General features: G+C 41.4%; 1 protein-coding gene across 2 annotated transcripts; it reads right to left on the reverse strand.

Moving 5' to 3' along the window:
- Positions 1–2,863: 2,863 nt before the first annotated feature.
- FERMT1 (FERM domain containing kindlin 1) lies at positions 2,864–38,507 on the reverse strand. Of its 2 annotated transcripts, XM_043602861.1 has the most exons (15): positions 38,381–38,507; positions 34,466–34,634; positions 33,594–33,827; positions 30,182–30,328; positions 28,398–28,611; positions 26,576–26,678; positions 21,507–21,614; positions 20,944–21,075; positions 19,410–19,459; positions 11,276–11,400; positions 10,217–10,323; positions 8,806–9,027; positions 8,057–8,181; positions 6,798–6,939; positions 2,864–5,128 (listed from the first exon to the last, which is right to left on the reverse strand). In XM_043602861.1, the coding sequence occupies exons 2-15, from the start codon at positions 34,614–34,616 to the stop codon at positions 4,955–4,957; spliced, it is 2,034 nt and encodes a 677-aa protein (XP_043458796.1). In that variant the 5' UTR covers positions 34,617–34,634; positions 38,381–38,507; the 3' UTR covers positions 2,864–4,954. The 2 variants fall into 2 exon arrangements, with proteins under 2 accessions (XP_043458796.1, XP_043458797.1); XM_043602862.1 differs by lacking the exon at positions 38,381–38,507 and having other exon boundaries at positions 34,483–34,591.
- Between the last annotated feature and the right edge of the window lie 33,582 nt (positions 38,508–72,089).

The following is a 72,089-nucleotide window of genomic DNA, read 5'->3' on the forward strand; positions in this document are numbered from 1 at the left end:
ACTGGCTGAAATACAGTTAGCTGAACTGTAGCATGGATTGACAACTGTAGGCCCTTAGGCTACATTAGGTTCTCGGATATATTAGAGATTATTCACATATTTTAAGATCTGTGACTACTAGTCAGGGCATGCTTCACAAATCCCTGTGTCTCATATCTGACTGTGTCTGTGTACATCACCTCCCCCCAAACACAGTAGCATTTGCAGCCCCTTGTCCTAGAATGAACTTTGCTTAGGTTATAAGGAGTGGATTATTCAACAGCTTCTTGCCAAGTGTTTGGCTGCCCATTTGCTCTTCTGATGTCTACCTGATTCAAAGAACCATTTGTAAAGGGAGGAAAAGGTCAGAATAAGAACATTTCACTCAGCCTCTAAAAACAGAGCTCAGACCCTGAGGGAAAGTTGCCTCTCTGTGGTGGAACTGGCATTAATCACTTATATGCAATGGCAGGATCAGGGCCAACCATTTGTGGGGATGGGGGTGGATGGGGTTTTCTCTGGTCATGGGTTGGTGTTTTCTCTGCTGGGAAGAAGGCAGAACTCTTTCCCACCCTCCTGAATTCCACCTCTGACCCAAATTTGCAATCAGATATCATATTGGACAAGTGGGCCAGCCGTTGGGATCTGAAAAATTTTTTTAGTAGAAAATTTCACTCTTTTGACATTTGAAATCTGGTATAATGTAATTGAAGGAAAAAAAATGTCTATGGAGTTTTGTAGGCCTTACTGATGTATGTTGGGGTGGGATGGGGACAAATCACCTCAAGAGGGATTATCGCAAATAAAGACAATCTAGGGCTCTTGACTCAAGAGGCCTTGCCATTCACACAGGATTATCAAGAGTGGTGCTAGAGAATACCACTCAAGTCAGGAGGTCTAGGTTCAAATCCTTGCTTTCAACACTCCAGTTGGGTGACCTTGACAAGTTGCTTATTAAAATGCAAGTTGCTTGACTCTGTACACAGTAGTTCCTGTGTATGCTAGAGCTGGCTTGTCCCTGTCAGAGAGCTGGGTATCTTCCCAATTGTTTTCACGGATGCCATGCTGTCTACGGTGGGAGTCTTTACACCAAGGAAATGGGTGAATCAGGTCTCCCCCTGTATTTACCAGCAACCACTGCATGTTTCCTAATCTGTACAATGAGGCTGACAATACTTACCTTACCCAGAGGCTGAATTGAGAGGACTCCTGGGAAGCACAAGTGATACCCCTTAATACATGTTAGCATTCTAATTCTTTTAGCCATGTAATAACAACTCTATTGTTGAGGATATTATCTGGGGAGGCAGACACAAGATCTGACTTGCTCTAACATTGGTTGGCACAACCATTTAACCTCTTGGTATCTGTTTTGCCCCTGTGGTTTGACTGTCAGGGCAGCCTGTCAACCTTCCCTGAAATTTGAGTTATAGAACTACGTGGTTTGACTCGAATAATTGGCCCGTGTTGGCAGAGTGATGCTAGAGTTTCAGAAGGAAAGTGTGTGCGTGGTGCATAGGAGTGGAGGATGTACCCCAACTGGATTGTGGGGAAAATGAACCACAGCCAAGGAATGCTGGAGACGAAGGGCTGTAAGAAAACGCACAATCCAAACCCTTGTTTTACAGATGAGAAGACATATGCTCTCAGGTGGGGGCTTGGATTTTCTGTTTTTGTTGTTTTAGTTTCCTTTTTGATCAGGCTAATACAATAACTGTCTTGAAGAGATATCTGCATTCCCATGTTCATTGCAGCATTATTCACAATAGCCAAGATATAGAAACAGTCTAAGTGTCTATTGCTGGGTAAATGGATGTAGATAAAATGTGTGTGTGTGTATGTGAGGTGTGTATATACATATATATACACGTATATATACACGATGGAATATTATTCAGCCACTAAGAAGAGGGAAATTCTGCCATTTGCAACAACATGGATGGACCTCGAGGGCATCATACTAGGTGAAATAAGTCAGGCAGAAAAAGACAAATACTGTATAATATTACTTATATGTGGAATCTAAAAGAAACTCATAGGATAGATTGATGGTTGTCAGATGTGGGGGATGGAAGGTGGATGAAATGTGTGAAGGTGGGGACGTTTTAAACTACTTTCAGGCAGAATCATAGCCCCTTACTTTGCATTCAGCCAGCAGTTAAATAGCTACTCTTCTTTTTTCCTCAGTGAATATCTCATGACTTATTCAATTTCCATGAATGTGTAATGACTTAATAGATATAATATTAAAATACAAAACCAGAAACCAGTATACAAGTTGGTATAAAGGCTGAAGAGACAGAACCCAAAATGCCAACAGTGTAGGTCTTTGGACAGTGTTAGTAAGACACACCTGGCTTTGAATTCTGGTTTTGCTTACTGGTGGTGTGGCTTTGGGCAAGTTATTTCACCTTATGAACCTGTTTCCTCCTTTGTGAAATGAGAAGGCAAGCCATTCCTGCCCCACAATGGGTTGATGTGAGAACTGTATGAAGGGACATCTATAAGCTGCACATTACTACCTGTTATGGACCATCTACAGCTAAATCAAATCCAAATGTTTTGGAAATTCATCCATCAAGTCAGAGGCCCTCTGATGCTCCTTCACCTTTGGGTTTTTCTTTGCTCTCTCATGCTTTTTCTAAAATGTAGATGTGGAAAAAAGAGCTTATGATGTCAGGAAATCTAGGGACCTTCAATGGGAAAGGAGTTAAAGCCAACAGGTAAGTGAGGTTTCTAAGTCAATCTCACGGGGAGGAATGAGCTTGAATCTTGGAATTCTATGCATTAAACTTGAAAGTTGCATTCCTTTCTCAGGGGGTAGAAAATATTCACCTGTTTAGAGACAGCAGACTGGAGAGGACACAACCAGACGATACTCAAATCCAGATAAAGCTTTTAATTAAAAAAATTCATAAAAATAGTAAAAAAATGCAGATTTCCCCATCTAGTATAGATAAGAAAGCAAAGGAGGCTGAAAGACACGTTAATTTAAAATTTCATCATAGGAAGTCAGATGACCTTTTGCACCCAGTGTAAAAAGAGTCCTTACATTGCTCCTGGGAATAGCAGCATTTAGGCTTTGGTGGTCACACTTGGGATGTGGTCGTATAGTCATGGAAGAAGTGTTCCCTGGAAAGTTTGGTGAAGACCAGTCACCTCCTTTGAGTGTTTTCATAGAAATGTCAGGCAACCATGGAAAGCCAAGGAAGAGAGTTATACTGAAGGTCCAGCTCTGGTTAAGTTATGTAGAGCTGTGCTTCGCAGCAGATAGGTGACATGTGGCCTCAAGCAGCATTTTAACCTAGGGCCCGACATCATATTAAAGACCTGACTTAGGTTCTAAAATAATAGAGCCTAACACTATGTAGATATGGCCAACACCAAGTAAAACAGTATGCTCCGCACTAGTTTGTATAGAAGACATTTCAAGCAAAGTTCTTTATGATGTGGACCAGACTTTCCAAGTGCCTAAGCCACTTCCTAGATTTAAGCTGGGCCTTGGAAGTTCAGCTGGTGCCTGGGGAGTTTTCATGAACATTGACCTCTAAAGGAGGGGCTGAAAGAGGACTTTCAAGCAACAGCTTCCAGCTCAGGGCCTGGGGTTCCCTAGACAGGGCTGTCTTAATGTGGTTCCTGGAGCAGTGGAGATCTCTCTTCTCAAATGTCTTAGTTGGAAAATAAAGCACAGTGGATCTTAAAAGAATTTCAAAATGGAAATGGACCCTCTGCTTTACCCTGGCAACCCAAATCCTTTCTGTGACAGGAGAACATTTATAAAAACATAATTAAATGCTATCTGATATTACCCACTACCCCTGATACTGCTTCTTTCCTTCTCAAAACCCATTCCTCCCAAAGCTGACAAACCAAAACAGAAAATGACAACTGAGGGCAGTTATTAATTGGCTCACGCTCATGTCTGGAGGTAGAGATGACAAGAACAAAAAGAAAAAAAAAAGGTCTATTATCAGCTCCTAATTTACCAAATGTAGATGGAAGCCAGTGAGGAAGCCATCAACCCCTGAACTTGGTGATCTTGGAGAAGAGGTTTGTCCTTCTCTCCATGACCAGCTGGGACGGAGACCCCATTGTAAGCCTGGATGCAGGGAGGTGTTTTTTATGAACAGAGAGAACTAGACCCATCTTCCTGAGCCCCAGCTCAGAGTAGAAGCAGTTGAGACATGCAGCTGGGTTGAGGAATGGATTTCCCTGTTCCTCTATGTCACCCGTGTCATCAGGAAGGACTTAAAGGTGGCCGAGGAATGGAAAAGGAGCTGCAGGTGGCAGCAGTAACCTGAGGGGACCGATGTCCAAGACCAGATGGGTCAGCAGTCACCTCTGCAGAAGTCACTGTGAACTGATGACACTGCAGGCCACTGCTCTGACCCCTTGTCACCAACTAGTACCAGGTACCCCCACCTCTCCCCTCCCCTCCCCCAGACCTTGACCTATAAGGGAAAAAGTGTGAGTGTGGACTCCCTCTGCCATTTTCACAATATGGGAACTAAAGGCAGTTCTGTTAAGGAAAGACAGATTTCTTTTTGTACCTGAGTTAGGGAATAAGGTAGATCCTTGGCTACATGTGCTTTTAACCTTTCTGTCTTTCCGCTGACTTAGCAACGGAGCAGAAAGGCACACTGGTGACTTCTAGCCATACACTCGCAGGTTCTGGAAGTCACAGAACTGTAGCTACATACTGGGATATAGTAGTATTAGCCTGTCTTCCACCTACCCATTTTACAGAAAAGGCAACTGAGGCCTCCTCTGTTACTGGTAGGACAGGGCAAAGAAAGGAAAGGGATATGCTAGGCAGTGTGTTTGAAATGAGGCAAGGATCCTCATCTGAGTGACCAGCGGTAAGTATATGGTTGTCTGTCAGTCTGGACTCTACACATTGGGTGAGCCAAGGATCCCATCTGTCCAGGGAGGACCATCTTTGGCTCACTGTCTGTGTAGGCAGATCTGTTTTGCTTCAGTCCTGACCACCAGTCAACTTGTGGAACAGGTCCTCGTCAAGTGTCTCATTCTGGTCCTTGGACCGGGTGGACAGGAAAATGTAGCCACCGATGTATTCATGCACAATCTTGCAATCCGCACTCAGGCAGGTGAACGCAATGGAGACATTCTGGTCAAATTCGATTGCCACCTGGAAGAGGAAGGCACAGGTAAGCTTAAACTCTGACAAGGAAAATGAAGAAAAAAACGCCTTGTGATGGCGTCAGAGCTGAGGACTGCCTAGGTGGCTTACAGATAACTCCTCCTGCCTGGGATTTCTCTCCCTCTCTCTCCCCAGAACCCCACAGACAAAAAACAAAACCAAACCCTCCAAAACAACTCCAAAAACAATCACCACTTCCATTAGACGCTTACAGCAAACTTGTCTTTGCTCTCTTTGCGCCCTCTTGTGGTGTCAACTTTGCTACACATTTGGGAAAACATTCTAACTCCCAACACACATAGATACTTTCTGTCACTCTTGTTTAGATGTTAAGAACTTCCTAAGCATTCCATCTGTCCAGGGGCAGGGTACTTTGCAGACTTTTTGATGGAGAATAAAAGGCTTCCCTGAATTTTCCTGCACCCAACAGCCCTGCACCCCTTCCCAGCTGAAAGTCACAAACTCTAAATCAGAAGAAACATTCTTCACTGGTTCTCAAACCTTGGTTGCCCAAGTGGACTTTTGAAAATTACTGATGCCAGGCTCCCACTCCCAGAGACTGGGATTTGATTGGTCTAGGATGTGGCCTGGGCAGTGGTGTTTTCAAGTTCCCCAGGTGATCCTAATACTCAACCAGGATTTAGAGCCACTGTCTTAGAGGCCACCTAATCTCAGACTTTTATTCTACAAATAAGTGCCTCCACTGAAAGGAATCCATGGTTCTTTAAAAAAAAGTGTGAGTTTGGGGTGCTTGGGTGGCTCAGTTGGTTGAGCATCTAATTTCGGCTCAGGTCATGATCTCACAGCACTGGGCTCTGTGCTGGCAGCTCAGAGCCTGGAGCCTGCCTCTGATTCTGTGTCTCCCTCTCTCTCTGTCCCTCCTCTGCTTGTGCTCTGTCTCCCAAAAATAAACATTAAAAAAATTTAAAATACAGTGTATGTCTCTTCTCATCCCTCTAGGTAGATGGCTTTCTACTGGAAAAATGAGAAAACAAAGGAGAAAAGATTCTTTATCAATATCAGAATGTGTTAAATCATCTGGATGCTAAGGCGCCTCTGACTTGATCTACAATTTCCCAGCTTATAGCTTTGGCTTGAACTTAGCTCCTGGGGTGCCATTAACGGGAGGCAGATGGTTTGGGGTCCCCTTAACTCAAGAGGCAAAGCTTTTCTCAGTCATCCCTGCTCACATCACTTGCTTCTCTAGTAGTTTTTACTTTTTGGGACTGGAATGCTCTCCAGGTGGGCAGTTGAGCCTCTGAGTCCTCAACTAGTTGGACTTCTTGGCAGCCATTAGATGAGGACTTTTTGGATTCATTTTGGGTGACAGTTCTCAGGTAGTTTCCACTAAGTAATTCAGTCTAAGTCTTACATAATCCTATGCTGAATTGAAGGAAACTAATCAAATTGCTCAGCAATTTTAGAGTCTGTATGGCAAGTCCATATGGAGACTAAGCCAACCCATGGTGTTAATTCAAAACCATTCGGCCTGTACTTGTTAGGAAACTGCCCAGAATTGCATGTGATTATTTTAGCAGACAATGACCATATGCCTGTGGTTTCTGAGTTCTAAATGTATGAACAGAGTAATGTACAATTCCGATGGAACACACATATATAGGTTCAACGCTGAATGTACCAAAAACTTTCACTGTACCTGCCGGATTTCCCAGTTTACATTCCACTGCTTCATATTTGTGAATCTCCATGTTGTAATTGGAATCCCAGTGGTTGCATCGATTCTAATCAACCTATTATAGGAAACTCCCAGAATATCATCTTTCTTGCTTCCTTTAAATCTAAAAAAATTAATATTAATTAAAAGAAGCAACTGCTTCCTGTAATATGATTTTCATTCATATACAACTTCTTAAAGATAATATGAACATTTCTAAATGGCATCCAAAGAATGGACAGTGAAGGATTAGCTTTCTACAGAAGAAGGGTGTTTTTATTGTGATATGAAGAACATATGAAGAATGGAGAGAATTAATAAGGCTGCCCTGTACACATCATTTACATAAAACTGACATCATGGGAAAGCAAAGTAAGAAAGGGTCAAGTCAATTAATTTAAAATTGCCAACTGTGTGTGCCACGCACTGTTCTAGGCACAAGGAATATAGTAGTGATCTCAGTAGATAGAAAATGTCTATCTTCATGGAGCTTGTATTCTAGTGGGGGGACAGGGTCATGAGTAAGTGAAATATATATGGCAGATAAGATCATAAAGGAAAATAAAACACAGAATGGGGCCGGGGAATACTGGCAAATGGGGTGGTTACAGTTTTACAACTGTAGGCTGTAGTGAGAGAGGCCACTTGATTAAAGATGCTGGTGAGGAACTGTGCTATGTGGGTATCTGGGGAAAGAGTATTGTAGGCAGAGGGCATAGCCAGTGCAAGGCAGCAGCATTTTATGTATGTATGTATGTATGTATGTATGTATTTGTGTGTGTGTGTGTGTGTGTGTGTGTGTGAGCGCGCGCGCTCAAAGACCTGTCACAGGAGGCCGGTGTGGCTGGGCACAGTGAAGGAGGAGCAGAGGTGTGAAATTCTGGAGCTAAGGTCTTGTAGGACCATTGTAAGGATTTGGCTTATACACTGAGTGAGCCAGAAGGCCTTCAGATGGTTCTGGGCAGAGGCTGCCATGGTTTGACTCAGATCTTAAACAGATCACTCAGGCTGCCAACTTGAAAACTTAGGGAACAAGGGGGGAAGCAGGGAGCCCAGATATGTCTGTAAAGAGAAGGTATGGAAGATTGTTATGGGCAGCCAGTGTGTTTGGGCCATTTGTGAAAGGACAATATTCTAAAATAAAAAGAGTTCTATGTTCTAGACTGAGAAGAAACTGGGATCCAAGAAAGGCACTTAGAAACACATAGAGAGCAAGAGAGGCAAGTGAACATTGTAATCACCTGACAAGGTAGTAGGTGAGGCCGAATTCAGGTAGAGATTGCCATGCCTGGATGAACCGCAGCTTGGCTTCGACCAGGGGCATCTGAGCCACATTCTGGTGGGCTTCTAGAATCCGGGCTGCCAGCTAAGCAGAAGTGGTAGACATCAAACTGTCCTTAGCATACAGTGACTATTCTATAATCGTCCCTTTGGCTCAGATCCCCAGTCAGAAAAATAAATGCAAGGCCCAACTGTAGCTCTACAAAGAGAATTCATTTTCATTCATTCATTCACCCATTCATTCATTCTCGCTTCCTCTCTCTCCTTCTGAAACAAAACATGTAAATCACTGGGGAGAAGAAGGAACAAGATCAACCAACACATAAACTTGTAAGGTTCATGGAGATGGAGAGTTCTGGGTCCCTCTTTCTAGGGTCTATATAGTGTCCACGGACAATGGTTCCACTTACATCAGTCTATTTGTGTAACTTTTTAACCCCCTCTGATGGAAGCACAATGTAAAGTTTTAATTTGTGGGGACTAAATAATTTTAATTAAATCTGGGAATATTACCATGTTTAGGTAGCAGTAGTCAGCGCTAACAAAATGAACAATAATCTCTTAACATGGTCTAATACGGAGTCCAGAGTCAAATATCCCCATGAGCTGATTTTTCCATGATGATGGCCTCAATCATTTTAATTCCTCATTTTACTTCAGAAAATACAGAATTTACTGCAAACAATCACTCAAACAAGATTAGCAGTACCTGCTTAGACTTGTGTTTTTTTGCACACCGAGGCGACACAAAACATTCCGGGTTTATGTCCATGGTTTCGATATTGGAAGCCACCTGAGATGCTGAGTTCCGATTTTTCATCCTCAAAAATGAAAGGATGTTGAGAACCTCTGGCTGGTAGGAACTGTCTGCCATGGTTTTGCCCTTTGATGCCAAGATGCAGGCAGCCATCCATTGGGCATACTGATTCTCCTGCAGCAAACATCAGAGGGCTGAGACACAAATTCAAGTACAGAGCCACCCTGCTGGGAACAGAGCAGGAGGTGGGCTCTTATCTCGACAATATACAAAACTGTCACCTACCAAACAAGGAAAGATGTGAAGTGGCACATGTTCTGAGTGGCTGTCAATCACCTAATTTAACACCCAACAAAAGCTTTCGAGTCCCATGTTGAGTTTCTCTATGCTAAAGGGCTAGAGAATAGGAATGTCAGCTGTGATAAATTCCATGCAGAGAACTTTGCATTTAAAGATAAACCAAGGACACAGGAGCTCCATGGAGCACAGACAGATGAAAACCCAAGCTACCCGACAGACTTGCTTGATGTATATTTCCATTTTCATATCATGTCTGATCTCTATTACAGAAGGACATGAGGGAAAAAATCATTAACTGATTTCCCATATAATGTCTACCCTGGCCTATTCTTACTAAAGATTTGAATCCCATAGTAGGAATCAGGTCCACTGATGGGCTCTGAACCAGTCAGTGGCGGCCTCTATTGTTCTTTAATGTGTGTGCTCATTTTTCACCTCAGGGAACCAAGTGGAGTGGTCTCAGAAGCTGAGGGGATGCAGATGAACGGTCGAATTCTTCAGAGCAACAGTAAGTATGGTATGCTGAATTACTGACCTCAATCTTCATCCTCCTGGTATCCACACCTTTTGCCATGTAATTTTACGATCTGTCTCATTGGAGCCAGGGTGTAATTTCCCACCTCTTGACTTTGAGCCTCACCGTGGACTTACTTTAGCTGATGGAACGTAGGTGGAAATAACAGTGTACTCACTCAAAGCTCAAGTTTTAGGAGGCCTGCCACGTTTGTAGTTCCTCTCTTGCACTTCCGCCATCACTATGAGCAGAGCCTCCCCAGGCAGCTGGGTACCCAGAATACAGTGCGCTTACCTCCAGTAAGGAGCCAAGCCTAGCCAGACCTGTGGCTGGAAGCAGATCTGTTCAGCTGACACAAGGCTGGATCATCCAAGCCCATAGATGTTTCAGAGACCACGGTTTACTGGTATGTGTCATTTGATTTTGTGGTTGTTTGTTACAAAGTAATAGCTGACTGATGAGTGTTCTGATTTGAGAAAGCATCTCAGCTGGTTTGTCCTTAGGTTTAATAAAGGTGAAGGGAGTTAGCATTTTTGTGGTTTTACTCACATGATCACATCTGAGATACACTTCATTCATACCATCAGCAACAGGGATTAGTAACTTGATTCCAAATTTTCTCCCTGCTACATTTACATCTGGCACAACTTCACAGCCTGAATGATAAAAGGAAGGGACAAAACTGAGTTCTGAGAAATCTGTTATATCAATATCAGATGTGCATCTAAAAGAAACACTTTGAACATAAGCCCTTCAGATTTGGTTCTCTTTTGAAAAACTGAGGAGCAAGCAGACAACATTAATTAAAGGATAACTAAATAAGACTCATGAATAACTAACATGGATAACAAAAACTATTTTCTCTTATCATTTAAAAATTTTTTTTTAACGTTTATTTATTTTTGAGACAGAGAGAGACAAAGCATGAACGGGGGAGGGTCAGAGAGAGGGAGACACAGAATCTGAAACAGGCTCCAGGCTCTGAGCTGTCAGCACAGAGCCCGACGCGGGGCTCGATCTCACGGACTGCGAGATCATGACCTGGGCCGAAGTCAGCCGCTTAACCGACTGAGCCACCCAGGCGCCCCTCTTATCATTTTAAACATGTCATCAACTGAATTCATTTTCCAGGTTGATTTGGCTATTCTGCCTCATAGTAGCACTGAGTTATGAATATAAACTTTTAAAATAAATCAGGGCAGAGGGAGTTTTCTCACTGTCACCATATGATAAGGAAATTGAGTGCAATGGTTAAGTATTTTCAGTTAATGGAGTTACCAGTACACTCACAGCCACTTTCAGAAATTGGTACAGAAACTGAAGCGACAGTGAATTAAACAGAACCATCCTGGAATTTAGAAAGTTTTTGGGATCCTACAAGGCCTCATGTACTACCCTGATGACAGCAATTACCACCACTTCATAGGCTTGACCACACTGGGGAAGAAAGGACAGCAGAATGCTGCAGACAGGCTGCTGTGTGGAAACCAGTGAGATAGAGCGGTTCCTCTGGAAGTCAACCCTGCTTCACTGGGTAGGAACCTTGGCTTTCATATGCATGCTAGCTGGGTCATGACAAGCCCATACCCTCATGTAGGACTCTCTTACCTCTCAGATTTAGTTTTTCTACTGGTTCTCCTTGTTCAAGCTCCTTATTTTTAAAGTAGGCTATAGATGTGTCTTTAAAGATGAACCAATATTGTTTGAAAGCTTTCAGTATTAGCTTCTTGGGCCTGCAAATTAAAGTACAATTAGCCTTTTAACAACCACCTAGAAACACAGGGACACGTTGCAAATTTTAAGTGGATCAAGATGTTCTAGAAACCCCTTCATATGACATACTCTTTATTTCTGAAAGTACTTTTCAAATTGCTAACTCATTTCTAAAAAGTAAAAATGGGGTTTTTAATATGATATGTAGAAAATGCAGAATCTCAGGAGTTAGACCATTCTGGCTCTGCTGATGCCTAATGTGTGACCCTGGGAAAGATACTTCATCTGCCTGGGCCACGTGCACTGCCTCTGTGTGACTGCCCTGTGAGCCTCCAACTCACAGGGCTTCTGTGAGGATAGAAAGAGGTAATCTCTGAAAGTGCTTATCACAGGACCTGGCATGACTGAAGTGCTCAATAAACTATTACTGTTATTTGAGAAACATCCATGAATCTGGGGACACCTGTAATTTCAGTATACTTCTTGTATCTGAAAAAGCTGTCCATATGGACAACACAGTTTTCAAGTTACAGGACTAAAAATTAGATCTAAAAGTAAGCAACGTTTTCCGTGGTTTCCTCTTGATCCTTAAGAGAAACCCCCCAGAGAATTCCCACCGAGTCATGGAAATCACAAAAACCCTACAGCCAATCTGTATAGATTCTGCTGTTATTAAAAAATGTTTTGGGGGAAGATCTCCAAAAGTGATATCCGTGGGGGCCGGAACATTTTGTACTCTGGGCTGGACAAGGTTGGTGGTGCCAATAGCAGGTCTCAATTGGGTCACTGAAAATAGAAAACATGAGAGAGAGCTGGGAAGTGGGAAAGGGGGTACAGCTAGTCAGAGAAAAGATAACATGGGCTGTCCATGGTTCTGTGGAGCAGTCCCGGCTGTGGGGGTGAATCTCATGCTAGAGCAGTGGATTTCTGCATTCAAGAATGAGAGGAAGAGAGGAACCCCACTCATACATCATTTGGGGCAAGACTTTTAACATGTCAACCATCGTCTTTCCTTAGCTAAAAATGTGTTACACTTCACACAAAGATAAGAGAGAAAATGTTCATTAAAAAGCCAGTGTATAACACAGAAAGTATAAAATAAAATGGAAAAACATTATATGCAGGTAACATTTCCAAGATTTAGAAAGCCATTGCATCAAAATAATATTTGTTATGTTGAAAGCTGTAGTTACGATAATTCTAAGGAACACATTTGAAGGTTATTTGTCTAAGAATCAGAATCTCCAAAATTAATAGTATTTTCAAAATAGAATCAGAAGACAAGCCTTTACACAAAAGATAGTAAGGTCTCAGTTACGTCCTAGGCATTTAAATATTTCTATTCATAATTAAGAATGAAACTCTGCTGCTCCATTTTAACTGGACTTTAAGAATATCAAAAGATTCCTACTGCTATCGTCTTCCAGTTTGGTTCATCTTCCAGGGCACTTCCATTAATTCCCAAAGCTAATGATTATTGCTCCTATTCCATGTTCCAGAGGCTGGAGCAGGACAGTGTAGGGGAAGAAGTGGAGAAGGTGGCTGCATGGGGCATGATAAACACAAGCATTGAGGCAGTCTTCTGAATCTTCATGGAGCCCATAGGGTCAAGAGGGAAATGCACATATCAATGAATAAAATATGCTACGTCATGGAACAAGGTTGTGCAGCGTGGTGAATTACAGAGGACACAGCGTTTAAATATAGAATAAAGGATGGGTAAGAATTTGATTGGAGAAAAGGGAAGAGAAATTTCAGAAGGTAGCAACAGCACATGCAAGTGTAGAGGTGAGTCAGAGCTGGGCACCTTGTAAGCAAGAGCTGGGTCAATATTACCCATATATATATATTATGTAAATATAATACCCTTCGCTTAACATATTTACAATTGTTAATTTGTAGTATTTGTAACATACATTATAAAACCTTTACAAATATATTAATTAAAAATGAATATGAAGAACTCAGTTTGTTTTAAAAAGGGAGGTTGTTACTCAGTTACATAAATCCCAGTTGAGGAAGTACATTATTGGCCATGCTTACTCTAAATCACAATGTTCATTGTATAGTGCCATCTACCTAGTTTTGAAGGTTTTTGTTGAAACAAAGCTACGGAGTTCCATCTTCCCTCATGTCAATCACTCACTTATGCAGATTAATCAGAATATGTTGCATTTTTATATTTTTAATAAGTGGGTTTAAAACACACTATAACTTCGGTCCACCTCGGTGGCTCAGTTGGTTGAGCATCCGACTCTTGATTTCGGCTCAGGTCATGGTCTCACAGTTTGTGGGATGGAGCCCTGCGTTGGGCTCTGTACTGACAGTGTGGAGCCAGCTTGGGTCTCTCTCTCTCTCTCTCTCTCTCAATCTCTGTCCCTACCCTGCTTGTGTGTGCTCTGTTTCTTAAACTTAAAAAAAAAAATACTGTAACTTCATTTGGATGGTGTTTAATGCAGACAAATTCTGTTTCCAAGTCTTAAAGGTGTGCAGATAATATTATTTTTTAAACTTTGAAAGTCTAATTGGCTTTATTAAGTGATTCATATATTGGGCATCATCCCATCTAGCAAGTAGAGGAGAGCTCTAAGGTATGGTACAAAATGGAGGATTGTTATAGGAAGGAAGTTGGGGTAAGAAAGTTATTAGCAAAAGAAAGGACTGTTCTAGGCAAGGTCACCTTCCTGGTGCGGAAGGGCAGGAGGTCTTGTTAGGTGAATTAACCTCATCTTTTGGGAGATGGAAGGCCCATGTGACAGATGACTTCAGCGGTGCTGATTGGAATATTTTCTCCTGACCAGTTAAGACTAATTTCTGGGGAAGGTTGAAACTGCAATTAGGTATAAAGCCCCAGTTTGGTGACTTGGTCTAAGCGATGCCATTTTGGGCCTGTGGTTTTCTTTTTTTTTTTTTAATTTTTTTTTTTTCAACGTTTATTTATTTTTGGGACAGAGAGAGACAGAGCATGAATGGGGGAGGGGCAGAGAGAGAGGGAGACACAGAATCGGAAACAGGCTCCAGGCTCCGAGCCATCAGCCCAGAGCCTGACGCGGGGCTCGAACTCACGGACCGCGAGATCGTGACCTGGCTGAAGTCGGACGCTTAACCGACTGCGCCACCCAGGCGCCCCATGTGGTTTTCTTTTTAACAATTCCCCCCTTTTGATCAGACTGTCAGCTTAACTGAGAGATGTGATCAAAATTTAAGGCAAGATAATACTGTTTTAATAGGCAGTATCATTACTGGCAACACTATGACCATGGAAATATTTGCAAATAATGCTCTCTTTATAGCACTAATCTCTTTCAAATACTGATTACGTTCTTACTCGTTTCACAATCACCTTTTCCTTAAAGGAGAGGTTTCTTATTTTGAAAGCATCTGGAGGCTTATTAATGATGGCCAGTTGTCATCACAGAGAGGTCATAAATTTGGAACACTAGCTTTTAAAAAAACAAGAGTGTATCGGGCACCTGGGTGGCTAAGTTGCTTAAGTATCCAACTTCAGCTCAGGTCATGATCTCGCGGTTCATGAGTTTGAGCCCCGTGTATGGCTCTGTGCTCATAGCTTGGAGCCTGGAGCCTGCTTTGGATTCTGTGTCTCCCTCTCTCTCTGCCCCTCCCCTGCTAGCACTCTCTTTCTCTCTCTCAAAAAAATAAATTAAAAAAAAAAAAAGAGTGCATAACTCCACTTAGAGATATTTTTCTATGTGATAACCAGTGTTTCTTCGTGGGATGAAAGGTTTTCATAGTCACTCTCTCTTTATGAAGTATTATAAAGATTCCTCTGTGTTTTTGGGGTCTTGTATTCCTCTCACTGATAATCTCCTATAGCACATTGTGTAAATCTGCCTGGGATGTTCTTTGCTATAGTAACTTGCCTACTTCCCTACAGTAACTTGTCTGTGAATGATGTAATGAATGGATTTTATGTGTGGCTTCTGTCTCTGTATCCTCTAGTGGAGCCATTTAATTGTTTCCAAAGTAGTCTCTCCAACACTGGTCACACCTTACAGTTTGGACATGAATCATTGTTTTTTATTAAATACGTAACTTACTAATAGAATTGTATCTTGTCTGGTTTATATTTAGGGGTTTGCATAAGGTAGAATCTTGAAAGGCTGGTTGAGCATAAAGTTCTAGACTGATTGCTACTTTCTCTTAGCACTTTCAAGATATTTCCCAGCCAACGAAAAGTCTGCTACACACTCCGCTGTTTCTCTTGCTAGGAAATCTGCTTTTTTCTCTCTGATTTAAAGACTTTTCCTTATCAATGGCTGGCATTAAGATGTGCATCTAGGGGCACCTGGGTGGCTCAGTCAGTTAAGCGTCCGACTTCAGCTCAGGTCATGATCTCACAGTCTGTGAGTTCGAGCCCGTGTCAGGCTCTGGGCTGACAGCTCGGAGCCTGGAGCCTGCTTCGGATTCTGTGTCTCCCTCTCTCTCTGCCCCTCCCCTGCTCATGCTCTGCCTCTGTCTCAAAAATAAATAAAAACATTAAAAAAAATATGTGCATCTATAGTGATTTATTTTGCTTGGGATTTACCATTCCTGAATTTAGGTATTTTTGTCTTTAACAATTCTGGAAAATTCTCAAGCATTCTTTTTTGAATACTTGTTTCTCTTCCATATTTTCTTATAGAACTCCTAGTAGATATAAAATGAAACTTCTCATTCTACTGATAACATTTCCCATTTCTACCTTTCTGTTTTCTCTCTTCAACTGTGTTTTTAAACTTGACATTCAGTCCACCTATTCTGTTTTAAATTTCGATGGCTAAGTTTTTTGTTTCCAGATTTTCTATTTGGTTCCTTTTCAATATCGCCTCTTCTCTTTCATGGTGATTGTTACCTTTTAATTTCCTTAAGGATTCTAAACATACTCATTTTATGTTTTTTTCAGATTGTTCTCTTACCTAAAATTATTGAAACTGCTAATCTTCTTGCTTGTTGGGTCTGCTGTCCTTCCTTTATGGTAGTTCATGAACTTACATGGTTAGTTTTTATTGGGGGCTCATTTTTTAGAGGGTTATTATTTTCTCTATAAGGCCCATGCATGCTAGATTGTGGATATTTCCCTCCAGGTAGCAATTACATTTGCTAGGGCTTCACAGGTTTTGTGTCATGGGCCAGTTTCTGTTTTTTTTGTTTGTTTGTTTTTTCCAGAATTCTCCTATCATGTAAGACACTTAAATTTAGATCTACATCCTTGGGTGACACAGGATTTGGCTCCGTTTTCTCCGGAGAGACTTTTCATTTCCCCACATGGAACCGCATGCAAGGATGAACTTACTGCTTCCTGGCTGGTGGACAGTCTCTCCCTGTTAAACACAGAAGGCAGCCCTTGTGAGTTTTTGTTTTTAGGCACAGGCTTTAGTCCTGTGCTTTAGGCCTTACAATAGGCCTAAAACTTCATCTCCTATCTGTGCCCAGGGACTAAAATCCCAGCCCTAGGCCATGATAATCTGTGCATCTGAGGCTTCATTTGTAGAATTAGGTTTCCTCTGTATTTCCTGCAAACTGGACTTTCCCAGTCTCACCTCAATGCTGTATTTACAATTCTTTTATTTTTCCTTTATCTAGCACTCTTAGGTATTTATGGCAAGATTGAGGTTTGCATTAGATTGGGTGCATTTAAATCAGTTGCTGGAAACTGAAATCCAATGTTTATATAGTGGGTTCAACTGATTTTGTTTAGAGAAAAAAAAGAGCTTCACTGTTAAAGAAAAAGAAACATTAAAAATCAAAGGACTAGCTCTGTGCTTTTCTACTGATAAAGAAAGGAAGGCCAAGGAAATGAAGGGCCTTTATGGGTCACACACCCACCAGGAATAGAGCTCCATTCCCCTCTTCCTGTCTCTTTTTTTCTTTGCTTCCTTCTTCCTTATCTTCTTTCTTTCTTTCTTTCTTTCTTTCTTTCTTTCTTTCTTTCTTTCTTTCTTTCTTTCTTTCTTTCTTTCTTTCTTTCTTTCTTTCTTTCTTTCTTTCTTTCTTTCTTTCTTTCTTTCTTTCTTCCATGAACTATATTGTCTATTAAATTCAATACCTTTAGACCTTTGGTAGATATAGTGACCACCATGAAACATGAAGACAATTTTGTGAGCCTGAGCAAAGCAATCACATTAAAGTGAAGTGGATATAGGGCTTAACTCTGGGATATCGTCTCCTTCACTGAAAACATCTATAGGAAGGGAACTGTGGTTATTTGGTTTGTCAAGAGCCGGATTTGCTCTATACAGAGAACATGGCAACCTACCGTCTCCATAGAATGATTGTTTAAAAATATATGGGGCGCCTGGGTGGCGCAGTCGGTTAAGCGTCTGACTTCAGCCAGGTCATGATCTCACGGTCTGTGAGTTCGAGCCCCGCGTCGGGCTCTGGGCTGATGGCTCAGAGCCTGGAGCCTGTTTCCGATTCTGTGTCTCCCTCTCTCTCTGCCCCTCCCCCGTTCATGCTCTGTCTCTCTCTGTCCCAAAAATAAATAAAAAACGTTGAAAAAAAAATTAAAAAAAAAAAAAATATAAAGATGTATTTGTGGATTCAAATGATTACTTTTTTTTCTGTAGCTCTGGCTATAACAATATGTGTGGTTGCAACCATTTATGCCACAAAAGTTAAATTAATGATCCTACTGTTTGAGACCACAGCCCATGAACACATTTAAAAAAAAAAAAAAAAGCAACCTGTAGAAACCCAGTGACAAATATGGGTACCTTTGGATGCTTGTTTCTCATTTATACCTGATTCACTGTTCACTTTTCCAAGTCTTTTTGTGCCTCATGTATTACCAAAAGCAACTTGTGTTTCTTTTCAGGCCAACTGACCCAGTGAGGTGCCGGCTTGTTAAGAAAAGTCAACAAACCATAAAGTGACATGAATAACTGATAGAACTTCAAAGGGGTCTTATTCTTTTCATCTTAACACACTCTGGCACCGTCACAAATGTAGCAGTCCTTTCTTTCCACAAAATAAAAAAAAATTCTCTGCCTTTTTAACAGTTTCAGATTGATCTGAGGTCACTGGGGAGTTTTTCAGAAACACCTTAACAGGCAGAGGTAGATAAACCTGGGAGATCACTGTGTGCAAGTCCAGCACCAACATTCTAGAGCCAATTGATTTTTAAACCATGAAAGAACTTTCAAATGATGTCAAGTCCTGAGCCTCACAGATGACCATGACAGAAACTCCAGTCTAGTATATATGTTCACTAATTGCCAACACTGGCCATGTTTACACCACCATTTATTGAACATTTAACATTTTTTTTAATGTTTATTTTTGAGAGAGAGAAAGAGGAAGACTGCAAGTGGGGGGTGGGGTAAGCAGAGAGAGAGGCAGAGACAGAATCTGAAGCAGGCTCCAGGCTCTGAGCTGTCAGCACAGAGCCTGATGGGCTGAAACTCACAAACCATGGGATCATGACCTGAGCCAAAGTTGGGACACTTAACCGACTGAGCCACCCAGGCGCCCTCATTTACTGAACATTTAATGTGATCCAGGCACCATGCTCAATGCTTCATATATATTATTTCATTTAATTCCCCCCAATAAATCCAAGAGGAGGTATATCCGTATTTTACAGATTAGGAAACCAAGGCTCCAATACATGACAATGCCCTAGGTAACTCAGCTAGTGTGTGTTGTTGAGCTAGGATTCAGGCCATTGTCTATCTGATACCACAGCCCATGCTCTTACCTTTGAACCATGAACCTGACTAATGAGGTTCAATTTAACATTAAAAAAAATAAAATAAAATAAATAAAGGGGCACCTGGGTGGCTCAGTCGGTTAGGCAGCCGACGTCAGCTCAGGTCATGATCTCATGGTTCATGGGTTCGAGCCCCACGTCGGGCTCTGTGCTGACAGCTCAGAGCCTGGAGCCTGCTTCGGAATCTGTGACTCCCCCTCTCTCATACTCTGTCTCTGTCTCTCAAAAAATAAATAAACATTAAAAAAAATGTAAATACCTGGACTCTTTACCTGCAAAGCTTTGTTATGAGCAATCTCTTTCTCCTTCAAGGTGACTTACCTAAATAATTTGAGGTTATCTGCAAGTTGAGGGATATCAGTAATGTCCTCCTAAGGAAAAAGATAATATTTCATAAGCAGTAATTAGGTGGTGTTGATACTCTATACCTGCACTGTCGAGTACTATAGCCACTCATCACATGGATTTATTAAAATCTGAATTAATTAAAATTAAATAAAATGAGAAACTCAGTTCCTCAATCATACTAGCCACATTTCTAGCAGTTACCTCAGCGGCTGGGGAGTGGAGGAGGGCGGACAGTAGGATGGGGCATGTGCAGGGGCTTCTGGGTGGCTGGCAAAGTTCTAGTTCTTGATTTGGGTGGTGATGTGGGTGATAATTTAATACAAATTTGTTAAGCTACAGGTTGCTTTTTGTTTTTTCACTTTTCTGTTTATGTCACGTGTCATGCAAATGAAAAAAGGGGTTAAAAAAACTGACCAAACACTACCTTTCAAGTTAAAAATCTGAGTTAGAAACTGCTACTTTTATGTACAAACAAAATATTGTACAAATTCTACCTCAGAGCGAGTAGCTCTCCTTACGTTTCGTTCACTGATTAACTTCTCAAAAGGAACCTGGTTCAAAGTTCATTCTGCAGTGTCTGTTGGTGCCTGCCTCCTCAGTGAAAAGCCTACTGTTTAGCATCGCGTGAAAATATTGAGGGAAGGAGGAGGGAATTTTTCATTTATTCTGAGAATGGTCATTGTGTATCTAGTTAGTGGAGGAAGTAGACAAAAGAGAGCTCCAATTTCACGGGCCTGTGTTTCCCATGAATGTGAGACAGGGCTCTGGATCTCTACAGAATCTTGGCATTTAGTTTGTACAGAATATTTGCATTTGCGTGATACCAATTTCCCATTTGAAGGAAATTAATCATAAGGAAACATGAACCAAATAGCTAAGAACATATGACTCATTTTTATGTTACTATTTATATTCAGTTACAATGGATCCACTGTCTAATTCAATGTGAATTAAACTAATATTTACTCCTACCGTTTGAAGAAGTTAAAGGAAGGGCGGCATTCAACGAATGAATCAGATAGGAGAGGCATTCTGATTATAAAGCTGCTGTTTGGCCACATTTCATGGATAAGGATACGATAAAATAGTTGTACTACTATGTTTCACCAGAAGGTTTTGTTTATTTCCTGAAGTCAGTAGGTGTCACAAACTTTTTACAGTGTCCCAGAATAAAGGCCCTCACTGTGTCCACCTTGCCCAGGTGCAACGCATGATGACGAGGTAGATCATAGGCTTTGTATCTGTAAAGCATCTTCTTCATTCTCACAGCTAGCCATGCCATGGACTGGGCGGTTCTCTCTAGACCTGAGTGAAGGGACCGCTTTCATATTCTCGGCATGGCGCCTGCTTAAGATTCTCTTTCTCTCTCTCCCTCTGGCCTTCTCCCTTGCTCGCCATTTTTCTCTTAGTTCAAATTAAAAACAAAAAAACAAAAAAACAACTCATTTAACGTTTGTCAATCCATGAGAACACAGCCACAGTTCTGAGTTACCAGAAAAGTTCATACCAAGGTATTGTCCATTTTTCCACCTTCTAGGGTCACTTCCAAATTAGAAAGTGCTGCTTCTACTTCGTCGACCTCGGACTCGTGTGTAAAGTCCTGTGTTTCAGCTGACAATGACAGTTTGCTAATGTGATACTACAATGCAAACAGAGGTTTTAGAAATGGTATAAACTCAAATAAACTCAAATAAATCCATTAGCCATTTCTTCTTTTTGAAGGCAATCCCCCCCACTCCCTCATAGTAACAAACATCTCCTGGAAGGAGATCTCTCTCCTATGAAGGGAAGATGACATTTTAATCTGAATTATTTTGAGATTTATATTTAGTTGTGTTCAAACTCGATTCTTCCCCACCACTGGTTGAACTTGTAGTGAGGATAAGAATTGCAAGACTAACACCTTATATAAGATGGGCATGTGTGTGGGTTATGAGGCGTATTTTAAATTTAAATAGACTCCCCTCATTTTCAATTCTTTCTTCAAAGAAAAAAACAGTATGAAGAAAACGAAACTTTAAGAAAATGAGTTCATTTTCTTCCAGAAAAAACGTATTGAAGTTCTCATACCTGTAACGCTGCAAAGATCATCATTTCTTCTTCCGTGCAGTCAATTTCTTCTAAGAGAATGGCCCACCTGGCTTGTTCATAGAGTTGGTTTATTCGGACAGCATCATACTAAAGAAAGAAACAGGTAGGTGTGTGTGTTGGTGGAGGGCACGTATTTATATTCCTCAGTACAAAAATTCTGGAATAACTGAGGCCATTCCTTGTTCATCAGAAACAATAAACTTGCATTCAGATAAGTGAAGGAAATACCTCTCTCTCTCTTTCCACCACCCCAGTTCATTTTACTTCCGAACTTAGTGCCTTCTCAAAATATTTTCCAGAGCATCTTCAAGGGGCCAAATAGACCCATCTCGATTCCATTATTTCCCCCTCTCTTTCATCACCGCTTCCACTGGAGGGAAAACCCATCACCACCATCCATCTACAGGACTCTCTTCATCTTGCAAAACTGCAGCTCTGTATCCATTGTACTCCCCACAGGGAGTATGCAATTTACTATATCCTCTAAACAAAAGTTGAAGAAAGTATGGAGGAGGAACAGAAAGATAGAGCACCTAAACAGATTTATCAAAGGTTGATTATCATTAGTTTATTTTTCCTTTTGCATTCCCTTATACACACTAGAAGAAAGGTGACAGGGGAGGTAAAAACCCATAGTAATCCCAAACCAGCAACAGCATTGCTGTCGGTCCAGCAGGAAACGGGACCTGTCCACAGGCACGCTCCTCCTCAACAGTGCTAACGCTGCTGGCCAGGCAAGACAAGTGAAAACCCAAAAGTGTGGTATTCCGGAAGCTGGAACACTAAGAACCTTAAGAAAGTCTGTCTTTGCTTCCTGAACTTTGCCAGGTGTCATGGTACACCTCAGGAGCTAGCCCCAGTCTCCTCCCCCAACGAGCCCAAACAGAACACATGTGAGAATGTTCACAACAGTGTTATTCATGGCAACCCTGAGCTGGGAACGCTCCAGTGTCCCTCAGCTGGTGAACTGGTGAATGTCCCTCAACAAAATGTGGGTCACATGCATGACGGGAGGCCACTGAGCAGTAAGAGGGAGCACACTACTGATATGTAGTGGGGACCTCAGAAACATGGTGAGTCAAAGAGTTCAGATGCACAAGATTATATTCTGGAGGCTTCCATCTATGTGAAGCTTCCAGAAAAGGCAAACCTTGAGAGGGAAAGCAGACCAGTGGTGGGCTGGGAGCAGGGAATGACCACAAATGGGGTATAAGGAAACTTTTTTGGGTGATGCAAAACTTTTTTGGATTGTGGTGATGGTTGCACAACCACGTGAATGTACTAACAATCATTATATTAGAATTTTATGGCACTATACTGCAATCAAGACACAACAACTAAAACACACACACACACAACGCACACCAGAAACTAAACAATCTCTGCCCCTCCCCCCACAAAGACCCCTGCTTAATTAACAGTCTAAAGACAAAAATCTAAAGAGTATGTGCAGCCACTAAAATTTGAATTGGATTGTCATATCATATCTGTCTGTCTGCCACTCAGTCAGTGTCTACAATCCTAATGCTGTAGGACTTTTAGTGAGAGTAAGTCAAATCACCTGATAAGGCTTTTCTCTCCAATGCAGTCAGTAAAGATTTAAAAAAATTAAAGCTTCCACACTTGAACAAACCTAATTTCCCCACCACTCCCTTGAAGCCAAGTAAAACAATTCCTTGAAAGAAAAAGTTACCTACATTTACAAATTGACATCAGGAGAACAGGATCTAGTAGAAGATGTTAGAAAGGACAGGATAAGCCTGGCTCCCACTGAGGAATACTGGATTTCTCTGTGGAGCCAGCAGAGCTCTGGATTTTCTTCTTTGGAGGCTTGTTCACGTTCCCCCCTGAGGCTCTGGAACATCACAAGGTCCCAGGTTTTATGGGTCACTTATTTATTTTTAATGTTTACTCTTGAGAGAGAGAGAGAGAGAGAGAGAGAGAGAGAGAGAGAGAGAATGAATGAGGGAGGGAGGGGCAGACCAAGAGAGGGGCACAGAGTCTGAAGCAGGCTCCAGGCTCTAAGCTGTGAGCACAGAGCCCGATTAGGGGCACAAACCCATGAGTTGTGAGATCATGACCTGAGCTGAAGTCGGACACTTAACCGACTGAGCCACCCAGGCGCCCCTGCAGGTCACTTATTAACAGGCACCCTGACAGGTCTTTTTCTTTTTGAGAACTCAGTCAGTGGTTTTCCCAATTTAGAAACAAATGTTTCCCTTGGTGGGGATTGCAAATGTTTCCCTTGGTGGGGATTGGCTACTCTTGCCTTCTCCTTGGCCCTAGATTTCCTTTGTCTTCTGGTTTACTGAAAATAGAAACCCCAGACTGGAAGCTGTGGTTTCTACCACCTCCATTGCCTGAATCCCTGTTTCTCCCCCTCCAGTCAATTCAGTGAACCCCTCTCTCTTTCCACCCAAAACCAACACAAACAAATAACAAAACCTGCCTCCCACAGTTTCACTCTCTCAGGAAAGGGTTACTATTTAGATCTAATCACTCAGGATTCCCTATTAGCTGTGAGGCGACTTTCAGTGTCCTCTAGGATTCTCATTGAAACTGACATGCCTTTTCTCTACTGAACCTTTAAAAAAAATGCTGTGAATTATTGGAATTATAAAAGTTTTTTTAATCCACACATTTAAATGGGGGAAAAATAATACACAATGAAGAAATTCATTTTGAATGAATCCTAAAGGGACAAAATAATGTACAATAAAAACTTAAGTCTCCTTCCCTTCCTTTCCCCCCACAAATGGTAGTTTCTCTATAGACTGTTTTGTTCCTTGTTTTTTTTTTTTTTTCACTCGATAATATACTTTGAATATGTTCTACATCAAAAGAAACCTGATTCATTCTTCTTAGCTACAACACTGTATGGATGTATCATAAGGTCCTTAACCACTTCCCTGCTGATGGATGTTTAGGTAGTTTCCCATTTTCTTCCTCAAATTATGTAGCAAAGGCTGTTCTTGTGCAGACATGTTAATTCACATATTTGAGTATAACTGTGTATAAATACCAAGGAGTGGATTTGCCTGGTCAGAGCTATGAAGAATTGTAATTCTGATACATACTGTCAAACTGCCCTCCATAGGGATCAGATTAATTTGTACTTTGACCTACAAGCAGTGTACGAGAGAGCCGTTTTCCCAACACTCTTGCAAAGATAGTGCATGAAACTTTTTGATCTTTGTCAGTACAAGGCTAAAAGCCATTGTAGTTCCTTTTCTATGAACTGTGTGTTCCCATTCTTTGATCATTAGTCTACTGGGTTGTTGGTCTTTTTATTATTGATTTCTGGGGGCTCTCTATTAGGGGAATTAACCTTTTATCTGTATGTGTTGCCAAGACTTTTAAACTTTGTATATAGTTTGTTGGCACGCATAAAACTTTCATTTTTTATGAATGTACCAATGTTTTCTTTTATGGATGCTGGGTTTTGTATTTTTAAAGTACATTATTTTTGAAATTTTGTATATTCTAGTATTTTTGTATATCTGAGATTTCAATCAGTACCTGCTACCCCAGTGCTACAGCCTGCCTGCATCTCTCTTCTGAAAGCTGGAGAAGAGAAGCTCCCTGACCCTACTGCACAGTTTGGTTCCCATGTGTAGGGTGCCTTGTCAGCTTTACAATGGTTTTCTGGGTGATGTCTTTGTTCTTCTAGAGTTGATTGTAGGTTTTATGAAAACATGAACCACATCTTAAATTTCTGTACCCCTCTATCTACTCAGCACATAGTAAGAACCTTCAATTAGGTTATATTTATAGCATTCCCTACTTTAGAAGGGGGGAGAAGGGAATGCTAAAGTGGTTGGGGATCACTGTTCTTATGCCCCAAAGCTGTATCCCCAAAGCCTGAGTCTTCCTGTCACCTTTGGGTGGACAGCTTCTATTTGGCTGTTTGATTCGAATCAGTTTTGTTCATGAGCCATACAGAGAGAACTGCTTACCAGTTAAGCAAACATGACATTCACAGTGCCCTTGAAAAAAAATCAAAACAAAAAAATCCCTTCCCTTTTAGGACAAGACGTAGGGTAGTTTCTCCTGAAGGTTTGGTTTTTTCAAAGAGCCAGAATTCACTCTTTTGCCATGACTCAGTGGAAGTTATGCACTCTAGACACAAGCTAGGGCCATGGGCATTAAGTTGGATCTAAACCAAAGACTGAGCAGGAGCTCCACAGAAATGACAAGGAATAGGGCTTATTTTGAAGAAGATGCCAGTTAAGGAAGAAGTGGGAGCGGAGATGTGCCTTTGAAGACCAGACTTCAAATCAGGATCAAGGAGAAGACAGTGCCACGAGAGGCAGAATCACCACCGTGCACGAGAAAAGGGTCTACACAGAAGAGGTGGCCTGAGGCATCCTCCTCAAACAGGTGCCTGGCAATGAACGGGAAAGAGCAATAAGCATGAAACTAGGATAAAACCACCCTGTGCGTGTGGAGGCTGGTGACTCAGTTTACATTTTCTACATTTGGCCAGTTAAGTGCTGACTTACAGCTCCACAAAAGGGCCACACAGGGGTGAGGAAGGGGCAGAAATTCAGAGGATTTATTTCACCGCTCAGTTGTCCTAGTGAACTTCAGGCGGCAGGTGTGCATGTAATGGGAGTTGGTAGCCAGCTGGGGTACAGACGGTCCCTCTTCCCTGCAGTGGGGAGTGTAGTGTGCACCATCATGGGGCTTGTTCATGAGAACCTGCTCTTAACCTTGGCTTCCTTCCTAAGCATTAAGGATTCCGGCTCTGTGAGGCACTCTCCTCTTGTTCCTTTGTTTATGTAGATGGAAAGGGGCAGAGCACACTGTGCTGGGCGGGAAGACCCCCACAAACTCCTGCCAACTCAGGGGCAGCTGACCATACCTGCCAGAAAGTAAAAGACGAAAATCCAAAGACAGCATATATACATTGATCGTTCTAACCCTACATAGCGAAACAGAAGATTATACACATGAACCCTACTTCTGATAACTCAATGACTCAATTTTACACTTCCATGCATTCACATTAAAGCAAAAGGAGAGACAGAAGAGAAAAAGTATCTTACTTTGGGATTCAAGTCAAAAAAAGTGTAGTATTTAAATCGTAACAGCAGCTGTTCATCCTCCTGGATGCCTTGTTCCATAAGGGAACGGGAGGAGTCCAGCCAACTAGAAAACAATAGGATGGGTTTTAAAAGTCAATCCATTTTACACACATATATTACAATATTACATAACATGTTTGTATACATACTTAAATTTATATACATGCATTTACATTTACATATACACGTATATATAAGTGTACACGTGTGTGTGTGTGTGTGTGTGTGTGTATGTGCGTGTGTGTGTATTTCCTTGAACAAAGTCCAAGTAATATAACGAAAAACCTGTAAGGGAGAGGACTTGATAATAACTTGTATCTGCATTTCATTTTATAGCTTTAACAACTTCTTAAGTGCTTTCTGTATATATATTTTGTTTACACAGATACTTTAAAGTAACCCAGTGAAGGAGCCAAGGCAGTTCTTATTTTCTCAGTTTTATACGTGAGAAAATGGAGTCTTAGTGACATTAAGTGATATGTTCAAGGTCATGTGCCTTGTCGTGGAGCCAGAATGAAAATCTGTACCTGCTGACTTCCTACACAGCCTCTCCTCTACACCAGCTGGTCCGACTCAACGCTGGGTCTATCTTATTGTCCAGAACTTTCTGTAACAATGGAACTATTCTATATTGCCCTGTCCAATAGAGTATCCACTAGTCACATGTGGCTACTGAAGATTTAAATATGGCTCGTGCCACGCTTTAATTTTAATTAAATTCAAATTTAAATGTAAATATCCACATGTGGCTAGAGACTCCTATACTGGGTGGTACAGTTCTAGAGTTGAAAAATAAGTACTGGGCAATGGTGAGGGGTGGAGAGGTGGAGATGAAAAGTTAACAGCAGAACGAGGCAGGGATGAGTGGCATCCAGTACCACAGAATGAAGATGGCTTGAAAGTCTATTATAACAGGCTTTCGGGGGGGGGGGGGCGGGGAACATAAGGATGACTGAGATGCAACCTCTGTCCTAAAGGAAGTGGCAGTCCAGTGGGGGAGTGAGCATCATAAGGTAGGAAATGGTGGCACGGGAGCGAGTAAGTGTCAGAACAGGAGTGCAAGGAGGTGAACCCATCCAGAATGGTGTTTCTGAGTAGGAGACGGTATGTGGCTGGGTTGAGCAGGAAGAAGGAAAAGAATCTTGCAGCAGAGCAAAGGTAGTGATAGAAAGTGTGTGTGCGCACTGTAGGGGGAATGGGGTATGTGAGTGCACGGGGTGGAGACATCTGCTAGGCCAGCTCTCATTGGGAGTAGAAGGCTGTGAACAAACTTGACTTTATGTGAACAGTGGGGAGTGAAAGAAATGGTGGTTTGAGAAGCAGTCTGAGTGTATGTTCTGAGATGACTTCAAAGCTGAAGGACTCACTCATTCAAACACCTAACGGAAGATGTGGTGTTCCACAAAAGGCGATGAGGGCCAGGTGGGCCACCTTGGATCTCCCCACTGCCCCATGGGACCAACCCACTTATACACTGCTCTACATCCCTTCAAAAACACTTTGCACATCCACAGGGATGGAGAAGTAGTATTCACATAGGGCAATCCATTGAGTTACCAGAACACATAAATGTTGCCATACTTCAAATGTTCTTGCAATGACCAAAGGTGGCATTTCTCCCTTCTGTAGCCAAAATCAGCGCTGATTTTTGCTAATAGTGTACAATCCCCAGGCATGCTAACTTAAAAATTAAACAATCCCCTCTCCCCCACCTCTGTGACATCTCTCTTACTGTATCAACAACACCAGTTAACAGAGAAGGAAAACGGAGCCATGTCCTTACCCTGCGTTAAGCTTCGTTTTGTCAACCAGAGACCGAGGCTGGTACATATCAGCCAATGCTTCTGGTGATTGGGGGGGCTGGCTGAATGCGAGGATGCTGCAGTTTTGTTCGGTCAAAGGGCTGTCACTGAACCATGTCATGGTGGATGACGCTGGCGTTCCATTGATGGGATCATATGTGGGAGTCATGGTTCTACTATATAATCCAGGACTTACTGCAAGGCAGAGGCAAGCTTGTACTATGACCTGAGATTCAGAGGGAGGAATCTTTGGGAAAATAAATACTAACACTGCTTATGCTAAAATGGATTTTGAATTTAATTGTTTGCACTATTTAAAGTAAGGAGATGAGTCATGACGGGGGAGGCGTTTTTTAGCTCCTGGGAAGGCTGAGAACTCACAGGCCACAAAAGCTTCCAAAACCAACCCAGACGAATGCTGGGGACTCTCTCCTTCTCAATAATTCAAAATTCTATTTGGGGCACCTGAGTGGCTCAGTCGGTTAAGTGTCCAACTCTTGGTTTTGGCTCAAGTCAGAATCTCATGGTTTGTGAGTTCAAGTCCCACATCGGGCTCTCTGCTGGCAGTGCAGAGCCTGCTTGGGATTCTCTCTCTCTCTCTCTCTCTCTCTCCCTTTCTCTCTGCTCCTCCCATTTGTGTGCGCTCTCTTTCAAAATAAATAAATAAACTTAAAAAAAAACCCCAAAATTCTATTTCAGCAGTAAGTTTTGGCACCATTAGTGAACAGAAGATCTCACAGAATGCATGTACAGACTATAGTTTTGGGCAAATCCTTTAAACAAATAATAGTACTTGCCAGTTTTAAAAACCTAGCTAGTTGATGGCTTATAAATCACATAGTTTGTGTAAGGAAAATGCAAATAATCCCTTTTACTCTTTGCATTGGGATATACTCTGTATGAAAACCTTTGATATTGTAAGCAGTTTGTTTTTATATAAAAAGACAAGGATATTGTCTTTCCAGAATTTTTACCTGCCCTCCTGTTACATGCCCAATGCAAAATTTATTTATTTAAAAAAATTTTTATGTTTTATTTATTTTTGAGAGAGAGAGAGACAGACAGACAGACAACGTGAGCAGGGGAGGGACAGAGAGAGAGGAAGACACAGAATCTGAAGCAGGCTCCAGGCTCTGAGCTGTCAGCAGAGAGCCTGACGCGGGGCTCAAGCTCACAAACCACGAGATCACGACCTGAGCCGAAGTCGGACGCTTATCCGACTGAGCCACTCAGGTACCCCATCCATATGCCCAATGCAAAATTTAAACTACATTCAGAAAAGAATCACATGAAGATAGGATCAGGAAAAGTATATTTGAGTGATCCAACTAATCTCTTTTCTCCCCAAATTCACAGCCAATTCTCCTAAAGTTTTGCTTTCATCAGTAACATTATTTAACACAGTTAAAATAATGAGCTATACAGCAGGTAGAGCACACGACTCTTGATCTCAGGGTCATGAGTTCAAGCCCCACGTCGAGCGTGGAGCCTACTTAAAAAAATAATGAAATATAAAAAAAACCTTGTTAAAAAAATTCTATGAGTTCTAAAATTAATTGCATATCCTTTCCTCATCACAGGAATCCTGCAATTTTAGTCCTTCTTTGGGGGGGGGGAAGGGAGGGGAGGGGAGGGGAGGGGAAGAGAGGAGAGGGGAGGGGAGGGAAGAAGAGGAGGGAGGAGCCGAGGAGTGAGATTTCTTGGGATTTAAGAAATCCTTGGATTCAAGCATGGAATAAAACAAAACACCTGTCATGAATCATACCTGGTGGACCTGAAGTCGTTGGAGACCCCTCGAGATTTAAAATATCTTCAATTATAGGCTCCTTGTTAGTTTTGTCTTTCTTTTTCTTCTTTTTAAAATAGTCACCAGAAGGCTTTAACAAGGAGAGTTCTTCTGATCTTCTAATGTCTAACAGACAAATGAATAAATATAAAGAAGGAAGAAAAACTATCAAAGAGTAAAAAGAAAATACCTTCTAAGACTCAGAGTCATGCTAGGCATCTGAAATAATTTCTCAGGAAATTCCTGAGAAGTAAATGGAACTAAATTGCATCCCTTTGGAAGAAATAGATGGGTGTGTGTGTGTGGGGGGGGGTGGGGGTGGGGGTCAAAGATCAGAAGATTTAATCTAATAAAATTTCTAGTTGTTTTTTAACTTATTATGAAAATATTTCAGACATACACAAAGCAAAAGGAATAGTATAATGGCCTCCTCATGCTTTCATCACCCAGGTTCAACCACTATAAGCATTTGGCTATAATTTCCCCTCCCTCTCTTTTTTCTTTCTTCAGTTTTTTTAAAAATAACAACCAAGAACCCCACCATTTTCTTTCTTGAACATAGATCCCGAGAACCTTTCCCTTTCACTGTGCACAATCGCTAATTTCATCCCTGCGGCAGACAGTATTGGTGTCCTGCCCATCTCTTCTGGGCCCTCACCATTTCAGTGCACTCTGACCCGACTTCCAGTGGCAGCAAGGACAAGAGTCTTTCTGCCTGAGGGCTTGCTCTGGATGCCAGAGTGTGCACTGCCCAAATACTGATGCAACAGGCCACACAAGTTCAGAGAATTAACACTTCCAAAAACAGCCCTCAGTGACTGACATGAGCGGTATATTAATACCCCCAGTCCCTGACCCATTGGGTGGGATAGGTCTGAGGCATGTTTACACTGTCTCCCAGAAGCCCCCCAATTGCCCCCGAGTGTGATTTGATTGGTGACGCTCTCTTACTGAAGAGCTTCTCTTTCCAGTCTTACTTCCTCACCCCCAACCAGTGTTTTCTGGAATCTCCTCCCCCCAAAATAAATGTTTGTACTTGAATTCTTATCTCAGGGTCTGCTTCTGGAGAACTCAAACCAAGATGATTCCCATTTTTTTTCCATTAGTCCAATATATTTATAACTGCCATTGCCAATCAGAGCTCCTGATAACCATGAACCACCATGAGCTTCTATATGATTCCAAGTGAAAGCCGAGGAATATGGACGTTAGAGTCTGTGAGCAGCTTTCTGGGAGGCAAATGCACTGATCCCATAGGTCCTGCCAGTTTTCAAACATTGCTTAGTGCTGAGGCTAGCAGTTCAGCTCCATCCTTTTCCTCTATAACTAACGATGCTTGATTGTCAGGTTGCAACACACACCTGTGCCCATTCCAAATGCATAATTTATATACGAGACCTGGAGATGAATCAGAATTTCCAGTAGAAGCACTAGAAACAAAACAAAACAAAACCTACATCTCCAAGCCCGAGATTTGTGTCTTGTCCTATCTTTGTGGGAAAACTCATCATATTACTAAATTTGATTTAGCTTCAATTGAACAGATATAAAAAAGGTGACTAAAAATGGCACATTGAGCCCTTTATGACTACTATGAAGACGTAATCTGGAAAAGAGAAGAACATCTGACTGCTTCTGTATATTTTGGAACCTCAAATTTTCAGTCCCAGCCATGATGTGTGTTTCCAGTCTACTATGGACTGGGTTTTATTTGATCATTTACTTTGTTTTCCAATCCTCATTGGAATATTACTGAAAACAAGGTGCCCTGGTGCTTGCCATTTGCCCACCATGTACCAGGGCACTGCTGAGGAGTTCTGTACTAGAAGTTCCATTCATTTGTTCGCTTAATAGTTAATGAGTAGCTAATGTGTGCCAGGCATTGTGCTAGGTGTTAGAACACAGGTGTGCTCAAGTAATGGCTTCTGTCTTCACCCTATTTAACATCACACCAGCCCCTACTGCCCACTGGAACTCCTAGTCCTGCATATACTGTCACACCTTTTCTTTTTTTCTCTACCAAAATCTCCTTTTAACATCTTATTTTTTAAAATTTTTTATTAAAAATTAAATTTTTTTTTAATGTTTATTTAGTTTTGAGAGAGAGGGAGCACAAGCAGGGGAGGAGCAGAGAGAAAGGGAGACACAGAATCCGAAGCAGGTTCCAGGCTCTGAGCTGTCAGCACAGAGTGGGACGCAGGGCTCGAACTCACGAACAGTGAGATCATGACCTGAGCCGAATGAAGTTGGATGCTCAACCGACTGAACCACCCAGGCGTCCCCCCCCCAAAATTTTTTTAATATTTATTTATTTTTGGGATACAGAATACAAGCAGGGGAGGGGCAGAGAGAGAGAGGGAGACACAGAATCTGAAGCAGGCTCCACACTCTGAGCTGTCAGCACGGAGCCCGATGCGGGGCAAGAACCCACGGAGCGCAGGATCATGACCTGGGCCGAAGTTAGATGCCCAACCAACTGAGCCACCCAGGCGCCCCAAACATCCTATTTTTAAATTAATGTTTACATTTATTATTTATTTTCTGCCTCTGTATCCTAGAATGTAAGCTCAAGCAGGGAAGGGATTTAGGCCTATTTTTATTGTTAAGCAATCTCTAGCACTCAACACAATGCCTGCCTAATCAATATATATTTGTTGAAGGAATGAATGAATAGTTTAATGGGAAAGATAGGTCACTCATTCATATATTGTATATACTATATTCAAATGCTGAATCTCAGCCTTGGAACCATAGAATGTACCTACCCGCTTTCAAAAAATATGAAATAAGAACCATGATGCAGGGTTTACTTCCATTATAGAAGTGCCACAAATAAATGGTTTGGGTAGTGTTGTCCCTAATGACTGTTAAAGCCATAAGAATTAGTTTTCAATCCATAATTAAGTGTACTTTTCTCCTTAAACTCCACAAATAATTTTTGTGGATAGAATTTACTAGAGCCAAGCGTTAGGAAAGCAGTTAAGACATTGCAACACTATTATCTCAAAATCAGTAAACATATATCAACTCTATGGTGGTAATGATTTAATGGAACTCTTGCTTGTTTGTCTTAAATATAATGACGATATTACTATGGCTCAGAGGAATGAATTTGTTTTGGGGGGCGGGGATCTTAATGGGTCTGTTTCAAGACTTCTTTTGAAATAGCTTTAAGCTTTGTGGAAGTGAATCTGATTTCCTCCAATAATGTTCCATTTGGTTTAACTCTACTTACATGGCTAAAGTCCCCAGAACCAGGCTTGAAAAGTATGCTTCCTAGTAAGGGAAATGTTCTGTAAAGCCAAATGCTTGCAGGCAGAAAGCACACATAATTTTCCTGCCCTCCTTTGCTAACAGTCCAAAGGGCACAGGGCCCCTCTGGGGTACTCACTCAGGATTTTGCAGATATCACTGACAGCTTTAAAAACCACAGCCGAGAAGCTGACACGCAATCTCACTGTCTTCACATTTGGCAGGCGGAGGCGGAGCATTTTATGCTGAGGGGTGAAGAGAAGCTTTGCATCTGCCTGGACTCCATATTTGTCCAGGGTCCAGTGCGTTTTCAGAAGCCAGCAATGCTTTTGTTCCCACCAAAGGGCAAAGTCTGACCAGTCTTGGGATATGTCTGCAAACATGAAAAATACGATGAAGTAGAATAAGAACGAACTTTAAGAGTCCATCCATTGTGTGCAAGAACTTCAACAAATGGGTCTTCAGCTCCCCATTCCCTTTTACAACCTAAGGCTTAACAAGCCTCAGCACCTCTTCAAAGTCTCTAAAGTGGGGTGGGTAGAAAACAGAGCCTGAACCTCATCACAGTGATATTTAAAAATTTTTTTAACGCTTTTTATTTATTTTTGAGACAGAGAGAGACAGAGCATGAACGGGGGAAGGGCAGAGAGAGAGGGAGACACAGAATCGGAAGCAGGCTCCAGGCTCTGAGCCATCAGCCCAGAGCCCGACGCGGGGCTCGAACTCAAGGACCGCGAGATCGTGACCTGAGCTGAAGTCGGACGCTCAACTGACTGAGCCACCCAGGCACCCCCACAGTGATATTTAGATACGGTGAAAGAAACAGACACATCCTTTTGCAGGATCCTCTATTTCTCTTCCTCCTGTGGGGAGGGGGCTTGCTCTCTGAGCCATCGTAAGAAAAATAAACAGAAAAACTTAGATGATCAGACAGCCTAGATTAGCCATTTACTGTTATTATAACAGAGAGGGTTTCAAAGGTAGGGAAACCATCAAGAAACGGGAACTTACTGATCTGTTCTACTAACTTGAGCATCAGCCCCCCAACATGCAGGTCTCCAGCCACTCTCAATGTGACATCTTTCTGCTCCTCCTCATTTGGATGGTCAACTCTGACGACGAGCTCCCAAGAAGCAGATGCAAAGTCCGTGGATGAGAGCATCGTGGCAAAAGCAGGTGTCTGCCGACAAAAAGTGAGACATGGATCAGAAAGTGAGAAGGAAACAGGAGCTTGCCAGTACGTCCCGCAGGGCAAAACTTTCTTCCATTTTAGCCTCTTCTTCAGGAACTCTGCAGGGTTCCCAGTACTCAATATTAAATTTAACATCTGAACTTTGAAGACAAAAAGTCTTATAAGGTCTCAAGCTTTCCAGATTTGTGTAACTTTATCTTTCTATTCCCCCAGGACCTATTTTTTTTCTGTGCCTGCCCAATGCATCAATCTTCATTTTCTGTCTCTATGGACTTTTCTTGACTTTCTCTGAACTACTGTGGCAATAGGCAACAAATCATGGCAATCCTTGATATCTTTTTAAACAATCACTTTCATGGAAGTATAATTTGCATGCAATAAAAATGCACGGATTCTTTTTTGAGTATAGTTGACAATGTTACATTAGTTTCAGGTATACAATATAAAGATTCAACAACTCTATGTTATGCTGTGCTCACCACAGAAATGCAGATTTTAAACATACAGTTTGATGCCTTTGTTATATACAAATGATGCCTCGATAAAGTTTATTTTAGAAAAGGATGCCATGAAAATCTTTATCTATCTATGTATATTATTACATTCCTCCTACAAATATTGATGACATCTTCTGGTATGAAAATTAAAAAAACAAAAGTATAGCAAAATAGTTTCTATTTCAGTCATATAATATGTAGTTTTACCTTAAATGCATATAAAGATATAGGTCATTAACAATTATTGCCAGGTATTTGATTTACTTGAGTTACCATTTTATATTATATAAGAGTTGGTAAATTCAGTGCATCAATTAAGTTTTTGGACAAAACTCTGGTAAAAGATTGAAAACAGGAATGACAGACACACAAAGCCCACTCTTCAAAACACAGATGGGGTGAGAACTTCAGACTCAGAGTTTTCCTCTCTTTCGAGGAACAAGAATAAAAATGAGCTAAGCAGTATCACAACTGACATGTTTCAGGGGGAAATAGGAACACTGGAATCCAAAACTGGCTGAACTTAAAATGACAGCTCTGTTTTACTTTACTTTTCTTTTTTTTTTTTTTTTAAACAGGAGACTCTGCCTTGTTGGTTTTTTTTTTTTAATGTTTATTTCTGAGACAGGGAGACAGAGCATGAGTGGGGGAGGGGCAGAGAGAGAGGGAGACACAGAATCTGAAGCAGGCTCCAGGCTCTGAGCTGTCAGCACACAGCCCGACACGGGGCTCGAACCCACGAGCCGTGAGATCATGACCCGAGCGGAAGTCGGTTTCTCAACCCACTGAACCCCCCAGGCAGCCCAGCTCTGTCTTACTTTTAAAACAGAAAGCACATTCTGCCCCTTCTCCGCTCATGCCCTGTCTCTTTCTGTTTCTCAAGAATGAATAAACATTAAAAAAATTTTTTTATAACAGAAAGCTCATGATACTACCTCTCCTGGCTATTTAAAGATTTAAAATAGGGTGCCTGGGTGGGTCAGTTGGCAAGTGTCCGACTTCAGCTCAGGTCATGATCTCATGGATTGTGAGTTTGAGCCTTGCATCGGGCTTTGTGCTGTCAGTTCAGAGCCTGGAGCCTGCTTCAGATTTTGTGTCTCCCTCTCTCTCTGCTCCTCCCCCACTCACACTCTGTCTCTCTCTCAAAAATAAATAAACATTAAAAAAAATTTTTTTAAAGATTTAAAATAAAATTATCAGGCATTTAAATGATAACACATCTTTTTCATTTTACTACATAGAGACGGCTTATAAGAGATGCATGTTTTCTTTAAGGCCTATTTTTTTTTTTTAAATGAAATTTATTGTCAAATTGGTTTCCATACAACACCCAGTGCTCATCCCAACAGGTGCCCTCCTCAATGCCCATCACCCACTTTCCCCTCCCTCCCGCCCCCCATCAACCCTCGGTTTATTCTCAGTTTTTAACTTAAGGCCTATTTTTGAGAAACATCAGTGCACTCGAACTCCTAAGAAGGAGCTTCTCCGATGGAAAGTGCACAAGTCTGCTGGGCATCTATTAACCTGCAGATTCTGTTCAGCAGGTCTGGGGTAGAGTTGGAGACCCTGCATTTATAACAAGCTCCTGGTGACACTGGTCTGTGGCTCACACTTTTGAGTTCAGACAGCCACGTGAACAATCAGCTCCAGGACTCAGTCCCCCCCTTCAATCTACCCCAAATCGATATTAAGCCAGGGACCATGGTGATACCTGAGGAACATTACTTTTAATAATAAGTAATAATGATACCACCAGTGTTATACCAGTTTTGTGTGCATTTGAAACTGTTCACATTTGAAAGCATCAGAGAATCTCAAAATACACAAAAATGATACGCTGCAAATCTGAACAGGCTTAGGACAGATTTCATTTGTTCAAATCAAGTTCAAGAGTTCAGAAGCAGCGCCTTGTGTTTTTATGACCAGAAGGAGCCCAGCGATGTAACGCTTGTACCTCTGCATGCACAGAGGCACCTGCGGACACCTCTTGCGTGGGCAGTGAATGCTATGCAATTGGGCCTAAACTCTCACTTCACTGTCATCATCAGGCTCAAGTATCATTTATTCTGTACTTACCCGCTGAAGTATTCTGTGTGAACCACGGAGTACGTGTTATCTTCTTTACCTGCTCAGCAATCCCATTTAGAAATGAGGAAACTCGGACTCTGAGAAGTAAGACAACTTGTTGGAAGTCACACAGCAAGTTAGATGGTGGAGCCCAGACAGAAATCCAGGTGTTTCTAGCTCCAAACTTTCAACCACTACACTGGAACACGTCCTTGACAAAGTTGCAACACCAATATGAAATAAAACTCTTACAACCACATGAGCTAAACTCTCAGGAGCCTTCACTAAGTGTTTCTACTAACATCTTTCCCAGTGAGGAGGCAATAAAGATAACTCCATAACTTGGCATTGAACTATTTGACTTCAAGACCCTCACAATTTCTAAAACGCTATGGTTTGAGGTTTAGGTATTTAAAAAAATTTGTACTTTCAAGCGACTCCTTACTGCTTGTTTCATGAGTATCAGTCATAGGTCTTTTCCTAACCTGGGCAGTCAAAACACTTCTCACCTAGGCAATACATGGTGATTCCCTTACAGCGAAATTCAGGCTAAAATTAGACAATCTGGTTTCCCCACATTCCTCTCCTATCTTTCTGCACCTTCATTTTTGAGAGAATTTCTCATCTGCAGCAAGCTGTTACTTGTTGAGGAGAGCAGCAAACTCCAACGGGGAAAGTACATCCAAGGAGACCAGAACGGGAAGCAAAGTGCACCAGCAGACCTGCCTTCCCTGGGTGAAGCCCAGCTGTCCACCTTGCAAACAGAAAATGCAAGAAAGAAGGACAGACATAGAGGCAGACAGGCGGCCAGACAGAAAAACGAGGGAAATAGCCCCTGATGCTTCCCCTAGAAGATCAGAGTGCCTGTCCAAAGGCCCCTGGGCCTGTCGGTTTGCAGCCCTGCAGGGTCCTGGGGCCAGGAGGTGTGTGGTGTGTGGATAGAAACCTGCTCCGCGACCCATGAGCGCAGCCCCTGCGGCTAGACGGAGAGTTTATTTTGCGAGACCAGATACGCAAGGCTGGGGAAAGTGGTCCCAAGCAGGGACATTACTTTTAATTCAGCACCTATTTACGTGCAAGGGGCTGCTGAAAAGAAGAGGTAGGGGTTTCGGGCATCGGTGGTGCCCGTTTCAGTCCCCCTCTCCGCCCCCGCCAGCCCTCGGCACTCACCTGCTTTCCGGCCGAGGGTGGCGTGCAGCCTCGCGGACGCGCACGTGGACGCCTGCGCCCCCAGAGCCGGAGCGGAGGCGCCCCCCGCCCGGCCGGCGAGCGAAGGTGGCGAAACTGGCGAAGCGGGGCGCCGGGGCCCGCGCTCGCGGAGGCGGCGGCTCCGCTGGTCTGGGCCGGCCGTGCTGCGCGCGGCCGCTGCGGGGAAGCCGCCCGTGACCTCTTGCCGAAGCTCGGCGCCCGCCTCCAGCGGGGCGCCGGGTGCGCGGTCTCCGCCCTGCGCGGCCCCCGGAGGCCGGGCCGAGGCAGGTGAGGGCACGCCCAGCCCCGGGCCTGCTGGGTCTCGCTCCCGGAGCGGAGAAGCGCTCCGCAGAGTTGTGAGGGCCGAGGGTGGCCGAAGGGCTGCGGCGGGATGGCGGGGAGAACCGGGGCGGACGCTCACCCTTTGCGCCCCTCTAGCGACCTTTCAGCCGACCCTCGCAGGCCGCCTCCAGTTTTCCCGGTTCCCCGAGGCCCCGCTGGGGCTAGCAGCCCCGGTGGTTAGACTGGCTACGTCCCCTGCCCTCCAGGTGTACCTGTTACTCACACCCCGGGGGTACGTCCAGGCCCGGAGAGTCCCATGTCTCCTTTAAAGAGCCTGGGGACCTGCGATCACAACAAGAGCGGCTCATCTCTGAGTAAGAGGATGATGTAGACCCCGGAGAAGGGCGAGGCGCCGCAAATATGCACAATGGGAGACCCAGGGGCAACCCAAGGCCATGCCCCAGGCCGGAATCCGGTGGCTCACCTCAGATTCACCACCTGGTGCAGCCCGTCGCTTCCGGTCGGATTTACTCCCGAAGAAGGCTGGGCCACCCTGAAGGGTGGGTGACTGGTCAGTTTACACAACCTGTCCAAGCCTCCTTGGTTCATATTACGCACATCCGTTGAGTGTTTACTACGTGCTAGACCTGGGGCTGAGCTCTAAGGATGCAGTGGTTTTATAAAAAGTCAAGGCAATGATAGTTTCCTCATCTGTGAAATGGGTAGAGAGATGGAAAGTCCACAGCCACTGCAGGGTGGGATTTCATTCAGTTCATGGCAGAATTTCATGCAGTATAATATAGGCTTTAAGCGATTTACACCAAGTACATAGGCTTGTAAGAACTTCATTTAAAATGCTATAAAATTTAGAAGTGGAATATTTGTTTTTGCTTGAACATTACCATATTCAGCCGTTGTAATGGGTTTTGAAAGTATTTTACATTTAATTTTAAAAAGTCAGTTGAATAATTGTTAGCAAATGTGGGTTTTTATAATTAAAACAAAGTAATTAAAACTTGAAACCGAATTTCCTAATTTGGTAAAGTTTGTCAACTATGGGAATAATGTCAGCTGTCATCTGGTCCCACTTCCCTGTGTGCCCAACACCAACTGAGCAGATATGTTGTCTGGGGCAGAAAATGTTTAAAGGTTTGCTTTGCGGAGACTGCGCATGGCTGCTTAGGACATAGACATTCTTTACGATTTCCTGTGTGACCTTGAAGTAGTAATGGTTTCATTTATACCAAATTGGGGTCTCATTTTAGTTGAAAATATCTGGGTTTTGCTGAAGAATTTAGCTGGCTTTAAGCTTTCTGTTTGGTCTGTTATTCTTTAAGCTTTTTTAAAAAAATGTTTACTTATTTGTTTTGAGAGCGAGCACATGAGAGTGGGGGGGGGGGTGGGCAGAGAGAGAGAGAGAGAGAGAATCCCAAGCGGGGCTCAATCTCAGGAACCATGAGACCATGACCTGAGCTGAAATCAAGAGTCAGATGTTTAGCCGAATGAGCCACGCTGGCACCTCTGTCTTTTAAGCTTTTAATGGAAATATATTTTATATTTCTATGCAAGAACACAAATCATGAATATATAGCTGATGAATTTTCACATATGGAAGACACCTGTATAATGAGCATCAAGATTAAGAAATAGAACATTACCAGTCCCCCAGAGTTCCTTAGTCCCCCCTTTTAGTTGCAGCTACCCACCCCAACTCCCCTCCCCCACCCCGGTCCCCCCAGCAGGAACCCCTATCCTGACTTTTAACTACTTACATGGGTTTTGCTGATCTTTGTATTGTACATAAATGGTACAGGATGTATGTGCTATTTAATGTCTGGTTTCCTTTGTTTAACATTATGTTTTTGAGTTTGAGTTTCATCCATATTTTGTGTCCTTGACTTTTTTTTTTTTTTTTTTTACTTACTACCTGGTTAATATCATTCTTATGACACAGGTCTGACACATCCCTTAAGGTCCTGGGTTAGAAATGAATTAAAAGGTGTATTCTGGCTTTAAAATTTCATATATATGTATATATATATATATATATATATATATATGTACATATATATACATAACAATCACCCTTTCTTAAAAAACACACAGAATCAGTTATTTAACCTACAGATACTAATCAAGCAATGAATTAGTTTATTTAATTCATTCAGCCATTGTATTACCATGGCTCAGACACTGTGATATGTGCTGAAAGTACTCAGATTATCTAGGCACAGACTTTATCTTCAGATGTATTTATGATGCTGGAGAATACAGAAGTGGGGTATCTACTTCAAATTTGCAGAGTTGGGGGGAGTATGAGAAAAGATTTTGGAAAGGAGATGATTTTTGAGATGCACTTTATTTTTTTTATTTAAAAAAATTTTTTTTAACATTTATTTTGAGACAGAGAGAGACAGAGCATGAACGGGGGAGGGTCAGAGAGAGAGAGGGAGACACAGAATCTGAAACAGGCTCCAGGTTCCGAGCTGTCAGCACAGAACCCAACGCGTGGCTTGAACTCATGAACCCTGAGATCATCACCTGAGCTGAAGTCGGACACTTAACCGACTGAGCCACCCAGGCACCCCTTTGAGATGCACTTTGAAGCATTGGATAAGAGCTTGATAGTTGCCTATAATAACCTGTAGTGTCTAGAAACCTGTTTTCAGATGTTTTTAAGTTAGCAGATAGTTGTGGTTGGCTTCTGTTGGCAGAAGGTGGAGGATAAAGAGGAGCTCTATCTCCTGATCTCAAAACTTTGTGTCCACTGTGCAAACAAATATTAAAACAATAACTGTTATCAGACACCGAGATACTGAAAAACTGACGTGACAATTAGTGTTCTCCAAAGGTATGTTAGTCATGTCTGCATTATCATATAGGATATGAGTGGATTGGACTGGATAAGAAATGTGACCACATTCTTATTCACTGAACAGGAAAAGGAAATAAGTGCTCAGAGGACCTTTGAAGGTCCTGCTTGTCTTGTAGACACAAACAACTTTCTTCCTCCAGCATCTTTGCACTCCCACTGTAGGAGCCCTCAGTCCTCCATATAAATTAACTGAGAGAGAATGAGAAAAAGCTGCTGGGAGGAGAAAGGGGTGGAGTTTGTTGTTGTTGTTTTTTTTTTTCCTTTATCTATGGTTTTACTTGACCAGACAGGGTGTTATCCAATGTAGACTTCTTTGTTAAGTATTAGGAACATGCTAAATGTCTAGCAACTAAGAAATGGCAACTAATTCCTGAAATGTATTTTTATTTTCACTCAGTTCTCAGGACTCAGGAGCTGTGTTCGTGTTTGTGGAGAACATGTTGTGTTCGGTGCAAAGAAGCCGAATGTGCCTATTAAAGCTACACCCTCCTTTCCAGCTGGATGGGTAATGAGCACTTTCTATGCCCAGGCAAGTTCTATAATTTTCTCCTTGTGAGGGTGGAAAGGGTGTGTCCTGGTGTACCTACAGGCACTAGATGGAGAAAGAAAAGTTAAGAAGGCCTTGCTGGAGGCCACACTAGAGCCCACCATTGAGGATGACAGGAGCAAGAAAGATGGTCATTCCCTCCCTCCTTCTTTCCCTTCCTCCCTCCCTTCTTTCTTTCTCCTTTCCTCCTTTACATCCATCTCAATCAAAGGGTACAAAAGAGTATACAGTGGTAATCAAGTCTTACCCCTCTTTGATAATAAACTTCCCTTCCTCAGAAAAAACAGTTACCTATTTCTTCTAGAACCTTTCAGAGATAATCTATGCATGTAGACTATTTCTGCTCTTTGTACAAGTGATAGTATTGTATTAAGTAGTGTTCTGTGTTTTTGCTTTTTTCATTTTAAATTAACTTGGTGGGGCGCCTGGGTGGCTCAGTCGGTTAAGTGTCCGACTTCAGCTCAGGTCACGATCTCGCGGTCCTTGAGTTCGAAACCTGCGTCGGGCTCTGGGCTGATGGCTCAGAGCCTGGAGCCTGTTTCCGATCCTGTGTCTCCCTCTCTCTCTGCCCCTCCCCCGTTCATGCTCTGTCTCTCTCTGTCTCAAAAATAAATAAACGTTAAAAAAAAATAACTTGGTGATTACAGTGGATATCAGTCATATTAATGACTGCCTATCATTCTTGGAAAGTCCTCTTTATGTTTGTAGAAATCCTTATGTTAGGGGCGCCTGGGTGGCGCAGTCGGTTAAGCGTCCGACTTCAGCCAGGTCACGATCTCACGGTCCGTGAGTTCGAGCCCCGCGTCAGGCTCTGGGCTGATGGCTCGGAGCCTGGAGCCTGTTTCCGATTCTGTGTCTCCCTCTCTCTCTGCCCCTCCCCCGTTCATGCTCTGTCTCTCTCTGTCCCAAAAATAAATAAAAACGTTGAAAAAAAAAATTAAAAAAAAAAAAAAAAAAAAGAAATCCTTATGTTAGTATCCCAGTCTAGAAATCAGGACTCAAATTCCCGACCTCCCCTGCAGCTGGGGCACAGGCCTACAAAGTGGACTCTGTCCCTCAGGTATACTCAGATGTGACTTTAATTTGGAAGTGAATGAGATCTGGAAACAGGATGTGCTTGGGGGAATCATCATAGCCAAGAATCATTGATAGATTTAAAAATTAGTGAGTGAAAATATGACGAGAAACAGGATATTTGCAGTTTCAAGGTATCTTCTTGCAAAGTATTTGTCAATTACCTAGAGAAAGATAGTAACAGTGGAAAAAAGTGGTGATCAAGATGAACATCATTGGTAGTAATGCACATTGACCTCACACACCTCCTGAGAAGGGCAGAGCATCCCTTCTGTGGCATTCTTGCCCAAATGTGTACCTTCAATTTAATCACAAGAAAACACCACGGTCATAGGAGGCAGAAAAACTGAGGAACTGTCTCAGATAAGAGGAAACTGAGGAGACATGGCAACTAAATGCCATCTGAGATCCTGTACTGAATCCTGGAGCAGTGAGAGGACATCAGAAGGAAAGCTTTTGAAGTTTGAATAGGGCAGTAGATTAGTTAATAGCATTATTTCAATACTAATTTCTTGGTTTCTGTAATTGTACTGTGGTTTTGTATGATGTTAACAAGAGGAAGCTGGGTGAAAGGTATAAGGTTCTCTGTGTACTATTTTTGTGACATTTTATGTAAGTCTAAAATTATTTAAAACCAGGAGGAGGAAGAGGAGAAAAGGGAGGAGGGGGAGGATAGGAGCATGCCCTGACCCTGAAGCAACTTGCTAAGAGGGTAAGGAGGCTTGGGGTACTGGAGCCAGCCATGACCTTCTGGTGAGCAGGGGGAGGGAAGACTATTACAGATGATGACTCTTGTAACCCAGAGTTTTCAAACTTAATTGTGGTTTGGGGACCATGTTTGGTATTCTCACCTCGGGCAGTGACTTTAGAACATGGTGGTTTAAAGGTTTTGGAAAATGACAAATCTGGGTTTATCTGCTTGCATTGCTGACGCTAAATAGATCAGAGGGCTTGGGCATGTTTTAGTTTGGTCTCTGAGCCTTAGTTTCTGCTTCTGTAAAATGGGAGCAGTAGTACCCACTTCATAAGGTACTATGAAATGAGAGAATGTTTGTAAAGCACTTGAGCACAGAGCCTGAAAGATGGTAAATGTTCAGTAAGTTTATTTAGAGTAGTAAATAAGAAAAGAGTGAGGGTTGGGGGCACCTCGGTGGCTTGGTCAGTTGCATCTGATTTTGGCTCAGGTCATGATCTCACGGTTCGTGAGTTCGAGCCCCATATCAGGCTCTCTGCTATCAGCACAGAGCCCGCTTCAGATCCTCTGTCCCCCTCTCTCTCTGCCTCTCTCCCACTCATGCCTTTTCTCTCAAAAATAAATAAGCATTAAAAAAAAAGAAAAAGAGTGCAGGTTGTCTTGGGGAGAAAGGAGGAACTGGAGACTCCTCGAATGTTGCGTCTCATCTCAGGGAAGTAAGACTGTATTCCCTCTCCTCTTTTCTTGCTCTCAGGTAGGGGATCAAACAAGGGGAGAAATGGTCATGTAGGTGAACCTGTGTGACTTTATTAACTTTCTTAGATGGCACCACAGGAAAAATGTGATCGTTTCCTCCTAGGTTAGTAGGAAAAGCACCACGGTGAACTCTTTCCAAATCCCAGTGTGGTTGTAGGGTACTCTGGAAATACAGGAATGACTTTTCAGCTATGACTTTGAAAAATCTAGAATGCTGAGTGTGAGAACAGTCATGTTTCTTTATTTTTCGAAATCTAACTTAACTTGGCTACTCCTGTTAATCATTTCTCCCTATGGAATTCCCTGCTAAAATAATAGTATAGGAATAAAAAGCTATAAGCCTACAATGACAAAGGTTAACAGGAGAAAGGTCATCAGGCAATGAGAAATTTCAAGGATTTTCTATAGGATGGAACATTGAAGAAGAGTGGTTGGTAATGATGAAGGGCAGTGAAATCCATACTCTAGGAGTATGTGAAAAGGAGGTATAACTGAGGCTTTCCAGAATGTTTTCAGAGAAACTCAGGACTCGGAAATGCCAGGTATGACAGTGGTAGTGAGATTGTTGCCAAAAATAAGGGAATGAATAGAACGTCTCCATACAGAACAGTCAGTCCCCCACTACCACCTGTAGGCTAAGTTGTGAATGCCAGATCTCCACCCTGCTAGCCCAAATCCAGAGCGCTCACTCTGTAGAAGTTAAACATCTCCTTTGAAAGTTTACTTGGCTTAAAGGCCAACTCTCCACTCACCCTTAGCAAACCTTATCAGTTGAACCTTGGACACTGAGCTCCCAGATTTAAAAAAAAAAAAATCTCCCTATTCTCAAATATTTTTTTTCCAGGAAAATCCTCCAATAGGCAAGGCAGATAAAAAATGTTTTTTTGAATCTTTATTTTACTTTTTCTGGTTTTATTGATGTATAATTGACATGACAATATTTAACAGAAATGAATGAGTACAAAGATAAGAAACCTGGAAGATTAATACAAGAGAAGACCAAAAGTGGAGTGGAACAAATTGTCACAGAAATAATATGAGAAACTGCCCAGAAATAAGGAACCTGAGCCTCCAGTTTAAAGAGTCTACTGGATACCCAACAAATGAAAAAGAAGTAGCTAAACCAAAGAACAGCATTGTGAAATGTAAGATCACTATGGAAGAAAAAAACCCCAAAAAACCCAAAAGCTTTTAGTAAGAAAAACCAGGTTACCTACAAAGGGGCCCAAATCAACATCCTATACCCAGACAGATTATCAGTCAAGGTATTTGGAAGGACTCAAACTTTAATTCTCACATAACCTGCCTTAGAAATGTTCTCGAAGATGAGCTCTAGAAAACGATCAAATGAATCCAGAAAGGGGAAGACCCAGGATGCAGAAAACAGTAAATCCAATCCAAAAAGAGTAAGAAGGAGAATTGAGGTTCCTGGGAAGAGGTCTCTGAGGCAAATGAAGACCTCATAGAATATCTGGTATTATAAGAAGTTTGGGAAAAAAAACCTGGGGTATGGTAAAAACAAAATAGTGCAAAAAGTAAAAATAAAGTCAGAAAATTCAGGAAAGCAAGTGACTGTAGAAAATAAAATAAAATTATAACTATTTCAATTTTAAAAATTCATCTACAAACAAAGCAACTATGAATTATAGTTATGAAATAATGTAAACATTGTTATTGTGGTGCAATAAGGAAGATATTTGGTCTTTGGTTGGTTCCTGACACAGAGCTCCTAAAACCCTCAAATTTCCCATATGATAAAAATGACAGGAATGTTCTCTTGGTCTAAGGTGGTGACTCTTGGTGAGACTCTAGATAGCTTCAGGATGGGGGCTGGTGCCTGGAAAGATCAGACCTTGATTAAAATCGTGGAACTTTTTTTTTTTTTTTTTTTTTAATTTTTTTTTCAACGTTTATTTATTTTTGGGACAGAGAGAGACAGAGCATGAACGGGGGAGGGGCAGAGAGAGAGGGAGACACAGAATCGGAAACAGGCTCCAGGCTCTGAGCCATCAGCCCAGAGCCTGACGCGGGGCTCGAACTCACGGACCGCGAGATCGTGACCTGGCTGAAGTCGGACGCTTAACCGACTGCGCCACCCAGGCGCCCCAAAATCGTGGAACTTTTAGCAACACCCTCTGATCATCAGGGAGGTGGGCTGGACATTGGGTTAATCACTAACTGCTACAATCATGCCTATGTTTAGAAACCTCCATAAAAACCCTTAAACTCTGGGTTTTGGAGAGCTTCTGAATTGGTGAACACATCCACATGCCAGAAGGGGGGTGCACCCTAAACCCAAGGGGACAAAGACCACTGCCTTTGGGACCCTTCTGGACCTCACTCTAACTACCTCCTTCATTTGTCCATTTGTATTCTCTTTAATTAACTGATAGAGTAAATGCAGCATTTTTCTGAGTTCTGTGAGTTCCAGCAAATTATCAAGCCTTGAGGGAAGGAGGTTGTGGGAACCCCTGATTTTGTATCCAAGTCAGACAGTGTATAGGAAACATGGGGACGCAATTCTTGCATATGGCATCTGAATAAATACCCCTCCTCCTGTGTCAATAGGCAGACTGGGAAACAAATAGAGTAATTAAAAAAATTTTTTAATGTGTATTTATTTTTGAGAGAGACAGAGCGTGAGTGGGGGAGGAGCAGAGAGAGAGAGAGAGAGGTAGACACGGAATCTGAAACAAGCTCCAGGCTCTAAGCTGTCAGCACAGAGCCATATGTGGGGCTTGAACTTGGGACTGGTGAGATCATGACCTAGGCCGAAGTTGGATGCCTAACCGAGTAAACCACCCAAGCACCCCAATAGAATGATTTTAAAAAATTAGACTGCATAAATCTTGCTTAGTCAATGTAGTGGGGATACAGTATTTCCATAATCATGTGATTGCAAGCTTTCTGTTGTTTGTGTATACAGAATTTATTTTAACCCATCAAATATATTGTCTTGAGTTGTCTCTCTTTTTCCCTAACTGAAGGTTGTCTTAGACATCTTGGTAAATTGTGTGCATGTGCACAAAAGTTTAAAGAGTATTTTCCCAGAAAGATTTTACATGTTAATATACTCTCCAGCAGTATATCAGATCTCTAAGATTATTATTTATTGTTATCAGGCACTGTCTTATGTTCAGTATTTATTTATTTTAAATTAAAAACAATTTTTAATGTTTATTTTTGAGGGGGGAGGAGAGAAAGCAGGGGAGTGGCAGAGAGAGAGGGAGATACATAATCCAAAGCAGGCTCCAGGCTCTGAGCTGTCAGCACCGAGCCCAATGTGGGACTTGACCTCATGAGCTGTGAGATCATGTCCTGAGCCAAAGTCAGACACTTAGCTGACTGAGCCACGCAGGTGCCCCTTGCATTAAGTATTTAAACTGTGGTAAGTGCTCTACCAGGCTCTTGGGACATGTGCCTTTGACACATAAGTGAAATAGGGTACTTAATGGCAAACAACTGAAAATACGGTAGTGGTTATGTATGTGTTTATTGCTTTATTGTTTATAAAACATTTTCATATACCTCTATTCAAAGCTTCTCAGACTATAATGTGCATATGTGTCATTTGTGTTCCTTGTTAAAAGGCAGAGTCCGGTTCAGTGGGCCTGGGTGGGAGCCTGAGAATCTGCATTCTAGCAAGCTCCCAGGTGGTGCTGATGCTGTTGTGTCTAGATGACACAATGAATAGGCAGCCTTACTACTTCCTCTTAATTCCTGAAATTACCTAGCAAAGTAGGTTTTACCATCCCCATTTTAGTGATGGGGAAATTCAAACTCAGGTTAAGTAATTTGTCTACAGTGCTAACATTCAAGCTGGTTTGGAGCTTGTTGCTTTCATTCCCTCATTTATTCCTTCCGGCACTGTGAGTTCAGCAGTGAGTGAAACCAAGCCCCTACCTTTGTGGAGCTTGTATTCTAGTGGAGAAAGAACAATAGTGGATAAGTAAATAAATACAAATAAACATAATTTCAGATCATAAAAGTATTTTATTTAGAGGGAAATAAAGTAGGATAAGGCATTGTTTTTTAACTGAAGGGGTCTTTGAATCTAAAGTTACTGCTTAATCCTCCTCATTTGAAGATATGGGCCTTCATTATTGTGTAGTACTTTGTAGCTCATGTTTTTCTTTCAAATTGGTTTCCCCTATTTAATTGTCATGATAACCCTGTGACAAGTTTAGGCAAGAATTCAACACAATCCAGCTGGTGAACCATCTGAGCTTCCTGAACTAAAATACAGAGGCAAAGAGGTGCCCTTGTTGAATAAAGGGGAACTGGGAAAGTCCTTTTGTTTTCATTTAAGTTAATAAAGGGACCCCTTGGCCTCTTCTTGCCAAACTCATTTTTCAAGGTCTAAGGGGGAGATGGGAGAGATGACTCTGTGTGTGTGTGTGTGTGTGTGTGTGTGTGTGTGTGTGTGTATTCCACACTCAGCCCCTTTGTCTTGGAGGACTGGGTTTAGCTGTTAAGATATTTCAGTAGCAGGCAGCACGAACCAATTCTGTCTCAAATGGTAAAAAGACAAAATTAAAAGGAGTTTATGGTAAGGATATGAAGGTATAGTTCATGGGATCAAGGAAAATCTCCCCATTAGACTTTGGAAAACCAGGGTCCAAGGCACATTAAGGATCCAAGGAGTCTCTTCAGGCTCCTGTCTTCAGATGAATAAGTTCCATATGCTCTCAGGCTTCGTGTCACTATGAGTTAGATTGTGTCCCTCCAAAATATATGTTGAAGTTTTAGCTCTCCATGCCTATGAATGGGACCTTTATTGGGAGGTAGGGTTTTGGTAGATGTACTCAAGTTAAGATGAAGTCCTGCCAGAGTAGGGTGGCTGATCCAGACTGGTGTCCATATAGAAGGAGAGACAGAGACATGTAGGGGGAAGACGATGTGATGGTGGGAGCAGAGACTGGGTTGATGCATCCAAGGAATGCAGAGGATTACCAGCAAACACCAGAAGCTAGAAGAGGCAAGGAAGGATTCTTCCCGATAGATTTCAAAGGGAACATGTTGGCCCTGTCAACTACTTGATTTTGGAATTGTAGCCTTCAGAATTGTAAGACAAAAAGTTTCTGTTGTTTTAAGCCACCCTGTTTGTAGTACTTTGTTATGGCAGCTCTAGGACATGATTAGTGTTCTTCTGCTCCAGGTTCAAATTCCAAGGGGCAAGCATCTGAGTAGCCCAGCTTATGTCACATGCCCACCCATGAGATCATATTTGGAGGAGTAAGTAGTACTTTAAAGGGGAGAGGAGATGCTGTTGTTAGGAGCAGGAAAAATGATGAGAATAGCAAAAACAGGAGATGCTCCCAGCACCAACCACATATGCTGCTGGAGCCTCATGACCTGGCATGACAATTCAGCAATGTACAGGCCATGCGCTGCTCCAAATCCTGATGGTGTTCTGTGAGATCTTCCTGACTAGAAAAAATTCAAGCCTCTACAAACTGAACATTATCATAAGTATCCTGGTCACTCTACTGAAACTTGCCATTTTAAAAGTCACTCACCCACATAAGCACTAACCCAAACCATCCATCTATTCACTCGCTCATTCATTTCCCATTAACCTACCCAACCTTCTATCTGCCCATCCACCATTAACTCATCGATACACTTATCCATTCATCTACTCCACCACCTGTTCATCCACTGAGCAATTCATAAATGAGCACCTACCATCTGCCACGCAGTATTTCCAGGTTCATTCAATAAATTAATATTTGTTGAGTGCCTCCTAAGTCACAGACACTGTTCTAGGTGCTGGAGATAAAGCAGTGAATAAAAAGATAGGGTTTCTGTTCTCATGGAGTTTGAAATACAGTTGCAAAGGCAGAGTTTAGTTCAATAGTTAGGAAGTTAAAATATGAAGCAACTTCTTTTCTCTTAATGGCTTTACCCCTGATACCTCTTTCTTCAGGGTACATGGGAATCTTTGTCGAAAATTTGCAGAGTATTTAACATAGAAAAATGACAAAAGCAGTCACTTCTAGAGATGAGTGGGGTTTAAGTCCACTCGATTCTAAGCTCCTGTAGGGCAGGAAGAGTGTATGTTTTAATTCATCACTTTACCCCCAGGGCCTGTCACATAGAAGGCACTAAACAAATATTTGCTAAATGATAAAGAGGGGTCAGACTTACTCTGTAGTTTCTTGAGTTTTTGCATATTGAAATAAAGACAATTTTTTTTTTTTAGAAATTAGGGAAAACCTACCTTAAGTATTATTTTTATAGATTTCACAACTGTTCTGTGAAAGTAGGATATCAGCCAGGCAACTGAGAGGATGTGTAGACTAAAGAATCCAGACTAGATGATTCAAAGTTGGTTGAATTTTAAGGGCTCCCAAAGAGCAAAAAAAAAAAAAAAAAAAAAGTTAGGGAAAAAATATTCTCAGCACTGTGATGCTTGGCAGGATGCTAGTTAGCAACTGCTTCCAGTATATCTTCAACATATATTTTAATGCTTTTATGGAACAAATATTTTCTTTTAAAAATGCATTTTTCTCTATTAAAAGATGCACATTGGTTGTAGAAGATGTAAAAAAGAGACCCCCCTGCATGGAACCTCACACTCTTCTCTTCAAAGGACCACATGAGTTCTTCCACATGGGAGAGCTCCCAAGTGAGTGCCAAGCTGTTTCTATGCCCCTTGGATAATCCTTTACTGAGAAGACACCAAACAGAAATAAGAGGGAATTTTGTGGCAGCCCTGGAAGATGGTACCTTCAGTCCAACACTGGGAGACACTGGGATGGGTGGCCATACCAAGGGGTATTAGCAAATGTAGATTCTAGATTCAAGAAAATTTCCTCAGTCCATTTCCAGTTGAGGTGATTGATGGGACCCTGACAGCTCTCAGGTAGCAGTGGGGAGGGTGGCAGTGAGAGAACCCCAGCACCCCACATCTGCTAACAACTGAGTCTTTGAAAGTCTCTTAATTAAAATCCTAGGCATGTGCACACACACACACACACACACACACACACACACACACACACACAGGTTATCCATAGCCTTCTATTCAGAAATGATAGCCTTGTTAATATTTATATATAAATTCCTTCAGTCTTTTGTTTTCTGTCTACATGTAGAAAATTGTATACAGAAAGTATTTTTTTATATAATTTATTTTTTATAATTTACATCCAAGCTGGCACATGATACAACAATGATTTCAAGAGTAGATTCCTTAAGCCCCTTACCCATTTAGCCCATCTCCCCTCCCACAACCCCTCCAGCAACCCTCTGTTTGTTCTCTCTATTTAAGAGTCTCTTATGTTTTGTCCCCCGTCTGTTTTTATATTATTTTTGCTTCCCTTCCCTTATGTTCATCTGTTTTGTATCTTAAAGTCCTCATATGAGTGAAGTCATATGATATTTGTCTTTCCCTGACTAATTTCACTTAGCATAATACCCTCTAGTTCCATCCACATAGTTGCAAATGGCAAGATTTCATTCTTTTTAATTGCCAAGTAATATCCCAGTGTGTGTGTGTGTGTGTGTGTGTGTGTGTGTGTGTGTGCCACATCTTCTTTATCCATTCATCCATCACTGGACATATGGGGTCTTTCCATACTTTGGCTATTGTTGATAGTGCTGCTATAAACATTGGGGTGCATGTACCCCTTCGAAACAGCATACATGTATCACTTAGATAAATACCTAGTGGTGCAATTGCTGGGTCATAGGGTAGTTCTATTTTTAATTTTTTGAGGAACTTCTATACTGTTTTCCAGAGTGGCTGCACCAGTTTGCATTTCCACCAACAGTGCAGAAGAGATCCTCTTTCTCCACATCCTCGCCAACATCTGTTGTTGCCTGAGTTGTCAATGTTAGCCATTCTGACAGGTGTGAGGTGGTATCTTGGTGTAGTTTTGATTTGTATTTCCCTGATGATGAGTGATGTTGAGCATTTTCTGATGTGTCGGTTGGTCATCTGGATGTCTTCTTTGGAGAAGTGTGTATTTATGTCTTTTGCCCACTTCTTCACTGGATTGATTATTTGTTTTTTGGGTGTTGAGTTTGATAAGTTCTTTATAGATTTTGGATACTAACCCTTTATCTGATATGTCATTTGGAAATATCTTCTCCCATTCTGTCAGCTGCTTTTTGGTTTTGCTGATTGTTTCCTTCACTGTGCAGAAGCTTTTTGTTTTGATGAGATCCCAATAGTTCATTTTTGCTTTTGTTTCTCTTGCCTCTGGAGATGTGTTGAGTAAGAAGTTGCTGTGGTCGAGGTCAAAGAGGTTTTTGCCTGCTTTCTCCTCTAGGATTTTGATGGCTTCTTGTCTTATGTTTAGGTCTTTCATCCATTTTGAGTTTTTGTGTATGGTGTAAGAAGGTGGTCCAGGTTCATTTTTCTGCATGTCGCTGTCCAGTTTTCCCAGCACCACTTGCTGAAGAGACTGTCTTTATTCCATTGGATATTCTTTCCTACTTTGTCAAAGATTAGTTGGCCATACGTTTGTGGGTCCATTTCTGGGTTCTCTATTTTGTTCCATTGATCTGAGTGTCCTTTTTTGTGCCAGTACCATATTGTCTTGATGATTGCAGCTTTTTAGTACATCTTGAAGTCTGGGATTGTGATGCCTCCTGCTTTGGTTTTCTTTTTCAAGATTTCTTTGGCTCTTCAGGGTCTTTTCTGGTTCTATACAAATTTTAGTATTGTTTGTTCTAGCTCTGTGAAGAATGCTGTGACGAATAACAAAAGAATGTTATTTTGATAGGTATTGCATTGAAATTCAATTTTAACAATATTTGTTCTTCCTGTCCAGGAGTATGGAATATTTTTCCATTTTTTTGTGTCTTTTTCATAAGCTTTCTATAGTTTTCAGTGTATAGATTATTCACCTCTTTGGTTAGATTTATTCCTAGATATTTTATGGTTTTTGGTGCAATTGTAAATGGGATCAATTACTTGATTTCCTTTCTGTTGCTTCATTATTGGTGTATAGGAATGCAACTGATTTCTGTGCATTGATTTTATATTCTGCAACTTTGCTGAATTCATAGATCGGTTCTAGAATTTTTTGGTGGAATCTTTTGGGTTTTCTATATAGAGTATTTTGTCATCCGTGAAGAGTGAAAGCTTGACCTTCTCTTGGCTGATTTGGATGCCTTTTATGTCATTGTGTTGTCTGATTGCTTAGGCTAAGACTTCCAATACTGTGTTGAGTAACTGGCGAGAGTGGGCATCCCTGTCGTGTTCCTGACCTTAGGGGGAAAGCTCTCAGTTTTTCCCCATTGAGGATGATATTAGTGGTGCGTCTTACATATATGGCTTTTATGATCTTGAGGTATGATCCTTCTATCCCTACTTTCTTGAGGGTTTTTTTTTTATCAAGAAAGGACTCTGTATTTTGCCAAATGCTTTCTCTGCATCTATTGAGAGGATCATGTGGTTCTTGTACTTTCTTTTATTGATGTGATGTATCACATTGATTGTTTTGCAGATTTTGAACCAGCCCTGCATCCCAGATATAAATCCCACTTGGTTGTGATGAATAATTTTTTAATGTATTGTTGGATCTGGTTGGCTAGTATCTTGTTGAGGATTTTTGCATCCATGTTCATCAGGGAAATTGGTTTGTAGTTCTCCTTTTTAATGGGGTCTTTGTCTGGTTTTGGAATCAAGGTAGTACTGGCTTCATAGAAAGAGTTCGGAAATTTTCCTTCCATTTCTATTTTTTGGAACAGCTTCAAGAGAATAAGTGTTAACTCTTCTTTATGTATTCAAATGTCTAGTAGAATTCCCTAGAAAGCCATCTGGCCCTGGACTCTTGTTTTTTGGGAAATTTTTGATTACTAATTCGATTTCTTTACTGGTTATGGGTCCGTTAAAATTTTCTATTTCTTCTTCTTTCAGTTTTGGTAGTTTATATGTTTCTAGGAATTTGTCCATTTCTTCCAGATTGCCCATTTTATTGGCGTATATAATTGCTCATAATACTCTCTTATTATTGTTTGTATTTCTGCTGTGTTGGTTGTGATCTCTCCTCTTTCATTCTTGATTTTATTTACTTGGGTACTTTCCTTTTTCTTTTTGATCAAACTGGCTAGGGGTTTATCAATTTTGTTAGTTCTTTCAAAGAACCGGCCTCTGGTTTCATTGTTCTGTTCTGTGTTTTTGGTTTCAATAGCTTTGATTTCTGCTCTAATCTTTATTATTTCCTTTCTTCTCCTGGTTTTGGGCTTTATTTGCTGTTCTTTTTCCCACTCTTTAAGGTGTTCTGTTAGGTTGTGTATCTGTGATCTTTCTCCCTTCTTTAGGAAGGCCTGGATTGCTATATACTTCTCTCTTATGACCGCCTTTGCTTCATCCCAGAGGTTTTGGGCTGTGGTGTTATCATTTTCATTGGATTTCATGTACCTTTTAATTTCTTCTTTAACTTCTTGCTTAGCCCACTCATTCTTTAGTAGGATGGTCTTTAGTCTCCAAGTATTTGTTATCTTTCCACATTTTTTTCTTGTGGTTGATTTTGAGTTTCATAACGTTGTGGTCTGAAAATATGCACAGTATGATCTCTATCTTTTTGTATTTGTTGAGGGCTGATTTGTGTCCCAGTATGTGATCCATTCTGGAGAACGTTCCATGTGCACTGGAGAAGAATGTGTATTCCGCTGCTTTAGGATGAAATGTTCTGAATAAATCTGTTAAGTCCATCTGGTCCAGTGTGTCATTCAAAACCATTGTTTCCTTGTTGATTTTCTGTTTAGATGATCTGTCCATTGTTGTAAGTGGGGTGTTGAAGTCCCCTACTATTATGGTATTATTAACAATGAGTTTCTTTATATTTGTGATTAATTTATTTATATACTTGGGTTCTTCTACATTTGGAGCATAAATGTTTACAATTGTTAGATCTTGTTGTATAGACCCCTTAATTATGATATAATGCCCTTTTCCATCTCTTGTTACAGTCTTTATTTTAGAGTCCAGATTGTCTAATATAAGTATGGCTACTGCACCTTTCTTTTGGTGACCATTAGCTTGAAAGATGGTTCTCCATCCCCTTACTTTCAATCTGAAGCTGTCTTTAGGTCTAAAGTGGGTCTCTTGTAAACAGCATATAGATGGATCTTGTTTTCTGTGAAAAACATTTTTTTTTACATTTTTAAATTTATTTTTGAGAGACAGAGAGAGACAGAGTGTGAGTGGGGGAGGGACAGAAAGAGAAGGAGACACAGAATCTGAAGCAGGCTCCAGGCTCTGAACTGTCAGCACAGAGCCCGAAGCAGGGCTTGAACCCATGAGCTGTGAGATCATGACCTGAGCTGAAGTTGGACAGGTGCCCCAATGGATCTTGTTTTCTTATCCATTCTGTTACCCTCTGTCTTTTGATTGGAGCATTTAATCCATTGACATTTAGAGTGAGTACTGAAAGATATGAATTTATTGCCATTATGTTACCTGTGGAGTTGGAGATTCTGGTGGTGTTCTCTGGTCCTTTCCAGTCTTTGTTGCTTTTGATCTTTTTTTTTTCTCCCAGTTTTACTCCTCTCAGAGAGACCCCCTTAAAATTTGTTGCAGGGCTGGTTTAGTGGTCACGAAATCCTTTAATTTTTGTTTGGGAAACTTTTTATCTCTTTTTCTATTTTGAAATTTTTTTTAACATTTATGCATTTTTGAGAGACAGTCACAGACAGAGCATGAGTGGGGGAGGGACAGAGAGAGAGGGAAATGCAGAATTTGAAGCAGGCTCCAGGCTCTGAGCTGACAGCACAGAGCCCGACACAGGGCTTGAACTTACGGACTGCGAAATCATGACCTGAGCTAGTCAGATGCTTAACCGACTGAGCCACCCAGGCACCCCTATCTCCTTCTATTTTGAATGACAGCCTTGCTGGGTAAAGAATTCTTGGCTACTTATTTTTCTGATTCGGCACATTGAATATATCCTACCACTCCTTTCTAGCCTGCCAAGTGGCCTGCCAAGTTTCTGTGGATAGGTCTGCTGCAAACCTGATCTGTCTTCCCTTGTAGGTTAGGGACTTTTTTCCCTTGCTGCTTTCCTGATTCTTTCCTTGCCTGAGCATTTTGTGAATTTGACTACGATATTCCTTCTTGACAGTTGGTTTTTGTTGAATCTAATGGGAATCCTCTGTGCTTCCTGGATTTTGACGTCTGTGCCTTTCCCCAGGTTAAGAAAGTTTTCTGCTATGATTTGCTCATGTAACCCTTCTACCCCTTTTGAGAGAGAGAGAGAGAGAGAGAGAGGGAGAGAGAGAGAGAGAGTAGGGGAGGGGCAGAGAGAGAGAGAGAGAGAGAGAGAGAGAGACAGAATCTGAAGTAGGCTCCAAGCTCTGAGCTGTCAGCACAGAGCCCGATGTGGGGCTCAAACCCACAAATTGCGAGATCATGACCCAAGCTGAAGTAGGATGCTCAACCAACTGAACCACCCAGGTGCCCCATCTCTAATTCATAAATTGTGCTCTTTTGCCTTAGTCTCCCTCTTTTTTTCTGCTTCATTATTCTCCGTAAGTTTGTCCTCTATATCATTGATTTGTTGCTCTGCCTTATCCATCCTTGCTGCCATGGCATCCATTTGAGATTGCAGCTCAGTTATAGCATTTTTAAATGTCATCCTGACTAGTTTTTACTTCTTTTATCTCCACAGAAAGGGATTCTAATCTATTTTCAACCCCAGCTAGTATTCTTAATATTGTGATTCTAAATTCTGGTTCAGACATCTTGCTTGTATCTCTGTTGATTAAATCCCTGGCTGAGATTTCTTTCTGTTCTTTCTTTTGGGGGTGAATTCCTTCATTTCATCATTTTGAAGGAATAAAAGGAATTAATAAGGTAAAAAAAATTAAATTAAAAAACTAAAAATAACACACACACAAATCACATAAATGATGTTAGATCCTAGGTGTGTATTGGTCTGGTTGTCTGGTTGTGTGTATTGGTCTGGTTGTTAGATCCTAGGTGTGTATTGGTCAAGGTGAGCTTGATAGATTAGAGAAAAAAAGGAAAGATAAGAAAAGAAAAAAAAAGAAAGGAAAACGTTTGAAAATTTGAAAAAATGAATACAATGAAATAGAATAAAATGAAATGATAGAAGTAAAATAGCACTTGAAAAATTTACAAAAAAGTAAAAAATATAGTAGAAAAAAATTAAAGAAAAATATTTTTAATAAATTGAAAATAAAAATAAATTTTTTCTCTTTCTGTATTCAAGAATAAGAAAAGAAAAGAAAAAGAAAAAAAAATTGAATAGATGGACCAGTGAACAGACTGAACCATGATTGAAATTACATTGTTGTCCCCTAGAAGTCAAACTATGAAGCATGTTATAGTCTGTAAACTAAGCAAGTGGAGAGACTTGTGGTGTTCCTGAAGAGCGATGTTGGCCCAGTTGGGTGGGGCTTAGTGTAACGGCTCCATTATCCACTAGATGGCACTGCTTAGCTTATTGGGGTGGATTGTTGTGGCACCTGTAGGTGTGTATGCACATGTGTGGGAGGAGTAGAAATGGCATCACCCAGCTATCCAGTCTCTAGTATCAGAACTCTGTGCTCTTCCCCAACTGGGAATCATGCACCCCTCCTTTGTCTCTGGCTTCCATCCACTCCCCGCTTTTACACTGTCTGTGACTAAGCTGTCAGGTTGCCAGGCGGCACCTCCCTCCTGAGTTTTATCTCAGATACGGCTGTTTCCCAACCCTTCACTTCTGAGGGACTGAGGCTTTGACCCGCTCAGACCTTCAGGGGGTGGGTCTCACTGAGTAATGGCTGAGTGCTGACCCACCCCCAGGAACATTTGGGAGACTAGTGCTGGCAATGCCCAGAGACTAAGGTTGGTTGCCAGCTGACCCCAGAAAAAGTTCACACAATAGTATAGCAGCAGCATTTCAGGGTTTATGGAAAATCACAACACACACCAGGCACCGGGCTTCCCCCTTAATGTCTTTGTTCCAGCACCAGCAAATGTGGTTGTTCTTCCTGGTCTTCTGGGACCTTTTGCCGGTGGGGGGGGGGCGCACAGCCTCTACCAATGTCCTCCCAGCAGGGGAACTGCCTCTCCCCGTGTGGCCTGAGGACCCCTGGGAGCTCGCTGTCTGCTCCTGAGGATTCGCCCTTCCCACAAGAGCACTGCCAGGTATCGAGCTGTGGAGTTTCAGACTCTGCACTCCCCCTGTTTATAGTCTTGATGGAATCCAAACCTTCTCCTTTATCCCTTTTTTGTTCAGTCCCTTCCATACGCTTTCTTTTCTCTCCAGCTGCTTTCGGGCAGGGAGGATGCTTTCCATACTCCCCCCCCCCCCCCCGCCCCTGTCTCTGTCCTCTCTCCACAAGCAAAAGCAGCTCCCTGCCCCCTGCCCCTACTCTCTCCCCCAGTTCACCTCTCCATACTGCATACCTGCTGAGTTCTCTAGTTAGGTTGTGCAGATTGTTGTGTTAATCCTCAAATCAGTTTTCTAGGTGTGCAGGATGGTTTAGTGTTGATCTGGCTGCATTTTAGGGATGGGAGATGCAAAAAAACTTCCATGCTCTTCCACCATCTTGGACCCTCCTCTGTGTATGTGTCAGAAAAGTATTTTTTTATAATAATAGGATTTCATGTATATACTGTTTTGCATCAGTATAGCAAGAAAATAGCTAAATAACAGAAGGTAGCATTAGAAGAGCCCACACTGCAGTTTGAGGAAGGGTGTTGATGGGGATATAGAAGCAGCAGATTTGGCATTATCTCAGCAGTGATGTTCGTTAAATGATTTTGTCTCACAATAATTTTCTGTCTCCTCATCTACAAAATGGCAATGAAGGTAAAAATAATAATATGTCTCCTGAGAGGTTGTTTTGGGGATAAAATAATAATAAAAATAATAATAGTAATGGTAATAGTAGGCATTTATATCCTACCATGTGCTGGGCACTGTTGTAAGAATTTAACATATATTAAGCAACTAAACATCATGGCAGCCCTGTAAGTAAGGAACTGTAATTATCCTCATTTTACAGTTAAGGAAATGGAAGCACAGGGAAGCTAAGTAACTGGCCAAACATCATACAGCTAGGAAGTGGCAAAGGTGGGATTTGCACCTAGGCAATTTAGCTCTTGTCTTGACTACATATCTGAAGGAGGCTTTGAAACTGAGAAATCTAGAGGTGGGGATAGATGCAGGATTTCACTAGAGCCCTGCCTCTTTCTCATCATGTCTTGGCTATGTCTTCTGTGATGGTGTCATTTTCAAGCTGACTCAACATGGTAAAAGAATGACCTTCAACATGTTCATTATGAACACACAGTTGGCAATGCTGAATAATTCTGACAATGTCCTGGGAAGGCTGCCCGCTAGCCTGGTTTGGGGCATGTCCCTGCTTTGGGAAGGTAGACCTAGCCTCAGGTGAGTCACCTGGAATGAGAAGATTCCTATGGAATGAGGGTGGGATGGGCTCTCTGAGAAAATGGAGCGCTAGGCAGGCAAAAATTATGTCTGTTACAGCCTTGCTACTCAAAGTGCGGCCCACAGATCAGCAGCAGCAGCACTTGGGAGTTGTGAGAAATGCAGGTTCTTGCTCCTCCTCCAGAGCCACGGAATCAGAATGTGCCTTCTGCAAGATACTAGGTGATTCCTGTGCACGGTGAAGTATGGGAAGTGCTGCACTCCAGAGGGCTTTTGGCAAGAGAGGTGTGATTGATCACTCCCACTTCTCTTCCACATTGACTGTATGAATACTTAAATAGTTGCTGCAGTCATGATAATGGTCCCAGTTGGGAAATGTGGGGGAAGGAAGGATAGGTAAGAGCAGTAGTATCCTTAACTCTTGGCAAGAGCTCCTTTCCCTCCCCCATGGCTCTCCTTTGGGCTCTCACTGGCTAAGGAGTCCATGGGGGCTAAGAGGAGTGTCCACTCTGGGGTACCTGGGTAGCTCAGTTGGTTAAGTGCCCGACTCTTGATCTCAGGTCAAGTCTTGATTTCAAGGTTATGAATTCAAGCCCACATTGGGCTCCATGCTAGGGGTGGGGCCTACTAAAAAAAAAGAGGAGTGTTCACTTAGGGGTCCACCTTTGCCCTTGTAGACTTTGTTTTGGGTACCTGAGACTCAGGAATTCCTTGCACAAATAGCCCCAAACATGTTTCTGCATGGGCCTCTCCTCCACCCATTGGACTCTGAGCACCCAAGTTCCAGTAGATCTCCAGCTTGCCCTGAGGGGTAGATCCACAGCACAGAGAAGAATGGTTTGCTTTGGTCTGCTCTTCCTCTGCAGAATGGATCTACCACAAGTGTGTGCACCTTTAGGTCCCAGGGCCAAAGGACCTCACTTTCCTCCAAACACTGTCCCCCTATACTTCTTCCCCTTTCTTTCTTCTCAGCCCTTGCATTATTTATAAGGCACCTTGGGTTTGTTGAAAGAAAGAAAAAGTAATGATAATAGAGGACAGAACATGGAAATAGTTTGTGGAGTATTGAATGACCCCACGCCTAGGGTCAGTATCATAACCTACCTCAGTGCACGTATTTTTCTTTGTTCCCAAGGACAAATATCCCTTGCCTAGATTTGGTAATCCCATACCTGCATGAGTTTTTACTTCAGCCTTGAATCTCCAGTCAGTTTGTTTTAGAAGGTTAAGAGTAGCCAGAATCATTTTCTTTACCTACCCTGTATCTGGAACTTGGCTGAGAGGTGTGTACACATGAGGCCATTATCGTGAGAATATAGCCAGGGGTGAGAAAAGAACATGAGTGGGCTGCTGGCCTGGGCATAATGAGATATTAATCTATAATAGGTGCTCAATAAATGTTTAATGAGTGTGGCTCTTTGCTTGCATTTCTAGTGGCAGCATTTCTTGAAAGGTACTTGAGGTGCTTTAGTACACAGTGCCCACTAGATGTCACTGTTGTCATGTTTGCAAATCCTATATTCCTCGTTTCCTTCCCCCCCATCCCCCGTTTGATTTCATTAGATTGAGAACACAAGTATGCCCATTTTTAAGTTAGAAGGCACATTTTCCTCTATAAATTATTGGAATCCTTGCTTTACCTGCATCTTGTCACTTTTCATTACATTTGTTGGTTTCCTTGCTTATATTGGGTATATGAAGGTCTTTGTACACATTTTAATAAAATTCAAATTGAACTTGGGGTGCCTGGGTGGTTCAGTCGGTTGAGTGTCTGACTTCAGCTCAGGTCATGATCTCACAGTCTGTGGGTTCGTGCCCTGCGTCAGGCTCTGTGCTGACAGCTCAGAGCCTGGAGCCTTCTTCGGATTCTGTGTCTCCGTCTCTTTCTCTGTCCCTCCCCCACTCATTGTCTGTCACTCTTTTTCTCTCAAAAATAAATAAATGTTAAAAAAAATTAAAAAAAATTCGAATTGAGTTGAAAGGGAGAGTTTCTAGAAATTTGAGGAGATATGTCCTTTTGCTTTAACTTACTGAAGGGCTATTTTTTCTTAATTAAATAAATTCCTTGATCCTAGCAGGGTTCTTAATCATATCTTTAGGCAAATTTGGTGTGAATTTGAGTAGGGAAAAAATTCATGAACTCTAACATAAAAGCAGTCTTTTCTTTGATTATAAATGTAGGTAACATGCCACAGTAGTTGTACTACTTGGGACTCTGCCACCAATGGAAATCACAATTTTTAAAAATAATATATGATAACAGATGATTTTGAAATAGCATAGGGGCGCTTGGGTGGCTCAGTCAATTAAGCGTATGACTTCAGCTCGGGTCATGATCTCACGGTTCATGGGTTCGAGCCCTGCGTCGGGCTCTGTGCTGACAGGTCAGAGCCTGGAGCCTGCTTCGGATTCTGTCTTCCTCTCTCTCTGACCCTCCCCATTCATGCTCTGTCTCTCTCTGTCTCAAAAATAAATAAATGTAAAAAATAAAATAAAGTAAAATAGCATATACTCTCACCTCCACTCTGAAATGAAGATAGTTACTGGATTCACTGTTAGGTCTTATGTGTCAGAAGAGAAGCACGTATATTACTATATCACAAATGTGTGTTAAAAGTATTTTGATAATCGTATTTAGTACGGTTCGTTTCCTTTGTAGTCATATGCATGTTATTGAATGCCTCTAAAAGCATCATCCTGAGAGGGGCACCATAGGTTTCAGCAGACTGGCTAATGGTACACAGAATAATGACTCCCAAGATGTCCACAACCTAATCTCTAGAACCTGTGAAATGTCATGATACATGGCAAAGAGGGAATTAAGGTTGCAGATAGAATTAATGCTAATCAGCTGGCCTTAAAATTGGGAGATTATCCTAGAGTCCAGGTGGACCCAATGTAATCACAAAGGTCTTTAAAAGTGAAAGAGGGGGGCAGAGAGCTGGAATCAGAGTCAGAGGGGGAATGATTTTATGATGATTGAGACAGAGTACAGTGATTGCTCCCTTGAAGATGGAAGGGCCCCCAAGCTGAGGAACCGGAAAAGCCAAAGAAACAGATTCTCCCCTGGAGCCTCTAGAAGGAAACAGCCCCGCCAACACCTTGGTTTTAGCCTTGTGAGTTCATTATGAACTTCTGATTTCCAGAGCTGTAAGACAATAAATTTGTGTTGTTTTTAGGATTAGGTTTGTGGTAATTTGTTACAGCAGCAATAGGAAGCTAATACACTGACAAAGAGATTTATAGCACAAAAAATTCTAGGAGACCCTGCATCTAGACTAAGGATCAGTTAAGCATAGTTCTGTCTGAGGTGGAGGTAAGCTAAGGAGTTGTCTATTGCTGCATGATAAATTACCCAAACCATAGCAGCTTAAACAATAGACATTTATTATCTAACAGTTTCTGGGGGTCAGGAATTTGGGGGTGACTTACTTAGTGGTTCTGGCTCTGAGCCATTTATGAATCTGTGGTATGATGTTGATGGGGGCTGCAGTCAGCTGAAGGCTAAACTGAGAAATCTAAGATGGTATACTCACATTGCTGCATGGATTTGTTCATGGGGCCTCTTGAGTGTCCTCATAACATGGTGGCTGGCTTTCTTGAGCATGGGTGATTTAAGAGAGAGAGAGAGGGAGAGAGAAAGGCAGAAGCCACATGCATTTTACAATCTGATCTCTGAGGTCACATCATCACATCTGTCACATATATTCCTTAGAAGGGAAGCAAGGAAGGCACCTGGGTGGCTCAGTCAGTTAAGTGTCCACCTTCGATTCAGGTCATGATCTCACAGTTTGTGAGTTCGAGCCCCGCGTCAGGCTCTGTGCTGACAGCTCAGAGCCTGGAGCCTACTTCAGATTCTGTTCTTCCCCTCTCTCTACCCCTCCCCTGCTCACGCTCTGTGTCTCTCTGTCTCTCAATAATAATAAATAAACGTTAAAAAAATAAACTATTTTATTGTTTTAAGTTTACTTATTTTGAGAGAGGGAGAGAGTGCACTCACCTGTTAGCAGGCTCAGGGGTGTGGGGTGCAAAAGAGAAAGAGAGAATCTCAAGCAGGCTCCGTGCTATCATGCTTAACTGAGACCTAAACTGAGTTTAGGTGCCCTTAAACTTCCAATTTTAGAATAATTCTATGATTACAGAAAAGTTGCCAACCTAGCACAGAGAGATCTTGTATACCCTGTACTTGGTTTCCTTTATTGTTAATATCTTACATTATTGAAGTGCATTTGTCACAACTAATGCACAAATATTGATGTACTATTATTAGCTAAAGCCTATAGTTTTTGTTTTTGATTTCCTTAATTTTTACTTAATGCCTTTTTCTCTGAGCAGTACATTGTTGAGTAGGTTTCTTCCATGTGTCTCTGGTGTCTTACTGGTACCAGCCCTTTTGGAAATAGTAACAAAAACAAGTAGGTATGGTGGAGAGGACAAAAACTCTGGAGATGGATTTGGATTTGAATCTTACCTGTATTACTTACTAGCTGAGGTTCTCATAAAATTTTCCTTGATCACCTCAGTTTCCTCATCTGTAAAATGGGAATGATGGTACATCATAGGAATGTTGAGGAGATTAAACAAATCCATTTGTGTAAAGCACTTTTGGCTAATTTGACACATTAGCCACTTGGGGGTAGCTATTTCTATTGTTACTATTATTAGTGTTAACTCAGCATTTTGTGAGGGAATCTGACAAAGAAAAGGACATTTTCTATGCAACATGAAAAGTGCAGTGTCCCTGTTAGTGTTTGGGGATGATTATAAGGCCTCCTGCAGAAGTGACATGAAGTGAGTCTTGAAGAATGGAAGGGTGTTGGTGGAGGAAGGGCCCAAGATATAGGAAGAAGGATTTTGAGGAAGATCCTCAGTGAGGTGGTGTGAATCATCTGGGGAGCTTTAGAGAAGGCAAGCAGCTCTGTGTGTGTGAGGTGTGAATGGCCAGGAGCTGGGTCAGGGAGGCTCACGAGGAATGTGGACTTTTCTTTTTCCTGTGGGCAATAAGGCACAACTGGAGGGTTTTCAACAGGGGAGTCACTCAGTCAGATTAGGGTCTTAGAGAAATGGATTTGATGGGGAAGCACATCAGGCCGTCTAGTTTGGAGGCTTTTGGAATCTTGCAGGTGAAAGATGGTAAGGGACTGGTCATTGGTAGTGAGAGGAGACACGTTAAAGACATTTAGTGGGTTCGGGGCGCCTGGGTGGCGCAGTCGGTTAAGCGTCCGACTTCAGCCAGGTCACGATCTCGTGGTCCGTGAGTTCGAGCCCCGCGTCGGGCTCTGGGCTGATGGCTCAGAGCCTGGAGCCTGTTTCTGATTCTGTGTCTCCCTCTCTCTCTGCCCCTCCCCCGTTCATGCTCTGTCTCTCTCTGTCCCCAAAATAAATAAACGTTGAAAAAAAAAAAAGACATTTAGTGGGTAAAATTAACCAGATCTGATGAATGCAGAAGGTGACGGAGAAGGCTGTGTTACTTTCTTAGGGCTGCCATGACAAATGACCTTAAACTTGGTGGTTTAAGGCAGAAAAATTTATTCTGTGTTCTGGAGACTAGAGGATTGAGATCAAGGTGTCAGCAGGACCACGTTTCCTCTAAAAGGCTCTAGGGAAGAATTCTTTCTTGGCTTTTCCAGCTTCAGGTACTTCTGGTGCTCCTTAGCTAGTGGCAGCATAACCCCAGTCTCTGCCTCATTTTCACATGGCCTTTTTTCTGTATCTCTTGGTCCTTTCCTCTTCTTATAAAGATACCAGTCATTAGATTTAGGGCCCACCCAAATCCAGGATGATTTCATCTGAGATTCTTAACTAATTATATTTGCAGAGACCCTATTTCCAAATAAAGTCCTATTTAGTTGTGGTTCCAGGTGAACACAAATTCTATAACATTGTTCAGAAGCATTTAGGAGGATGATTTACAAGAAGCTAAAAGCGAAGCTTGTAACAGAATCATTTACAAAATCCAAGTGAAGAGTGAATGAAGTGGAGACAGAGGCTAGTGTGGCGGTAAGAGCAAAGTGGTTTCTGAACCTCTCCTCTCCAGGCACATGGCTCCACTACATTTCCCAACCTCCCTTGCAGTTGGGTTGGCCATGTGACTGATTTTTGGCCAAATGGTAGATAGACAGAAGTGATGTGTGCTACCCCAGGCATGTATTACCTTTCATGAATCACCATGTTTTTCCCTTCTAGAAGGTTGGCTGGAGTGGCAACCACCCCTAAATAACTTTTAAAGACTAGAGGCTAAAGATGGCAGAGATGAAAGTGCCTGACCCTCATGTCTCCCCTGCAGGTGAATCATTGCTTGGAGTAGAGATGCTTGATGATAGGAAACACTTATTTTGGAGTTTACCTGAATGGGAGATAGTTTTATTATGTTCAGGCACTGATATTTAGGGTCATTTGTAATAGCCATTAGCCTACCCTTACAAATATAGACACTCTGCATTGATCATATGGCAGGGAAGAGTTTCAAACACCAATGGTCTGACATAAATGTGTAAAACCCTGGGAGATAGCTTTGCGTGGCCTATTATGAAGGTCTGTAAGCTCCAGTGGCTGCAGTGATCACAGCTGAGTAATTCTATAGCATTTTCAATGGCTTAGAGGTAGAGAGAAAAATGAAATGCAGAGGCTTTATGATCAAGCCTAATGTACTTCATCAAAAAAAAAAAAAGACGAGTCTTTAATTACATTAAATCTTCCTTGAAAATAAATTAAAATATAAAAAGAACCTACTTTCTCGCAACAGCGTAATGAACTTAAAGACCACATTTGGAGACAGACAAAATATTTTTTATCGGACCAGAAGTCACACCCTAATGCTCAATTTTGCTTTACAAGTGGATGAGTATATATTGTTTTATCAAGCTTTCCCTGAGAAAGCTTTCAAGAAAGCTTACTTGATTACTTATTTTCAAATCTAAAGTTTTTTAAGAGTAAAGAGACATTTTGTTTGTTTAGAAATGTATTAGATTAACTTAATATTTGATGTCCTAATTTTAATCTCCCCTTCTTTTCATAAAGAAATGCTTTTTGGCCAGGACAAAGTATAGTAACCGTGTATAAATAGTGAACTATAACATTAGTTAAATTTTAAGTATAAAATATAAAAATAAAATATAAATAACATCAATATATAAACATCAAAATACCTTTTAAATTGAGATATAATAATATAATATAGTTTTTTCGGGTCATGAAGTTATTCCATCATCTGCTGAAGTAATAATTTAATAAATTCTTTCTAGGTGAACTGAGGGGGAAAAATGCTTTTTACCATTATGTTTTCCTAATCCTATGTCCTTTCTGATGGGAAAGTTCACTGAAATCTATTACTTCCTGTATACTGACCTTTCAAACCAGGAAACAAACCTCCTGACAAAAACACATCCATTAAACCTACAAATAATATGTATTAACTTTTGAATATAACGGATCCTTTTTGAGATAACATACATAAAAATGAACGAACTGTGTGAAATTTGAAAAAAAAATTAAGGTAGCCATTTAAAAGCTGTTTAAAAGTTATGAAGCTCACAATTTTTCCTGTGCAATTCAGGAAAGTTTTAATTTCTGACCTTATTGTATATTTTTTATTTCCTTATTGGAAACTGATCTTGCTGAGGTCTTAACTAAACCTTCCCTTGAAAAATACTTGAGCAAAATTTCCTTTTGAGTATTCTAAATTGTAATAACAATAAAATAAAATAACTTGTAATAACAAAATAATATGGTGTAGGAAAAACCTGGAAAACTAATAAAAAGGTCCTTCCAGCCTTTATTGGCTGCATACACCCCCATCACCTTTCTGAACTCTCTCACCACCCTCCCTTGAGTTCTCTCCAATCTAGCCAATCCTGGCTTCCTTGTTTTTCTCTAAGTATACCAGCCCATGCTCGACTCTGGGCCTTGCCTCTGCCTGGAAATCTCTTCCCCTAGTCTCCATTTGACTGCTTCTATGAGCTTTTTTGTCTTCGTCTGTAAAAGACCTGCCAGATCTCTAAAGGCTTGTCCAATTCCAAAGTCCTAGGATTTTGTGACTTCTCTAGCTGGCCATGTAACTTCTAGGGCATAAGTGATAAGAGTGGGGTCTTGTGATTGTATTTCACAAATTTCATTACTAAGAATTCATTGGCAAGTACCTTTTTATGTACTTTTTCAGCTCTTGAGTATTATAGTCAGTGTTGTTTGGTTAAATGGTTTCCTTTACCATTTTGTTGGGGAATGCTGGTGTGGTTTAATCCTTGGAACGTTATTGAACGTGCTCTTCTCAGTTCTGCCAATTATATACTGTGTGGCCTTGGAAAAATCTATCTAACTTCTCTTCTGAACAATGAAAGGGTTATTTGGAGCTTTTCTTTTTTTAACTTAGACCCTAATGGAGTTTTAAGGGTATTCAGGGGTGAACACCATAACAGCTAAAATTGTAAATTGTATGTTCTGCCCACTGTGCCCACAGTGGGAGCTGTTTTCAAGGACACAGTCTTGAGAGAGCAATGTGTTGGTAGTCAGCAACTAATAAGTCAGTAAGGTAGTGAACTAATACTGGGAACTAATACTTGGGATACCGTATCTGGGACACCAGATCTTGTCTGCGGTAGTCTTAAGATTATATTCACAATCATTAAAGGCAGATTATGACACATTTAAATAGTATGGCTAAGACTATAATGCTAGAGACATCTAATTTGTTCTCTGAAAACTTGTAAGTATGTTGTGTTTATGTTTCCCAACATCCCATTTCTTTATCTTAGAAGGCAATAGCTTGTTTATCATATAGTAGCACTTAGCTTAACCCAGATAATTTAGACACAGCTATGACATTATAATTTTATTTTGGTCACTGGGTTTGGGGGAAAAAGTAATCCAAAGATTAAAGTAGTCACTGATGGCTTCAAAGTGTTTTAACCTCTCTCTCTTTCCCAGTCTGTAGGGGTTATATGACTTTAATGAAAGGTAAGGCTGCCTTCCAGCTTTTGTGTCTGTCAGGCATTGTTGGTGAGATTCTAAAAAGCCAAAAAGATGGCCAAGAAAAGCAAAAGAAAAAGCCCTGAAAGACATGACCCTGAATATGCAATAAATTAAAAAATCTCCTTAACACCTGGAAGTTCACAGTATTCACTTTTGCACTGTGAAATGAAGCAATACATTCTCTTTTGTCTTCTAAATCCCTGCTGTTCAAAGGGCAATTCCAGGATTCGTATTATCAGCATCACCTGAGAATGCATTAGAAATGCAGAATTTAAGACATCATCCTAGAATTCCTAGATCCTAATTTTTTTTTTTTTTTGAGAGAGAAAGAGAAAGAGAGAGCACTTGTGCATGCATGAGCAAGCAGGGGAGGGGAAGGGGCCGAGGGAGAGGGAGTTGGAGAGAGAGAATCTTAAGCAAGCTCCATGTTCAGTATAAAGCCTGACTAGGGACTGGATCCCAAGACTGTGAGATCATGACTTGAGCCCAAGTCAAGAGTAGGACGCTCAATGGACTGAGCCACTCAGGTGCCCCTGAATCCCAATTTTTAATTAAACAAGATCCATAGAGGTCTTGTGGGCTCATTAAGTTTTCAAGGAATCAATTCATTTTAATTAATCTAAGTTATCAAATTTGTGAGCATGGAGTTGTTTGCAGTATTCCTTATTATCCTTTCAAGGTCCATGAGATCAATAAATTTTAATATCTGATATTGGTAATCAGCATTTGGTTTTGTTGATTTTCTTTTTTGTTTTCTTGTTTTCAATTTTGTTAATTTTTACTTCAATTTTATAATTATTTCCTTATTTTTATTTGCCTTAGTTTTAATTTGCTCTTCTTTTCTAGTTTCCTAAGGTAGAAGCTTAAGTTATTCATATTAGAATGTTTGGCTTTTCTACTATGTACATTTAATGCTTTAAATTTCCTTCTAAGCCCTACTTTAGCTGCATCTGACACATTTGATAAATTGCAGTTTTAGTTTAGTTAATAATATTTGAAAAATTTCTTTTGAGGTGACTGTTTTGACTCATGAGTTATTTGGAAGTATGTTAATGTTCAAATACTTAGGGATTTTCTGGCTATCTTTCTGTAATTAATTTCTAACATTTTGTATGACTTTTGTTTTTTTGAATTTGTTAAGGTATATTTTATGACCCAGAATGTTCCATATGAGCTTGACAAAAATGTGTATTTTGCTGTTGTTGGATAGAATATTCTACAGATGTCAATTAGTCCAAGTTGTTTGATAGTGCTATTTACGTCATCTATAGTCTCACTGATTTTCCACATGTTTGATAAATCAATTGTTAACAGAGATGTGTTAAAGTCTCCAATTATAACTTTGGATTTATCTCTTTCTCTTTCCAGTTCTATCAGTTTTTGCCTTGTGTATTTTAATGCTCTATTGGTAGGTGCATACACATTCAGAATTGTTATGTCTTCTTGGAGAATTGATTCCTTTATCATTGTGTAATACCCCTTCATCTTTGATGATCTTCCTTGTTTCAAATCCTGCATTGTTTGAAATTAATAAAGTGACTCCAGCTTTCTTTTGTTAGTGGTAGTATGGTAGTTCTTAATCTAAGAACTTAAATCTTTACTATTTATATACTAACTTTGTATGTTTTTTTAAATTTATTTTTTAAATTTACATCCAAGTTAGCTAGCATATAATGAAACAGTGATTTCAGGAGTAGATTCCTTAATACTCCTTACCCATTTAGCCCATTCCCCCTCCCACAACCACTCCAGCAACCCTCCCTCTGTTCTCCATGTTTAAGAGTATCTTATGTTTTGTCCATCTCCCTGTTTTTATATAATTTTTGCTTCCCTTCCCTTATGTTCATCTGTTTTGTATCTTAAAGTCCTCATATGATTGAAGTCATATGATATTTGTCTGTCTCTGACTAATTTCGCTTAGCATAATACCCTCTAGTTCCATCCACGTAGTTGCAAATGGCAAGATTTCATTCTTTTTGATGACGAGTAATACTCCATTGTGTGTGTGTGTATGTGTGTGTGTGTGTGTGTGTGTGTGTGTGTGTGTGTGTATATATATATATATATATATATATATATATATATATACCACATCTTCTTTATCTATTTATCCATCAATGGACATTTGGGCTCTTTTGATACTTTGGCTATTGTTGATAGTGCTGCCATAAACATGGGGTGCATGTGCCCCTTCGAAACAGCATACCTGTATCCCTTGGATAAATACCTAGTAGTGCAATTGCTGGGTCATAGGATAGTTCTATTTTAGTTTTTTGAGGAACATCTATAATGTTTTCCAGAATGGCTGCACCAGTTTGCATTCCCACCAACAGTGCAAAAGAGATCCTCTTTCTCCACATCCTCACCAATGTCTGTTGTTGCCTGAGTTGTTAATGTTAGCCATTCTGACAGGTGTGAGGTGGTATCTCAGTGTGGTTTTGATTTATATTTCCCTGATGATGGGTGATGTTGAGCATTTTTTCATGTGTCGGTTGGTCATCTGGATGTCTTCTTTGGAGAAGTGTGTATTCATGTCTTTTGCCCATTTCTTCACTGGATTGATTATTTGTTTTTTGGGTGTTGAGTTTGATAAGTTCTTTATAGATTTTGGATACTAACCCTTTATCTGATATGTCATTTGGAAATATCTTCTCCCATTCCGTCGGTTGCCTTTTAGTTTTGCTGATTGTTTCCTTTGCTGTGCAGAAGCTTTTTGTTTTGATGAGATCCCAAAAGTTCATTTTTGCTTTTGTTTCCCTTGCCTCTGGAGACGTGTTGAGTAAGAGGTTGCTTGTGGCCAATATAAAAGAGGTTTTTGCCTGCTTTGTCCTTGAGGATTTTGATGGCTTCTTGTCTTATGTTTAGGTCTTTCATCCATTTTGAGTTTATTTTCATGTATGGTGTAAGAAGGTGGTCCAGGTTCTTTTTCTGCATGTCGCTGTCCAGTTTTCCCAGCACCACTTGCTGAAGAGACTGTCTTTATTCCATTGGATATTCTTTCCTACTTTGTCAAAGATTAGTTGGCCATACGTTTGTGGGTCCATTTCTGGGTTCTCTATTTTGTTCCATTGATCTGAGTGTCCTTTTTTGTGCCAGTACCATATTGTCTTGATGATTGCAGCTTTGTAGTACATCTT

Source organism: Prionailurus bengalensis, chromosome A3 (assembly GCF_016509475.1).
Source record: "Prionailurus bengalensis isolate Pbe53 chromosome A3, Fcat_Pben_1.1_paternal_pri, whole genome shotgun sequence".
NCBI classification, from domain to species: domain Eukaryota; kingdom Metazoa; phylum Chordata; class Mammalia; order Carnivora; family Felidae; genus Prionailurus; species Prionailurus bengalensis.

Coding starts and splice junctions, on each gene's coding strand:
- FERMT1 (XM_043602861.1), bottom strand. CDS start 34,616: ATGCTCTCATCCACGGACTTTGCATCTGCTTCTTGGGAGCTCGTCGTC. Junction 9,028..10,216: donor TGTATCTCAGATGTGATCAT/GTGAGTAAAACC, acceptor TGTTTGCTGCAG/GAGAATCAGTATGCCCAATG. Junction 5,129..6,797: donor TAAACTGGGAAATCCGGCAG/GTACAGTGAAAG, acceptor TTCCTCTTCCAG/GTGGCAATCGAATTTGACCA.